Genomic DNA, 72,089 nt, shown 5'->3' with positions numbered 1-72,089 from the left:
GATATTTCTTGCCCACGCACAGCGTGGACATTATAGGCAGCTTCCTCCACGTGATGACTCGGCAACCCAGACCACTGTCGATTGTTGGCACAATCATCTCAACACAAGGCTTGTCCCTTGACTGCTGAGACAGGGAAGGAGAAACTGGAGATACGGTCGCTGTCTTTTCACTGCTTTAAACAAGAAGCAGCACTTGTCACTTCTGTTCACAGTCACATGAGCAAGCCCAAAGAAAGGGGTGACAAGTGGGATCTTCAGATATTTAGAAAGAGAGAGAACTAGTTACTGAATACTCATAGTATCAATCATAACTAGTTAGCCATCCTCTGTTACAGCCACACTAACGTGATGATGAAAAAAAGTGAGTGTTAGTCTCTCAGTCGTGTCCGACTCTTTCCAAACCCATGGACTGTAGCCTGCCAGGCTCCTCTGTCCATGATATTGTTTTGGCAAGAATACTGGAGTGAGTAGCCATTTCCTTCTCCAGGGGTTCTTCCTGACCCAGGGATTGAAGCTGGGTTTCCTGCATTGCAGGCAGATTCTTTAACTGTCTGAGCCACCAGGGAAGTCCCTATGTTTATGGGTATATTTTCATGGATGATCTTGAAATATTTGTTATGTGAAAATCCATAGAATGAAATAATAGAGATGGCACAATAGCACCTTTTAAAACTAAATGTATATAATTTAGATGAAGGCCAAAGCACAGGATGCTTTGGAATTCACACTGTATTCACTCCAGCCCCATTCTGTATTCTCTTCTCTTCTCCTATTTTCTCTTGAGACTCTTTCTGAGGTTCAGGCATTCATGGAGGGGCTGGCAGCTTAATGTCCTCCTCATTCCTTCTGGCTCTGCACTCCTGCTGGCGCCAAAGTAGGTCAGTGAGTAATCTTGTCCTCCCCTCTGCTAACCCAGGGTGGGGTGACACCCCAGTGTTATCACCCCAGAAGTGGGACAGAGCATCTGTCCTTGACATCTTCCAGAAAGCACCACAGAAGGCACTGGAGTCTTAGGGAGCTACTTAGAGAAGGATTACATTTCAGTGCCACACAACCGCAAAATCCAAATCAATGTTGGATTTTTCTAAAATGTCCTTCTGCCATTTTTATAACTCTATCCCTAACCTCTGAGTATCTGCAGTTCAGCCACATTTTGGGTCCACTTTTCTTTTGTAACCGATGACTTTCATGTCACACTGTCCAACTCTGAGCAATACATCAGGATATTTTCCTAACTGTAGGGAGTTTGGGATGGACCGGTATACACAGATATGTTTAAAATGGATAACCTGTGAGTACGGTACAGACAACTCTGCTCTGTGTTATGTGGCAGCCTGGATGAGGGGAGTTTGGGGGAGAATGGATACATGTGTAAGTATGGCTGAGTCCCTTTAATGTACACCTAAAACTATCACAGCATTTTTAATCAACTATGCTGCTGCTGCTGCTGCAAAGTCGCTTCAGTTGTGTCCAACTCTTTGTGACCCTATGAACCATAGCATGCCAGGCTGCTCTGTCCACGGGATTCTCCAGGCAAGAATACTAGAGTGGGTTGCCATGCCCACCTCCAAGGATCTTCCCAACCTAGGATCAAACCTGCACCTCTTACGTCTCCTGCATTGGCAGGCAGGTTCTTTACCACTAGCACCACCTGGGAAGCCCTAATCAACTATACTCCAACATAAAATAAGTTTTTTAAAAAGATATTTTTCTGTGTTATTTTTTTTTCCTTATCCAGTTGCCTTCAGAATGGAAACGCTGATTTCTTAAAAATAACTAATATAAGATTTTGATGATAATACTAGGTATATTTAATTATACATAAATAATGATACTTCAATGCACATGAATTCACACACATACACTCACATAGAGAGGTTTCAAACCAGTATGGTAATAACAGAATCTATATGGCTAAATTAAAAATGATTTTTCTCTCTTTTCAATTTTCTGTATTTTTTTTACCTTTTCCATAATGAGCAAGTATGAATTCTACAGTAACAACAACAACAACAAAATATTAAAGCAATAAAATCCATAAAAAATACATTTTTCACCAGAAATTTTGCTAACTCCATGTCCCCTTTCCAACTCAGAACAGGCCTTGCCAAAGACTGAATCACACAGATGAAGGGTGTAACAGAGGTTGCTGAGCCCACGCACTGCAGGGCCTCAGCATCCAGCGAGAGACGTGGACCCGCCTAGGAGGAGGCGAGGTTAGCATCCCCTTTGTCTCGCTCTGTCATACTACCCTTTAGGCCAGATCACATGGCACCAGGATCTATATTCCCCAGGGCAACCATCTCCTGAATTTAAAGTCAGCGCAGGGAAGAGGGCAAAGGTGATAAGAAGCAGAGCTGAGGTTTTTAATAGGAAATGCCTCCCGGTGCTTACAGAGAGAAAGAGAAGATGGAGAGAGGATTGCAGCTTTTAAGGATGTTTGCAAACCAAATTCATTTCCCCTTCTAGGTCTATACAATAATCACTTATTTCTGAGGCAAAGAAATCCTAGAATATTTCTGATGGAGGCCACAGTACATAATAACCAGGTGAGTGTTTATTTAAGAGGGGATTGTTTTCTCTAGCTCAGGTTGGTAGATTCTGTGTTGGTGAAATCATAGGAAAGGTGACAGGAGTGCAACGAATTTGTTCACTCAGACCACCTTGAACACTTGCTCTGTGCAGAGGTCTGGCCTTTGAATCCATAGATGGTAGCCCATGAATGCTGACCAAGAAAACATCTCTGCACCAAATAGGAATGTGTAATTATTAAATGTTGGATAAATATTAAGTGAAGATCACACATAAGAGGTCAAACAATGCTCTGAGAGGTAGGGTTCTTTGAAAGGGCTTGTGACAAGACATCCAAAAGTGTTAAATACCTGATGTCACCCCTACCCTCTATTATCTCCTGCTGGCTGATGACTGGTTTATGAGGCTATAATTCAAGAATTTGTGTAAAGAAGGTGCACAGATGTATAGAGCCTGCAACACACTCAGTGAATTCACCCTGGGCATATCAGCCTGCCAGGCTCCCTGGGCTCCCAAAGACAGGGGCATGCTGACTCCCGCGAAGGAGAGGAGACAGGCCCACTGATGTCAGCGCTTCTGGCCCTGGGTATATTGTGCATGCGTGCTCAGTTGTGTCGGACTCTTTGCAACCCTATGGCTGTAGCCCGCCAGGCTCCTCTGTCCTGAGATTCTCCAGGCAAGAATACTGGAGTGGATTGCCATTTCCTCCTCCAGGGGACCTTCCTGACCCGAGACAAAACCCGTGTCTCCTGCCTCTCCTGCAGGAGAAGTAGGCAGGGTCTTTTACCACTGAGCCACCTGGGAAGTCCGCCCTGAATATGGTCCACTTCATAAGTATGCACGAGACTGCTTTGGACAACTTGTCTACTAACATTGGATAGGCCATTCGCCACCCATAAATCTCCAGTGATGACACACATTTATGTGTCATTCATGTAGACTCTCGGAGAAGGCGATGGCACCCCACTCCAGTACTCTTGCCTGGAAAATCCCATGGACGGAGGAACCTGGTAGGCTGCAGTCCATGGGGTCGCAAAGAGTCAGACACAACTGAGCGACTTCCCTTTCGCTTTTTACTTTCATGCATTGGAGAAGGAAATGGCAACCCACTGCAGTGTTCTTGCCTGGAGAATCCCAGGGATGGGGGAGCCTGGTGGGCTGCTGTCTATGGGGTCGCACAGAGTCAGACACGACTGAAGCGACTTAGCAGCAGTAGCAGTAGCAGCATGCAGACTCTGCTGTGGCTCTGGACACCTCTCCAAGGCAGCTATTTCTCCATGTGGTGACTCCACCATCCAAGCTGCTTTGATTTTCCAGCTCTGCCATCTCACCAAAATCTTCCACGCTCACCACGGTAGGGAAGTGAGTGGTCAGAGAATTCACACCTACCTTTCTATGCTTGGGCCCAGAGGTGACACAAGTCACTTCCAGTTGCAGTGCATTGACCAGAACAAATCACAGTTTCCCAGCTTAACTAATGAGAGTCTAAGAAATGTAGGTGAGCCTTTGAAATATTTGAGAGCATGATCACCTCTGGTCTTTGACTTTGCCTTATTCTTACCAAGGGGAGATGTGATGGGCCGGCATAAGTGCATTTAGTATGGAGCACTTGTGGGCAGAATTCTTGATGGCATTTCCAAGATGGCCAAGTTTCTTGGGCTTGGAACATATGTGGTTATCTTGTTGCTCTTCCTGCACCATGGTTTCACCTCCCCGAAAGAGTCTACCATAGCAACTGGAATTTTTAAAATCCATCGGGGCCACTTTTCTTTAAACAAGATGATGTGCATAAAGCCCTGTGGCTTCATAGCTGTCCCTTGCAGTGCATCCATCACACACACTCTGACACCGAAGTTTCATGCTCAAAAAGGCTCTTCCACAAACGGGTGGAATGTCTGATACGTCAATGCCGTCTCTTTACCAACACTGATTGCCTCCTGACCATGTGCCAATTGGGACTATAAGGATAAAGTTCTACTCTCAAATACTTTCTGGCCTAATAGGAATGATCAATAAATTAAGTTTTCTAGTATCTCAAGGAATGAACAGCATGAAGGAGGGAGGCTGGGAGAGGGAAAACTAACCCAGAATGGGAAATCTAGGAAAGAGTCCAAGACACAGTGACATCTGACCTAGATGAGAAATATGAGAAGAATGAAGAGAAAATGAAAGGAGATCCTTTGACTTCTTGGAGCTAAAAGTGTCTGTCTGTGTGTGTGTGTTGAGGGAGGTGCAGGGGACGGGCAGGGAGGCGTGAAAATGACACCGGAGATGTAGGTGGGGCTCGATCAGGAAGGTCCTTCTGGCATTGCCCCCAAACAAAACCTTTCTGTGCCTGGCTTACTTTTCAATTTGACCCTGGTATATGGAAATGAAGATTCACCCAGGTTCTCACTGGCTCACTTCCTCCCAAATCGCAGGAACTTCTTAATGTCACCTCGAGATCCGAAACCCCCAAGAAAAGCTAAAGCCTCTTTTGCTTCCTTTGGTCTAGAGCCAGCTGGCAAAGTCACCAGCAAATAAAATCAATACAGCACAACTGGCGGCTGGTCACCCAGACACTCCCGCAGCCCCTTAGGTCAGCGTCCGAGACTATCCTCACGCTCACAGCGCCCTCCCCCGCCACCAGCTATTCCTTCCAGGAGAGTGGACTGTAGAGTGGCAACCTGCCAGGCTTCTCACCTCTAGGTCTCCTAGAATGCAGAGCCCCACGCTACCCCCACGTCTTCCCAGCCTGGGTTTTCAGGGCTTGGCAAGCACGTGGAATTAAATACGTGGCAGATGTGCCAGGGTCAAGGGGCTTTCATTCTTTTGCTGATTTGCAGTTTCTCTGACAGTCTTACTCTGTTCAGGGCCTCTGATTATTTTCTATCCCATCACACTCTGAGGTCTGGAGGTCTGTGGATTTAGCTTTGAGCATATGACCAAACTCAGCAAGCCAGGCAGTGTCAGGCACCCAAGAGATAGTCTACAAAAGAGATTGAATAAAATGGCATCAGTGGCTGGTGACGGGAGAAGCCCATCACAAGAGAGTTTATCTCGGGAGGTGACAGACAATGATAGGTGTTGCAAAGTCTTAATGTCAACCAGTATCTTGGCGATTGAAGTTCAGCTCACCTAGGGTAAAAGGACATTATCAACTTTGCTCATACTCTGAGGAACAGATATGTCTGTTACCAATCTGAGGAGCCCAGGACACTACAATAATAAATGTTATGCCACCTAGCAACAATGGCTGATGAATTATTTGGAGAATAGGTCATATCAGAGTGACTTTTAAATAGCTCTCCCCTTCCAATCTCCTGTTTCTCAACTGGAACCATTCTGGGCTTAAAAGCCATGTCTTTGTCCCTTAAGGGAGTATACATTTAGGTTTTTATGTGTCTGGAAGAGCATATGCATTCTTGCCAGATCTGGAACACTTCAGCAGTTTTGATGTGATGGAAAATGAGATGTGTGTATATGGTAATTCCACATAGATGAGAGGAAGGTGTTGGATGGTTCATTTCTTTAGAAGCCACTTCTCAGCCCCTTTTCTGAGATGGCAAAGGCAATGGCAATCACAGGAAATGATGTTCCTGTAATATACTGGCCTTGAAGCTGATTATAGATTGAAAAGAAAAGAAAATTAGGGTTCCTGAGAATTGCTTTTCTGTTCAGTTGGGCAAAGGACACATTTTAATAAGGCAATGGCCTGTAGTTGTCAGTGAAGGGGATTCTCATTTGTGGTAAGCTGAGTAATGGGCCCCAAAGATACCCACATCCTAATCCCCGGAGCCCATGAATGTCACCTCAAGGCAAAAGGGACTTGGCAGATGTGACTGGTGGGGGAGATGACCCTGGATTCTGCAGTGAGCCCTAAGTGTCATTATTTGTTGCTGTTCAGTCGCTCAGTTGTGTCTGACTCTTTGTGACCCCACGGATTGCAGCACACCAGACTTCGGTGTACTTTACTCCCAGAGTTTGCTCAAACTCCTGTCCATTGAGTTGGACAGGACGAGATCCAACCATCTCATCCTCTGATGCCCCCTTTTCCCCCTGCCCTCAGTCTTTCCCAGTATCAGTGTCTTTTCCAATGAGTCACTTCTTCGCATTAGGTGCCCAAAGTATTAGCTTCCTTCCAATGAATATTCAGAGTTGGATTTCCTTTAGCATTGACTAGTTTGATCTCCTTGCAGTCCAAGGGGTTCTCAAGAATATTCTCCAGCACCACAATTCGAAAGCATCAATTCTTTAGCACTCAGCCCTATTTATGTTTCAATTTTCACATCTGTACATGACTACTGGAAAAACCAGAGCTTTTACTATAAAGACCTTTGTCAGCAAAGTGATGTCTCTGCTTTTTAATATACTGTCTAGGTATGTCATAGCTTTTCTTCCAAAGAGCAAATGTCTTCTAATTTCCTGGCTGCAATCACCTTCCAGAGTGATTTTGGAGCCCAAGAGAATAAAATCCGCTGCTTCCACTTTTCCCCCTCCTATTTGCCATGAAATGATGGGACCAGATGCCATGATCTTAGTTTTTTTAATGTTGACTTTCAAGCCAGCAAAGAGTCAGACATGACTGAGCAACTAACACTTTCACTTTCCAAGCTAGCTTTTTCACCCTCATCAGTGTCATCATAAATGGTCTTATGAAAAGGAACCAGAGGAAAACCTGACTGCAGGAGAGATGATGTGGCCACAGGCTAAAGGCTAAAGGAATGTGGCCACAAGCCAAGGAAGCCTAGAGCCACAAGAAGATGGACGAGACAAGAAACAGATGCTCCCACTGGAGCTTACCAGCCCTGGTGTCTGGTGTCAACCCTGACCTTAACCTAAGGAAAGTGATTTCAGACTTCCAGCTTCCAGAACCATAAGAGAATAAATTCATGTGTTTTAAGCCACTACAGTTGTTGCAGTTTGTTATAGGAGCTCTAAGAAGGGAATATACCACTTAACCCCAATGACTTACTTTCAGGCTGAACCCTCTGCTCTACAGTGACATCCTCTATGTTTTGTTTTTGTTTTTTTAATGGATGACATGTTTTAACTGAAGTAGGTGTGTGGGTTTCCCCATCCTAAATCTACTTGGCTCATTTATAACCATATTTTTAAAGGAACTGTAGCAAACCAGCTTCCTGAAGTTTAGAAGCTCTCATTTGTGGAGGAGAGAGGTGTTTCTAGCTATCACTCCTGCAGGTTTTGGTAATCAGGGTGGTCACACTAGGTCAGATGACCCCAGACACTGCTGTAGTGGTCAAGCTCTGAGCATAATGCAGAAGCCATTGGGGATCCATGAAGCTGGGGATGAGAAAACCATTGAGGGAAAGCCCAGGACAGGGATTTCACAGCCTCCAACACTGCCCCCCTTTTTTTTGCTTCCACGAGTATTTTGTAGACTTTTCCTTTGATGATATATTCCTCTTCAATTCAAAACTGCCTTTGAGATTCACTTACATCTCCATAAACATGATAGGAGCAGGAACAATCAGTGTTATTGCCTTGGGCCCCACATACCTTTGGGACATTCTTGGGTGCTCCATTCTTAGTCTGGGCAGAATTGTCATAGCTATGTGGGGCCAGGACAAATTGCAAAGTTATCAACAAGAGCAGAGGGTCAGAGAGAATGAATGAGCCCAGACAGGGAACTTTAGGAATGTGATCTCATACAATCCTCACAATTACCCATAAATTGAGGACAATATCTCAGATTCACAGATAAGCTGAAGAGGAGGTTAAGTAACTTAAGTTCCTTGTTGGAAGTAACCCACTTAACAGGCAGAGCTGGGCTCCAAATCCAGACTGGCTTGCTTCCAAGATTCTTGGTCTTCAGCACACAATCCTGAAGGTGACATAGGCTCCTGAACAAAATGTCCCAGGTACCCAGACCGTCAACTCTCACCAAAGAGCCCAGCCAAGATTGGGGCAGGATTTTATCCAGCGTGCTGTTTTCAGGTGACCAGGAAAGAGTCTTGTTTTGAAGGCAAAGCTTTGCCTTCCAAAGCATCTTTTTAAAAAACTATATTGGTGGCTTCCCTGGTGGTCCAGTGGCTAAGACTCCACATTCCCAATGCTGAGGAGCCTGGGTTTAGATCCCTGGTCAGAGAACTAGATCCCACATGCTGCAACTAAGAGTTCAAATGCTGCAACTAACGATCCCACATGCTGCAACTAAAGATTCTGTGTGCCACAACTAAGACCCAGCCCAGTCAAATAAAAAAATAGTTGAAAAAAACTATACTCTGTAGCCAGTTCATTCCTGAAGAAAGGCATATGGAGAATATGGCTCCTTATGTGCGTACTGAATGGGCTCCATGGGGCACTATTTGGTCATAACTCTGCCATGGAGACATGAGATCATGAGCTGGTGTCCCAAAGTGTCACTCATGTTCCATTCCACCTTCCTGCATCCTCTATCCAGCTGTCCTCTATCTCTACCTCTATCTCTACCTCTGTCTCTCCCCACCTCCGCCTCCATCTCTACTCTACCCTTCACCTGCCCCAGCAGGAGAATGGCAGTGCTCAGAGCTCCAGGAGAGAGGAATATATCAGATTCAGTCTCATATGGGGAAAAAAAAATTTGTTTTCTCCCATGTTGATGACATGAATGACTCAAGATGAATATCCAAGGACATATCAGAAATCAGTCGACAGCGGTGAAGGAAAGGAAGAAAGCCTGAGCTGATTTTATGAGAGTTTTCCACTCAAGTCAGCAACAGCTTAAATTCAAACCAGGCACAAGACGCTTGCATCTCCATATGAGTGGTTCATCAAAGGGCTAAAAGAAAGGAAATCTGAGCCGGAGCAGACTCTGGCCTAAAAGCTTTCAAACTGATTTCTTTCCGTAAGGAAACTATTTCCTTTGTCTGTACAGGCTCAGGAAAACTGCTTATTTGGAACCTGGTTCACTCTCAATTAGGGTCACAGTTCTGTTGACCAGTTAATAAAATCAGAAGTATGAAAGTATCTGCTATTCCACAGACACATACACACACACACACAAGCTCATATATAAATATATGGGCCTAGCTGAGATATTCAGACTACCTGTGACTAAGTATGTTTAAAAAAAGGCAAATCACGTGCCATTTTGTGGTATCTCCGGAAGTCCTTTAAAAAAAGGAAAAAAAGCTCAAGTCCAGACTTTTCTGTATTGCATTGATTAAAGCGAGAAGGCATAGCCAAACTCCACCAGGAAAGGAACTTTAGTGGCTCCCCTATCACAGGCTTCCTCTTTTAGCCTTTTGTTAAGAAAATGCCTCTCAAGTTCTCAGTGGTTTTCAGAGTTAAGTTCAGAGCGGTCTCCCCTTGGCCCACCTGGTTGTGAGCTGCCTGCCTGAGTTCTCTTAAGACAGCCTCCCCTCGGTGGCAGCTGGGATGGGACCGTGGCTGGATGAGGGTTAGGGTTCAGCAGAACGTTTCTTCTGTGTGCCTTAACATGATTACATTAGGCTCTTTCCTGGCTTTTGTTCCTTCTTCCCCCAGTTTCAAACTTTCTTTTTTTCTCTGTACTCTAATCAGATTCTTAGAAATTAGAGCTGGAAAGAGCTCTTGAACTTGTCTCCTCTCTCCCCTGCCAGGACTGGGTTGTTTCCTATGGTTAATTTTCCACCGCCCCAGCCAGGCCTCCTTCTAAACGCCTTTGATTGTGGGGCTCCTAGTGCTTTCCCCTGAGAGACACCTCCATCACCAGTGAGACAGGACTAGAAGGAACACTTTCCGAATACCCAACTGTCAAGTTTCCTTTCCTTAGTTTCATGCTACTCCAGGGTTTCCTCCCTTGAGGGGGATTTGGGTTCCTACACCCACTGCGCCCCCTGCAGGGGACACTTACTTGGCATCTTTATAGAGCTATTTTTAAGTGGCTTCTCATTGAGGAAAATGCAAATCAGATTCTGGATAATCCATCAGTGAACCAAAATGATAAGGTACTCAATTCAGGAGACTTTTGCATTTACCTTTGGGGTGGAGAAACAATATAAAGAGAATAAAGTCAAAATTTTGCCTATTAGCTATCTTCAGTATTTTCATTTGGAGGGTGAAAGTTCAGTTCAGTTCAGTTGCTCAGTCATGTCCGACACTTTGCCACGCCGTGGACTGCAGCTCACCAGGGTTCCCTGTCCATCAACAACTCCTGGAGCTTGTTCAACTCATGTCCATCGAGTTGGTGATGCCATCCAACCATCTCATCCTCTATTGTCCCCTTCTCCTCTCGCCTTCCATCTTTCCCAGCATCAGGGTCTTTTCCAGTGAGTCGGCTTTTCACATCAGGTGGCCAAAGTATTGGGGTTTCAGCTTCAGCGTCAGTCCTTCCAATGAATATTCAGGACTGATCTCCTTTAGGATTGACTGGTTTGATCTCCTTGCAGTCCAAAGGACTCTCAAGAGTCTTCTCCAACACCACAGTTCAAAAGCATCAGTTTTTCCAAGCTCAGCTTTCTTTATAGTCCAACTCTCACATCCATACACGACTACTGGAAAAACCATAGCTTTGACTAGACAGACCTTTGTGGGCAAAGTAGTGCCTCTGCTTTTTAATACACTATCTAGGTTTGCCATAGCCTAGATAGGTATGTCATAGCCATAGGTTTTTCTTCCAAGGGAGCAATCGTCTTTTAATATCATGGCTACAGTCACCATCTACAGTGATTTTGGAGCCCAAGAAAATAAAGTTTGTCACTGTTTCCAATGTTTCCCCATCTATTTGTCTGAAGTGATGGGACTGGCTGCCATGATCTTCGTTTTTTTGAATGTTGAGTTTTAAGCCAACTTTTTCACTCTCTTCTTTCACGTTCATCAAGAGGCTTTTTAGTTCTTCACTTTCTGCTATAAGTGAAAGTGGTGTCATCTGCATATCTGAGGTTATTGATATTTCTCCCAGCAATCCTGATTCCAGCTTGTGCTTCATCCAGCCCGGCATTTCGCATGATATACTCTGCATAGAAGTTAAATAAGCAGGGTGACAACATACAGCCTTGACGTACTCCTTTCCCAATTTGGAACCAGTCTGTTGTTCCATGTCCGGTTCTAACTGTTGCTTCTTGACTGGCATACAGATTTCTCAGGAGGCAGGTAAAGTGGTCTGGTATTCCCAGAATTTTTCACAGTTTGTTGTGTTCTACACAGTCAAAGCCCTTGGCATAGTCAATAAAAGTAGAAGTAGATGTTTTTCTGGAACTCTTAGAGGGTGAAAGTGGACAGTGAAAAAGCTGGCTTAAAACTCAACATTCAAAAAACAAACATTGTGGCATCCGGTCCCATCACTTCAGGACAAATAGATGGAGAAACAATGGAAACAGTGACAGACTTTATTTTCTTGGCCTCCAAAATCACTGCAGATGGTCACTGCAGCTATGAAATTAAAAGATGCTCAGACTTCAAGCTTCCAGAACCATAAGAGAATAAATTCATGTGGTTTAAGCCACTACAGTTGTGGCAGTTTGTTACAGGAGCCCTAAGAAGGGAATACACCACTTAATCCCAAAGACAAGCTATGACAAAGAAGAAAAGCTATGACAAACCTCGATAGCATATTAGAACGCAGAGACAATAAAGGTCCATATAGTCAAAACTATGGTTTTTCTAGTAGTCTTGTATGGATGTGAGACCTAGACCATAAATAAGGCTGAGCACCATAGAATTGATGCTTTCTAAATGTGGTGCTGGAGAAGGCTTTTGAGAGTCCCTTGGTCTGCAAGGAGATCAAACCAGTCAATCCTAAAGGAAATTAGTCCTGAATATTCATTGGAAAGACTGATGCTGAAGCTGAAGTGCCAATATTTTGGTCATCTGATGCAAAGAGCCAACTCATTGGAAAAGACCCCGATGCTGGGAAAGGTTAAAAGCAGGAGGAGAAGGGGACAACAGAAGATGAAATAGTTGGATGGCATCACTCAATGGATATGAGTTTGGGTAAATTCCGGGAGATGCTGAAGGATGGCGAAACCTGGTGTGCTGCATTCCATGGGGTCACAGAGGGTTGGACACAACTGAGTGACTAAACAGCAACAAGTATTTGCATTAACTAGTTGGTGGAAATTAAGTAGTACTGATAACCCTCTTTTCTGTTATTAACAAGGTGACTGGCTTTATCTCCAGAGTGAACTACGTGCTTCTATCCACTTTCTAGGAACTGGTTCTTGTAGTCCTGGGGAGGAAACACCCATAAACTTTCTCTGTATAAAGGACCCCAAACAGTGCTCACTGTGGACATGGAAGAATGTTCTAGCTGATGGCTTGAGCTCGGACACCACAAAACCATTGGTGGAATCTGGTTCTCAGTCATCTTTTCTTCATGTAACTCTAGACTCAGGACACTTACAAACAGATCCTGGAGGTTTAGAATAAAGAAAGCTTCTCAAAATGAATTAATAATAAATATACAAAGAAATGGATGACTATTCCTGAAAACTTACTTGAGTGACATAGGAACAACCACCAATCCTTGGTGCAGGATTTGCACCAAGTGCAACATATTGTCTTTTTACTCTAGGTAAGGGGAAAAGAAACAGCCTTTCTTGGAAAACTTAGAGACCTGCCTGATTACAAATTTACAATTTCCTTCCTTAGAGCACTGAGGAAAAAATATGTTAATTAATGAAAAGTTGTATGCAGCTTCCTTAATTTCTGTCACATTAGGCAGTTGTGCCATTTTTACCTGCCTTTCTCTAGGTCTGCTTGGGATAATTGCCAAAAACCTAATAAAATCTGGGGAGGCCCAGAAAATTGCCCAGCTGAATGGAAATGTTATTTCGGGAGTAATAGCTTAACACAAGAGAACTGTCTTTTTTAAGCAAACGCTCTTGTCTTATTTTTTTGCCTCATGACTCGGTTTTATACATTTTGCTTTGGCAGTTACTCTTATTTTGAAAACATCCTTTTCTTGGTTGCTTGGCCTGGACCAGGCCAGGTGGGAAAAAATTTTGCTTTTAAATATCTTGTTACACCAACAGTTCTTTTCCCCTTAGCAATAATTTTCATCTTCAAACTCATTTTGGGCGTAGGAGTGATTCCCAGGAAGGGATCCCCAAACACCCAGAGGTTCTGAAGGTAGTAATGGGAGTCTATATATTTTACATATTTCAAAAAGCCTAATGGAAATCACATATTTACTCAAAATAGGGCTGCAGAAGAAATCAGTAAAATTTCTTTGATTTGGCTAGAAGTAGGCCAGAAATACCCTACTCTAGTACTCTTGCCTGGAAAATCCCATGGACGGAGGAGCCTGGTAGGCTGCAGTCCATGGGGTCGCTAAGAATCGACACGACTGAGCGACTTCACTTTCACTTTTCACTTTCATGCATTGGAGAAGGAAATGGCAACCCACTCCAGTGTTCTTGCCTGGAGAATCCCAGGGACGGGGGAGCCTATTGGGCTCCCGTCTCTGGGGTCGCACAGAGTCTGACATGACTGAAGCGATTTAGCAGCAGCAGCAGGCCAGAAATATAACAAGCCCTGTGAGTTAATGATGGATAACTTGTGTGGATGGGAGCAATGACTGGGTCATCACAGGGATTAGTGGGCATAACTAGTGGATCTCTAGTTGTCACTATACCCCTGTTACTTCGTTTGGTAGATTTAAAATCTCAGAGCAAATGATCTGAGGTGGGTGGTGGGTGGAGAGGCAATTTTTAAACCAGAGTTTGAGGAGGAGGAAGTCAAGAATCTGGGTCTGTAGTACTCCTTAACTGGACCCCTTGGTCCTTGACGGTCACTGTCTTTCCTTTTGATGCCTTTCCAAAAGAAAAAGAAGTTTTATGAGGAACCCAGTGACCCGGCGTTCATTAAGGCATCTTATCTCTTGTCTGATTTCTCGCTTACCCACTTCCTTCTGATAGAGCAGGAATGTGATTCCAGAGGATTGTTAGCTCCAATTCGGTCTCATTGCTGCCTTTACTCAAGCCCTGCTTTCCTCCTCTAGGGAATAAAAAGACTGTGGCATCATGTATTTCCTCATTCATTGTAGAAGAGGGAGAGGAAATCAGGTATTTTCAATGTGTGAATTCCTTAGAGTATGATGTTTTGTAAATACAAGTTATTGCCATCCTATAAATTCCCCCAAAGCAAGAATCCAAAGACAGTTATTTATGTCTACAAATGTCTAAATGGAGCTCTATATATTTACTTATAGAGACAGATGTATATACATATGCATATCTTATAAACAGGCTTCTCCAGTGGCTCAGACAGTAAAGAATCTGCCTGCAATGCAGGAGACCCGAGTTCAATCCCTGGTTTGGGAAGATCCCCTGGAGAAGGGAATGGCTATCCACTCCAGTATTCTTGCCTGGAGAATTCCACAGACAGAGGAGACTGATATAGTCCATCAGGTCACAAAGAGTCAGAATCGGCTGAGTGACTTAACACTTTCGCTTTCGTATATATGAATATCACATGCGTTTATATATACACACCACATATACACACACACTTGTTCTTTCTCCTTTTGTTCTGATTTACTAATAATTAGTGTTTCATTAGAAAATGGGTTTTACATGAATCCAGCACACTCCTGAAATCATTTCAGTGACAGATCCTATTCTACCACTGGGGCTTCAGAAGTCGCTGCGGAGCACCATACCATCTCCATATTCATATTTCAGATCTGTCAAGACACCTGGATAGTTCATCTGATCACATGGATTTCCATTCCAGGCCTTGAGAGACAAGAAATCCGGCCATCACAGAGAGCCGGGGCAATTAAACCAAGTCAGCGCTCCTGGTCTCAGCGGATGTCTTCTAGGTTTCCATGGGGGACACGGGTTGGTATGACGTTTAATCAGGCACTAACAGCGCCTTGCTGGGAACTTCATGGTTGATAAAGGCAGCTGCAGCAGACCAAGTAGCTCCTACTTTTTAAAGAGAAAGCGGCCTCTTTTGAAATGTAAAAAAGCCAGGCTTTGTTGCACCAAGCAGAACCGGGAGAATCTGAGAGGAGTTCTACTTATTTTCTTTCAGAGTCTCCAGCATTCTTCCTGGGTTTAGAGAATGAAGTGAAAGACGCCCTGAAGGCTAAATTTTTCAAGGGCCCTTTTCCAGCCCAGAGCCGGCTCTCCCCTGGGGGTCCCCTTGCTGGGCCCACTGTTCTGTGCGTCTCACTGTTAGGCTTGTCACCGTCACGCTGCTTTGGGAAGCACACTGGTCACAAGCAGGCTCTTGGGCCTTGAATAGCTGGACCGATGTGCCAAATAAAAGAAGAAAAGAAATACTGTCTAAACGGGGCCCAAGTATATATGAATGCGGGGGTTTGGGGGGGGGCCTCTTCTGAGGTCTAATTGCTCTCATTTCTGAGAAAGAGAAGTGATCTTGAAGGAGTCATTCTTTGCCCTGGAGTTTCATTTTGCTCTCAGCTCTTTTCAGGTAGTTTTTACTCTCAACGGAAGGAGGTGGTTGATAGCCCATAAAAGAGGTCCATCCTTTGCCTGTACGTAGGCAATTTCCTTCTCCAGGGGATCTTCCCGACCCAGGGATCAAACCCTGGTCTCCTGCATTGCAGGCAGATTCTTTACTCTGAGCTGCCAGGGAAGCCATATAGGTAGGCAAGACATATAATTCATCATTAAAACCAGGACATTTTGAAGAGTGAAAGAGGGTGTTATTGATAATCACACCAGGAACTCAAACTATGATTCAGGACTCTTCCGGGTAAGCTATGTCACAGGTCTGCTCAATCCAGGGGCAAATCTTGCAGGTCCTAGCACAGAATCCACACTGCCTCACAGACAGCCTCCATCCTAACCTCAGAGGCATGTCTTGGAGAATCACAAACTCAGAGAGTCCACTTGGCAAAATAACATAGGAATCCCAACTCGGGAGATCGAGGATTTATGATTTAAAAAAATAGAGAGACACAGTGGCATTTCATTCACGGGTAGATGGCTTTGTGTTCTTGTGCAGAATTACTCGATAGCGGTATCTTTGGGCTTCCCTGGTGGCTCAGATGGTAGACAATCTGCCTGAAATGCGGGAGACGGTAGTTGGATCCCTGGGTCAGGAAGATCCCCTGGAGAAGGGAGTGACAGCCTGCTACAGTGCTCTTGCCTGGCAAATTCCATGGACAGAGGAGCCTGGCAGACTACAGTCCATGGGTTCGCAAAGAGTCAGACACAGCTAAGTGACTAACACACACACACACACACACACACACACACACAGAGGCATCTTCTTCACTATTCTCTTCCCCTCTTTCCTCCTCTTCTCCCTTTCTAACCCTGAGACATAATGCAGCCCTAGGTCTCTTGGTGGCCACAGAGATGGGGGTTACTGATGCCTCCTCTCACCCACACCTGACGTCTCTCTCCTCTGTAGCTACCAGGGACCCACACAAATACCACATCTAACCTCTTCCTGGGCTTCCCTGGTGGCTCAGACAGTAAAGAATCTGCCTGCAGTGCAGGAGACCCAGGTTCAATCCCTGGGTCAGGAAGATCCCCTAGAGAAGGAAATGGCAACCCACTCCAGTAGTCTTACCTGGAGAATTCCATGGACAGAGGAGCCTGGCGGGCTACAGTCCATGGGGTCGCAAGGGTCAGACAGACTGAGAGACTAACACTTTCACATTCACTTTTCAACACTTTCCAGCTGTCAGGTGGGCCTCAGCCCCTGCCTTCTCATCAGATTCTTCCAGAGTGGCTGATCCACTGTGACACTGCTGAGACCCACCATGGTAACAGTCACCGCTCACCTGCCAACTGTCCTGAAATCCAGCAGTCTCTCCTGGGGCTGGAGGGGGTCAGGAAGGGGAAGGGGGTCAAATCACCAATTACCCTCACCCTCGCCACTCACCACCCCTTTTATGACCCTGTTCTTATCAGTCTTTGCCTGATCCTCATCCCAGAGAAAGGAAATATGCCAACATCCCTCCTCAAAATCTCTCAGGTACTGTCACAAGGTTGGTCGTTTTTTTTCATTTTCACATTTTTAATTCCACTTAGTTATCATATTCCCTGGGCTTCCCAGGGGGTGCCAGTGGTAAAGAGCTCTCCTGCCAATGCAAGGGACCTAAGAGATGTGAATTTGATCCCTGGGTCAGGAAGATTCCCCTGAAGGAGGGTATGGCAACCCACTCCAGTATTCTTGCCTGGAGAATCCCATGGACAGAGAAGCCTGGCAGGCTTTGGTCCATAGGGTCGCAGAGAGTTGGACACAACTGAAGTGATTTAGCATGGATGGATGATCATATTCCCTCTCAAACCGGATTCAAAGGAAGAAGAGTAAAATAATAAAAGGAAAAGAAGAACTCTGATGGGGCTTCTAGAAAATACTGCTGGGGTAAAATAACATGCAGCGTGGCAGTTACTTTAAGGCAAAGGGGAAAAGGAGAAGGAGAGTAGAGAAAATGAATATTTCAGGATAATGAAACATTGGTGACAAAAAGGTCCAGGAATGTGGTCAAGCGTCAGAGGGCCCTTGAAGGAAAGAATTCCCTCTTCGCACCTCACAAGTCCTTTTTAAAAGCCATATCCTTAAAACCACAACAAAATTTTGAGTCTGTTGTCACAATTTCTCTGCAACATGAGACATGGAAGTATTGGAGTCTTCACTGACATGCTCATGATGCCCCCAAAGAGTAAAGGGTTAACCGGAAAGGTTGCAGAGCTTCCAGTCCACAGGCTCGAAGCTAATACACCTTCCCATCTGCGTGTGTGTGTGCGTGTGCGTGTGTGTGTGTGTGTGTGTGTGTGTGTGTGCGCGCGCGCGAATTCACTTCTGGGCTTTTCCTTCCAGAAGATGTGGACGGTGGCTGCACTGTATCTTAACTGTCAAGCTATTTTTTCCTTGCTAGCTTTCATTTGTGTTTTTCTTCACCTTTTGGAGACCCCTTACCTCTCCTCTCTTAAATCTACACTCACCACAGAGCAGACATAATCCCAGATTTTCAGTAAATCAACACTATTTGCTCCCCACTGACTGAGAGAATTTGATACTGACAGACTGTTATACCTAAAAGAAAAATATGGCCATGGTTCCTCTCACATTCTTCGCCTGGAAAGAAACACAGGGAGGAGTGTTGAGGGGGGGTCCTTTATAAATTAGGCAACGCTGGTCCCTTTATTCTTAACCTGTGTTTCCTAAAAGTAGATGCGCCCTTTTCTTTACCCCTGCCCATGTCTTTGGCCAAACAAACCCCAGCACTTGGAGTATTTCCAAATGCAATTAACTCCCTTCAGTAAGGGCACCAGTGACTTATTCCCACCACAGCAAGGGGAGAGTCTACTGCCTGAGAGCATGGACAGCCCTCCGAGTGTGAGAGGGAGGCTGAGACGCGGGGACCCTGGATGCCACAGGTTGACAACTCTGGGCTCCACGCGATGAAGCCTGCGGGGTCCGAAGAGTCTGTGTTATTCATCTCTGTGTCTAGGACAAGCCAGACGGCAGGATTTAGACCCAGTGTTCCTGGGTTGGAATTATGAAGAACAGAACTAGGTTGAGGGGTCTGACTCAGCCTCTGCTTTAAATATCAGGTTCTGAGCTTGTCTTCAAGTGAAAGCTGACTCCATCTAGGGAGAGTGGGTCTTCAACCCCATGTCCCAGCCCACTCAGCTAGGGGTATCCAACAACTGTGGGTGGAGGCTGGTGGGATACCAAGTAGTGAGCGGTATATAGGGTCCAGAGTTCAGTCCAGTTTGGTTCAGCTGCTCAGTCGTGTCCGATTCTTTGTGACCCCATGGACTGCGGCACGCCAGGCCTCCCTGTCCATCAACAACTCCCGGAGCTTACTCAAACTCATGTCCATCGAGTCAGTGATGCCATCCAACCATCTCATCCTTTGTCATCCCCTTCTCCTCCCACCTTCAATCTTTTCCAGCATCAGGGTCTTTTCCAATGAGTCGGCTCTTTGCACCAGGTGGCCAAACTACTGGAGTTTCAGCTTCAGCATCAGTCTTTCCAATGAATATTCAGGACTGATTTCCTTTAGGATTGACTGGTTGGATCTCCTTGCAGACCAAGGGACTCTCAAGAGTCTTCTCCAACACCACAGTTCAAAAGCATCAATTTTTCAGCACTCAGCTTTCTTTGTAGTAATTGGTAACTGTAATTTAACTGTGATCCCAGTCATTTCTAAGACCAACAAGCATCAATAAGACCAGTTCTGGCTTGGTGGAGCTTGAATGGATGTGACTACCAAGAGATTGTGAGCTACTTGAGGGCAGGAGCTACGCTTTTTCTAAAGAGAAAACATGGCTAGCAAGACGCAGGTTCCATCCCTGGGTTGGAACGATCCCCTGGAAAAGGAAATGGCAACCCAATCCAGGATTCTTGCCTGGGAAATCCCATGGACAGAGGATCCTGGTAGGCTATAGTCCCTGGTGTCACAAAGAGACAGACACAACCGAGCGACTAAACAACAAACCACAAACAAATACTTGGGAAATGATGTAAATCTATCTTTGTTTTGGAAACTCACAAACCATCTTCACCTATTAAAGGCGATGAGAAATCCTTCCAACATAAAGCTAAACTTAGCATTTCCCTATTCATTTGGTCCAAGAACTTCCATCTCCCCACCTCTGCAGCACACCTATCAATACCTTACAAGACAGCTTTGAGAATGGCTGCCTTAATCATCATTCCGATCCCGTTGCCTGTCACTGCCCAGCACCGCGAAAGCAGTCAATATGATCCCACAGATATGGATTGAGCCCCAGGCACTGGGCTAGGTCCTGGGGATACAGAAGTGAACTAAATAGACAATTCCTGACCCAATGAATCTGATATTTTAGTCTGTTCTCTGTAACCTCAGGTTGATTCAGTGAAGTTCCATATCAACCCAGTCCCTTGGGGTCATTCTAAGTGAACTGGAGTCAACCTGGGTCAAGCAGGTGAGCTGCCTGTGGACACACCTAGGGGGTTCTTCAGGTAGATGGCCAACCTCTGCCCTGTGGGTCGCTGGGCATCATTGTCTTCAGCTGCATGACCCTCACTACCCAGCTTTGCAGGGCATCTACTTTCTGTCTGTCATCCCCAACTGTGGCTGCCAGGGCATGTGAGTCAGGAGGTAAAAATTACTCATTTTCACTTTACCTTGGTTTCCTAACATGCAGCCAATAGAGATGATTAATAATATTCATCTCCCATTTCATATCCCCTCTGGGAGATAGCAACCTCTGTGTAACACATAATCTAGTGCCTAGGCCCTTTGGGCATTCAAGACTATTTAAATTATTTCATAAAAACAGAATTCCATTCCTCCTATTTCATCCTTTTCAGTTCTATATGAATTTTTTTTTTCCATAGGCAATGTTTCTCTTCTGGTGTCTGTTCTGTTTTCTGAGGCCAACGACTGATGAAAAAATACAATCACCTCTCTCCTCTGTGAAGCTGAAAATCCCCCAACTTCTCCTTGGTGCCCAGAGACACCACTGAGCATCAGCATGCATCTGTCTCCTTCACTCATTTTCCCAGGACCCTCTCTGTGTTTTTAGTAGTTGATTAGGGACCCTGCAGAGGTCTCCTCCACCCCCTGCGGTCTGTTTCATTTGTGATGACCACACCTCCCTCACACCCACTGAGATGTCAAAAGCTGCTATTCAGGGGCTGGCTGATCAACTGCAGTAGGTTTGGGCTGGGAGGACTCCCCCTCCCTAACCTCCCTCTGTGTCCTCCACCCCACCCCTCCCCATGCCAGAATCTCCCCAAAAGAGCCTCCTTATCCCCGGGGTCTTGGCATGGCAAACGGGGACATCAAACTTTAAGTGCTGGAGCAGTAGTGATGTAGGCTCTGCCTCTCTGTGCACGAGGCAGGTATCTCTGCTCAGGCCACCAACCTCATGACTCTGAGCATCTAACCTTGCTGGAGATACTGAGCATGTGCCCGTTGTAGCTCAGCTGCCACCTCCCTCAAGGCCCTTTCTTGCTATTCTGTTTGGCAACCTAGGTTCTCCTTAGCCTTCGGAATGAAGCTTTCTCTTTTGCATAACCTCACCCTCACGTCCAAGGCCTGTACTCCCAATCCCATTACTGGATCCAAGGCTAGGTTTTAATCATCAGTGTGCATATCTGCATGCTAAGTTGCTTCAGTCATGTCTGACTCTGTACAACACTGTGGACTGCAGCCCACCAGGCTCCTCTATCCCTGGGATTCTCCAGGCAAGAATACTGGAGGGGATTGCCGTGCCCTCCTCCAGGGGATCTTCCTGACCCAGGAATCGAACCCGCATCTGTTCTGTCTTCTGCATTGGCAAGGCGGGTTCTTTACCACTAGCACCACCTGGGAAGCCCTTTAATCATCAGGAACAAATTCTAGATCCTCTTAGTTCCCCTCATCAGGGCCATAGATCAGTCAGGGCTGTATTTGCCAGCATTCTTGAGGGGAGAGCCCAAGACGTGGAAAAGAGAGGAGAGATTGAGGGAGAGAGAGCGAACATATAGGGTTGTTGGTACATTTCATTATAAAAACGGGCCTTTAACCCTAATCTAACCATGATGATAAGGACAGTGATAGGGTCTTCCGAGCTGGGGCCTTCAGGAGAATCGCTTGTCTCTAAGTCCCCGCTCGAAAGGGCAGGTGAGAAATCTGACAACCAAGGGAAAGAGGCCACCAGCTCTTCTGCACAGCATGCCTTTGAGCCTTCAGAAGCAGGTGGTGCCCCGGAAAAACAAGCAGACCCATGAGGCCATGTGGTTAGTACCTGAAATGGGACGATTCCACTGGTGCAGAATAAGGAACATCTTTGGGGAAAACCAAGCATCAGGAGGATCCATCCCTTGATCTGTTTAAGGAACCTGAGTTCTGTTCTCTCCACTTGCTTCTTCATCCTGTCTCCAGATGGTGGACAACCCTGCCTGCCCCACCAGGTTCATCTATTCGGTCTACCCTGGGTGTGAGGACCTATGTGCACCCTTGACAAAATGGAGAGGGACAAGGCAGGGTGGGCAGAAAGTGACCACCTCCCCTGTGCTCAGGAATGAAATATGGCCCTATCGATCCACACATCCTCGTCCAGTAATTCATGAGACCTGTCACATGGAGGAAAGATGAAACTCCCTCATGTGGCTCCAGAAAGCAGATAGGGAGGGGGCTTCCTCATGGTACAGTATGGGTAAGAATCTGCCAGTCAGCACAGGGGACACGGGTTCCATCCCTGGTCTGGGAAGATCCCATTTGCCACGGAACAAATAAGACCATGCAGCGTAGCTACTGAAGCTCACATGCCTAGAGCCTGTGCTCCACAGCAAGAGAAGCCTCTGCAGTGAGAAAGCTGGTGCACCACAACGAACCGCAGTACAGCCAAAAAAATTTAATTAAAAAAAGAAAAGATGGAACAGAAAGGTGAAAGTGACAAAGCCTCTTCTGAACAGAGGCTTGGTACACTTAAGGTCACCCTAACGATTAGGGACTGTAAAGAAGGTAGAATGCCGAAGAACTGATGCCGTTGAACTGTGGTGCTGGAGAAGACTCTTGAAAGTCCCTTGGACAGCAAGGAGATCAAGTCAGTCAATCTTAAGGGAGATCCACCCTGAATATTCATTGGAAGGACTGATACTGAAGCTGAAGCTCCAGTATTTTGGTGATCTGATGCAAACAGACACATTGGAAAAGGCCCTGATGCTGGGAAAGATTGAGGGCAGAAGAAAGGGGCATCAGAGGATGAGATGGCTGGATGGCATCACCAATGCAATGAACATGAACTTGGGTAAACTCTGGGAGATGGTAAGGGACAGGGAGGCCTGGCATGGTGCAGTCCATGGGGTCGCAAAGAGTGGGACATGACTTAGTGACTAAACAACAACAACAACAATTAGTTCCAGTCTTCCCTGGTGGCTCAGTGGCAAAGAACCCACCTTCCAAGGCAGGAGACTCGGGTTCAATCCCTGAGTCAGGAAGACCCCCTGGAGAAGGAAACGGCAACCCACTCCAGTATTCTTGACTGGAGAATCCCAAGGACAGAGGAACCTGGTGGGCTACAGTCCATGCGGTTGCAAAACAGTCAGATATGACTTAACAACTAAACGACAACATCACAATGATTAGATTGCTCACAAAATAAAACGAGCAGCTCATTCAGGAGGGAGTGTGTTCACCATTCCTGGGAGCGTTCCTGCTGGGTGGTCATTTAAGCAGCAAATGGTAGGACCAGTTGCTGCACAGGGCAGACACTGGAGTTGGGTGGTTAGTCTGTCCTGACCTTCCCAAGTCTGAGTTCACGATTCTGCCAAGTTCAGCTGGGACTCCGGAGGAACATATGAGGCCCAAGCAGGGACCAGCAGCACCTGAAACAGGCAAGACATGCCCCACTTTCTCCACCCCTAGCTCCCCATCAGAGTTCAGGACAACGGTTCCTGGATTCTGCCTTTCAGCCTGGCTTGTACACACTGCACCCTCACGTTTCGTGGAGGTGAGAGGAACAAAGTGGAGAGGGTCAGTTTCCCCGAGTGCTCCTCAGAGAGCACATCTCTCTCCCAGTGGGCAGGCAGGTGAGAAATCACACAAACAGGTCAGCATTTGGTCAAGTATGTTAGCACTGGTCGCTCAGTTTGTGTCTGACTCTTTGCGATCCCATGGACTGTAGCCCGCCAGGTTCCTCTGTCCATGGGATTCTCCAGGCAAGAATACTGGAGTGGGTCAAGGGGGCCTACCAATTCTTGTGGCACAAGAAAATTTTCTCTGGAAAAGAATTCCAACCTCCCCTCCAAATTTCAACTCATTGTATCTTAAAAGCTTACTGTGGAAACCATATCAGATTCTAAATTTTAAGGACAGGCATATATTTTGTGTACCTACCGTGTATGGTGTGGTGGTACGGTGGTTTTACTTCCTTAGTACAGAGAGAGACAGAGTGCCTTATTGTCTAACAGCAATGATTTTTTTCAGCTGACTGATTTTAATATGATAGCCCCAGTTTTGTACAACAACTCCAGTGGAATCACTGTTCCTGGATCTATGACTTGTCCTTTTACGAGTAGATAAAGATTTAAGAGGGAAGAGACGGGGAAACTTGTGTCTGGGTTAATGTAAATAAGACACAAGGTTTTCATGCCCTTCTGCTTTCACTGGGGACTCATTTCCCTAATACAGCCTCGTTGTAAAACAATCCACTCCTGAGGAGGTCAACAGTGAGAAGTTTGTCTTCTGAAATTAGTAATCAAAGAGTGAAAATAATTAATAGAGAAAACAGCACAGTTCCACACTGCGTTCCCATGTAGATGTCTATAGAACAATAAATCAGTAGGGGAAAGAAACAATATAGGCATTTACAATTAGGCCTCATACATAATGCCCGGGGAAGGAGAATTTGTGTTAAAAAAGACAACATCTGCTGCGAGTGGGTTTATAAATAATACAGCTAGATATTCAGGTAATGACATGACAGACGGTCTCTTGTGTCCTTGTCCTTTTGCGTCCAGTGCTGAATGTGCTTACATCCCGCAGCTTATGACATACATGCCTGGCCTGTTTGTGCTCCAGCCAGAAGTTTCTCTCTTCCCCAGTTAAATGCTTCTTTGTCCAAACCATAGCATTCCACATCGGACGACCCAGATATCCAGAGAAATCTGCTCCATTTGGTTTTAATTGATCCCTTACTGTGAGAAGGTAAAACGCCTGAAAGAAGTGTGATCAGATGCACACTCGGGACTCTCATCCATGAACCAATTTCTTTTGTGTTGACACCCGGGCTTGACAAAAAGAGTGATGGTTAAGGTCAAGTGCCTGAAAGCTTATTCTAAACAATGATGGATGAGGCAAGGCTTGGACTGGATCTTATCTAAGATGTTCTGCTAAAAGGCTGGGTATTGTTTTTCCCCCACCCCATTTTTAAAAGTCTCCTAATTCTCAAATTAATGAAGTTATCACATATCCAGCACTTGTGGGGGGCTCTTTTCTTTTATTATGCAGCTTGTCCACTCTGCTGACAGCAGCGTGAGTGATGGCCTTCAAGCAGATGATTCTTCTTTGCCATGAAGGGACTGATAAATACTGCCTGTCTCTGCAATAAATTGTGCATGAAATAGTCCACTCTGGTAATCTATAGAGTTATGGTAAGGAAAATGGCATTGAGGAAATATAGCAAAACTGCAATTAACTGAAACCCAATTGAGCCTTATACTATAAATAACCTTAAAACAAAAAAATAAGATAACCTAGATTATCTTAAAGTAACCTGAACCAAGTTTTTATTTGTTATTGTTTATTTCTATTTATATTACACTCTGGGGGCAAAACAAAGCAAAATAAGGTAGTTTCAGGGACTTCATCAAAAAGTTTATTTCCAGGGCATTTAATGTAATTGGTGGTGGTTTAGTCACTAAATCATGTACAACTCTTGCGGCCCCAAGGACTGTAGCCAGCCAGGCTCTTCTGTGTACGGGCTTTCCCAGACAAGAATACTGGAGTGGCTTGCCATTTCCTTCTCCACTGGATCTTCTTGACCCAGGGATCGAACTGGAGTCTCCTGCATCGCAGGCAGATTCTTAACCGAAGAATCACCTGGGAAACCCCATTAATGCAATTAGTAAACATTTATTTCAACTTCTGATACCTACTGGGGTCTTGGTCTTATACTATGAGATTTCTCAATTGTGATGATGACCTGGAGACGAAGCAGCACCCAGAATTCCCAAATAAAAATATGGCTGCTAATTTTCATCCCTAAAATAAGAAAACAACTTTATGTATTATACAAACTTATCAATAGTAAGGTTTGAATTGAAAGAGTTTAAAACTTTTTAAGTTAGAAATTTCAAGCTCTGGTTTTGTATGTAAAACTTTTTACTCTACTTAGAAATACACAATACATTTCAAAAATAAATTTCAATAAACTGGGTCAATTTTTGTCAGGTTTTTTTTTTTAATGGATGCTTAGATCACACTGGTTTTTGGAAAGCAGTTATGGTGCTATTTCGGTCATTTAGAGACACTCTTTAGGTGTCTTTCTCTTGGACTACAGCCACTACACAAATATCGCTTGGCTATGAACTAAGTGGATGTGTTCTCTTCATTCCCATGCACTGACCTTCTATGCACTAGGAACCCAATCATGAACCCAAATGCTCTGCTTCTCTCTCATGGATATCTATTAAACTATGCTCTGATGTTGTTAGTCATTCACAAGAGAGTCACATAAATTTAAGTCCCAATGTGTTAACCCTTCCAGGAATGTTTCCAATATAAGGATTGTCTCAAATAGTGAAATAAACATGTTTGTCATCATTAAGCAAGCATCAGTGAGTAGGTACTGTGTTGGAGACCAGGAGTCTCTCAGCGCCATGCTATTGTTGGCCTAGAAAGAACCTTGGAAGTCATCCAGTAGCCTGTTTCAATTATTTAGCCTCAGCTCCTATTCAGACCCTGCTTTATGTCAGGCAGCATTTCTGCAAATCTGCTATCTCACTTTATCCTTGTAAAACTCCAAGAAGTTGGGATGATTATCATTATTTCATAGATGAGGTAACTGAGACTCATAATAATATATACATAATATAAATTAATCAATGTAGGGGCTTAATATGGCAGAGCTGGTATTTAAAACCAGGTTTCCTGGCTCCCAAAGTAGAGCTCTGTCAGCTACATAGCTAACTGGGAAGCATATTAAAAAGAACAGGAAATATATGACTTGCCATTGGTATTCATAATAATGGAATGTTCAGGAAAAGAGGGGGAAAAAAATCTCTGTCTTATTAGGTTTTGCTATAGTAATGCTATAACAACCTCCCCTAAAACCCAGTGGGATTAAAACAACATTTAGGTATCTGTTGATCAGCTGGAAGTGGACTGATCCAGGTTGGTCTCACATGGGCTTGGCTCCAAGCTTCAGTCTGGGTCCTGGTCTTGCTTATTTGTCTCCCATCTTCCTTGGACTGGTAGGCTAGCCAGGATTTTCTCTTACACCAATTGCAGAAGCATACAAGAATAAGATGAACCACACATGGACATTTCACTCTCCATTTGTGACACTTCTGATAACATTCCATTGATCAATGCAAGTTGCAAGACCACACCCAAAGTTAAGGTAGTTATTATTGGAAGGACTCTCATCCTAGGACCCTCAAAAGTGTCACTGAATCATGGCATTGGGCTCAAAACCCAGATTTCATGGACTACATCAATTCTGAGTTTACCTCTTCTTGATTTGGAGACAAAAGAACTAAAAAGACAAGTGATATGCCCCTTCCACACTTTAAACACAATAGTGGAACAGGGGTAGGACCCCTCTTTAAAAAGGAAAGCATGGGAGATACACAGTTACCACTAATCATAGCAAGTCTGACATTCTACGGGGAAAATAGTGTCAAGAGCCCTTTCCCTGGAGGTAAGAAATGCTCCTTGATCTGGCCCCAGTTCTACCTCTCTGGGTCTGTCTTGTGTCTACTGTTCTCCATCACTCGTGGCTCCACTCACTAGAAGGTCTTTTCTTTTCCAAAGTCCTCTTTGGCCTCTTCGGATTAAGCTGATGGAAAACATACTCATCTCAAGAGTTGAGCAGCTTTCTCTACCCTCCTGTCTCTAGAATCTTGGGGGCTCAGAGGACTATATAGCTTGAATAATCATTTTTTAAATGTCCATCAATTATTTTGACAGTAGAAATCTCTCAAAAGCTGTGTGGGTTTTCTATGGGTATCATTCACAACAACTGCATGCACCAAAAAAAAAAAAAAAAACCCAAAAAACAGCAATTATTTCCAACACGTGCCTCCTCTATTTGTTGTTCAGTTGATAAGTTGTGTCCAACTCTTTGCAACCCCATGAAATGCAGCATGCCAGGCTTCCCTGTCCTTCACTATCTCCTAGAGTTTGCTCAAACTCATGTCCATTGAGTCAGTGATACCATCCAACCATCTCATCCTCTGTCACCTCCATCTCCTCCTGCCTTCAATCTTTCCCAGCATCAGGGTCTTTTCCAATGAACTGGCTCTTCACATCAGGCCAAAGTATTGGAGCTTCAGAAGCTTCAGCATCAGTCCTTCCAATGAATATTCAGGGTTGATTTCTTTTAGGACTGACTGGTTTGATCTCCTTGCTATATACATACTGAATTACGAGTACTTCAACCTCATCAGACTTCTGTAGGACTATTCTCTAACCTTTTTGTAAGACTTTCTGTTCAGCTGAAAAATACACTAGGCACTACATTATTTCTTTCGTTAGTTAAATAAAGAGCATGGTAGCCATTCCTCTGATTTGGTTTTCAAATTAAGGACACAGCTTCCTGTCAGCACCACAGATTTAATGTTTTCACAGAGTCTCTATCATACTGGCTATATCTTCCATTTTCTAAGATCTCATTTTATTTCCAACATTAAGATTTCTGGACTTTCCACATTCCCTCAAAATGCTGCTTGTAAAAAACAGCCAGCTGTTTTCTGAGTTCTTCTCTTTGTCAGAGCTCATCAAATGGAGTTAAAGCAACAGTTCAAGCTTTCAACATCTTGCCATAGGTCTCCTACCACAAATGCACACAGTCATTAGGCTCATCAACCACCTTCCAGAATATGGCAGGCAACAGTTTATCTATGTCTGGCTCTGCGCAACATGGGTTTTCCAAGTTTCTTTATTAGTTTGGGTTGTTTGTTTGCTTGTTTTTTGCTATTTTATTCTAGCTGGCTATAGTAGTTTGTATATCAATGACTGTTTCCCAAACCACTGACACATAGTTTAGAGTGGCAAGAATACACGGAAGAACTGTACAAAAAAGATCTTCATGACCCAGATAATCATGATGATGTGATCACTAATCTAGAGCCAGACATCTTGGAATGTGAAGTCAAGTGGGCCTTAGAAAGCATCACTACGAACAAAGCTAGGGGAGGTGATGGAATTCCAGTTGAGCTGTTTCAAATCCTGAAAGATGATGCTGTGAAAGTGCTGCACTCAATATGCCAGCAAATTTGGAAAACTCAGCAGTGGCCACAGGACTGGAAAAGGTCAGTTTTCATTCCAATTCCAAAGAAAGGCAATGCCAAAGAATGCTCAAACTACTACACAATTGCACTCATCTCACATGCTAGTAAAGTAATGCTCAAAATTCTCCAAGCCAGGCTTCAGCAATACATGAACCGTGAACTCCCTGATGTTCAAGCTGGTTTTAGAAAAGGCAGAGGAACCAGAGATCTAATTGCCAACATCTGCTGGATCATCAAAAAAGCAAGAGAGTTCCAGAAAAACATCTATTTCTGCTTTATTGACTATGCCAAAGCCTTTGACTGTGTGGATCACAATAAACTGTGGAAAATTCTGAAAGAGATGGGAATACCAGACCACCTGACCTGCCTCTTGAGAAATCTGTATGCAGGTCAGGAAGCGACAGTTAGAACTGGACATGGAACAACAGACTGGTTCCAAATAGGAAAAGGAGTACATCAAGGCTGTATATTGTCACCCTGCTTATTTAACTTCTATGCAGAGTACATCATGAGAAATGCTGGACTGGAAGAAACACAAGCTAGAATCAAGACTGCCGGGAGCAATATCAATAACCTCAGATATGCAGATGACACCACCCTAATGGCAGAAAGTGAAGAGGAGCTAAAAAGCCTCTTGATGAAAGTGAAAGAGGAGAGTGAAAAAGTTGGCTTAAAGCTCAACATTCAGAAAACGAAGATCATGGCATCCGGTCCCCTCACTTCATGGGAAATAGATGGGGAAACAGTAGAAACAGTGTCAGACTTTATTTTTGGGGGGCTCCAAAATCACTGCAGATGGTGATTGCAGCCATGAAATTAAAAGACGCTTACTCCTTGGAAGAAAAGTTATGACCAACCTAGATAGTATATTCAAAAGCAGATACATTACTTTGCCGACTAAGGTCCGTCTAGTCAAGGCTATGGTTTTTTCTGTGGTCATGTATGATGCTTTTGAACTGTGGTGTTGGAGAAGACTCTTGAGAGTCCCTTGGACTGCAAGGAGATCCAACCAGTCCATTCGAAGGAGATCAACCCTGGGATTTCTTTGGAAGGAATGATGCTAAAGCTGAAGCTCCAGTACTTTGGCCACCTCATGCGAAGAGTTGACTCACTGGAAAAGACTCTGATGCTGGGGGGATTGGGGGCAGGAGGAGAACGGGACGACCAAAGATGAGATGGCTGGATGGCATCACGGACTCGATGGACTTGAGTCTGAGTGAACCTCGCGAGATGGTGATGGACAGGGAGGCCTGGCGTGCTGCGATCCATGGGGTCGCAAAGAGTCGGACATGACTGAGCGACTGAACTGAACTGAATGAGAGTAACTGATTTTCAGTACTGATTTCTGTCTTTATCATTTATCTACTATGATGTTCCATAATAAACTATCTCAAAATTCAGTGGCTTTTAAAATAATCATATGTCAATGTTTATACATCTGTGTGTTGCCTGGGGATCAGCTGATTCAGACTGGTCTCAGGAGGGCTCAACTCCAAGATACAAGTTGGGCCCAGAGCTGTTCTGTGTGTCCCTTACTCTCTTTAGACAATCAGGCTAGCCAGATGACAGAAAAATCTCAACCACATTTCTGACAGTGATGATAGAGGCCCTGGCATATTTGCATTCTCTATTTGAATTCCGTCCTGTAACATTACTTTGGCCAAAGCAGGTCAGATATCAGACCCTATAATAGCTTTCTATTGATGCGCCTAACAAATTACCACAAACTCAGTGGCCTAAAATAATACGTTTATTATCTGACAGTTCTGTAGGTCAGAAGTGTGACGCAGGTCTTGTGGGGCTAAAATCAAAGTATCGATAGGACTGTGCTCCTTACCAGAGGCTCTAAGGTAGAATTTACTTCCAACTTTGCTCCAACTGTTGGTAAAATGCCATTTCTTGTGGTTGCAGGACGAGACTCCTGTTTTTCTTCTGACTGTCAGACAGGGACCCGCCTTTGTCCAAGAGGCTGCCCACATTCCTTCTCATGATTTGAGTCTCTACAGCTTCCTCTTGCACTGTATTTCTTCTGCCACACTTCTATTTCTGCCACAAATTTCTCTTTTTTAAAGGGTTCTTATAAAATTTAAATAAATCACCAGATAACGTAGGATCCTCTCCTTCATTTGAAATCTGGAGCCTTAAGTTCATCTGCAAAATTCCTCCACATCTATGCCTAGACTCATGTTTACTTGAATAGCCAGTGGACCTTGAATTTGGTCTACTGTAGCCCCCAAATCAAGCGGCATAGAAACAGCATCTGCCCCCCAGGACATGGCAAGCCTGCATCATGGGGTGAGCAAAAACAGTCTTACAGAAATAAGGTAGAAAGAGAGTGAACATATTTGAAAAATCAAAATCAGAATTTAGGGATTTTCCTGGTGGTCCATTGGTGAAGAAGCCACCTGCCATCGTAGGGGATACAGGTTCATTCCCTGGTCTGGGAAGGTTCCACATGCCACGAGACAAGTAAGCCCGTGGACCACAACTACTGAGCCTGTGGACTGCATCCGTGGAAGACTGTGCACCCGAGAGCCAAGCTCTACCACAAGAGGACCCACAGCAGCAAGAAGCCCATGCAGCTCCACTAGAGAGTAGCCCCCACTCACGGCAGCTAGAGAAAGCCCAAGCGCAACAACAAAGAACTCGCGTGCCACAACAAAGACCCAGTGCAGCCAAAAATAAAATGTATTAAACCAGAGGTTAGCAAACCTTTTCTGTCAAAGGCCAGGCAGTAAATATTTTAGGCTTTGTGAAATACAGTCTCAGTCATAACTATTTAACTCTCCTTTATAACTCAAAAGCAGCCATAGGCAATGTGCAAATGAATAGGCATGATTGTGTTACAATAAAACTTTATTTACAAAGACAGACGGCAGGCCAGATTTGGCCCATGGGCTATGGTTGTCAACTCCTGATCTAAACCACTAGAGTTCCTCACCAGGATCCCTCCCCTATAATAAAACACCCTGGTGATAGATCAAGTCTGGAAATATCAAGTGGGCTCCAAAGATAACAAAACAAAACAAAAAAAATATGAGTTCCTTATCACAGAGATTGATTTTACCCTGGATGGCTTTTTATCTAAAAGCTTTCTTCAAATTGGTACATTCTATCCTTTAAAGTGGGGTTTACAAACTGAAATATTGCACTTGATTATCTGTCAATAAGCTACACCATGCAAGATTGCACTGGGCACTCATAACCAAGTCATCTTTTAATGACTTTAATGTTTTCAGAAAACATTCCTGAATGTTCAGGAAACAGTGGACGTGTTACGTCCCACCTTGGTGGCTAAGTCAGGGGTAATCTAAGGTGGCTAAGTCTACTGTTGACATGCGGAGGTTGTGTACCTATGTAGGGATTGGCCCCACAGATTGGGCTCAGCAGAGGCACAACACTCTTATTGAGAGTTTTCATCATATGCCCTTGGGAATGGGAAGGGCATCCTGAAATAGCAAATACTTGTCTTATGAAGAGACACGGTGTCAGAAACCTTAAGAGTCCTCCAGAGTTCAGTTGAGTTCAGCCTGATCAACACTAAACAGCTATGAGCATCTACTGTGTGTCTAAAATGGGGCTAAAAAACAAAATTGACCACCGGGTCCTTTGTGTGGCCACACTGGGTCCTGCTGGAAGGGCTGAGGTGGGCTGAACAGAGCCTCCTTGCATTCATCATCCTAATTATTTGACTTTCTTGAGCATCTGCTTATGGAGTGTTAAGCATTTTCTCTATAACAGCTGATTAAAAGATTGCTATTACTGAAGAAAACACAGATTTAAAAACAAAAGCAGTTAGTAGCTTTTATCCATCATCAAGGAATTAAACAATTGGCACCAAGTAGGACAGCTCAATTTCTTTAGATATCTGAGGCCTAAATAGTTTAATTGGGGAAGCATGTTAAAAGGGATGGAATGACATTCATAATGGATTAAGTTAATACATTTCAGACCCATCACATGGCTTAATTTAACAAATTCCACATCTTACTGTTTGGCAGGAAATGGCATCTCATGAACATCATTACCAGTCGGTCTGACTTGAGTTAGTTGAAAAAGCTGACTCCATCTGAAAACCGTTAATCTTAATAATAGTGTACGTGGCCTTGGCAAAACCCTCTGTATGTTTGAGAAGCTTAGGACTCTACTGACACCCTCCCAGAGGCCCTCCTCTCCCACAACACTGCTCAAAACCAGGATGGAAGGAGTATTAGTCACCTTTCAGTTAAACCCATCTGAAACAGAGCAGGCTCAGTCCACTGCTGGGAAAACTGAATGTGTCCTACCACGATTACCTCTAAACCTTTAACACAGTTATAACACTGAGTTATAACATGTACTTACTTGGTTCTATGTTATCATTTGATTATATTCTTTTGATATAGGAAAGGAGAAGAGAAATTTGGTGAAAATAATACAAACCACTACTTATTATTATTACTGACCATCTACTATGAGCCAGGGAATCTACCTAAACTAACTTCTTTACTCCTCAAAATTCCTGTGCAAGGTTGATATTGCTGCTCCTAATTTGCTGGCAAGGAGATTGAGTCTGGACAGAGCTAAATCATTTGGCAGTGGTCACACCTGAGAGAGGCAGTGAAAGTGTTAGTTACTCAGTCTTGTCTGACTCTTTGCAACCCCATGGATCTGTAGCCTGCCAGGATCCTGTGTCCATGGAATTCTTCAGGCAAGAATACTGGAGTGGGTTGCCATTCCCCTTCTCCAGGGGATCTTCCTGACCCAGGGATCAAACCCAGGTCTCCTGAATTGTAGGCAAATTCTTTACCATCTGAGCCACTAGGAAAGCCTTAAGACAGGCAGGAAACCAACCAAATCTATCGATTCCTGTTCTTCAGATTTATACTTTCCAGTCCACCTAGTAGCCCTTTGAGAAGAATTGGGGCTTTCCTGGAATGCTTGAAGCAATCAATCCCCCTTTAGATGCCAATCAAAAGGTGTCATTTACAACTTGCATGGATCATACTGGGTTGAACGTGAAGTCGTTCAGTCATGTCCAACTCTTTGTGACCCTATGGACTGTAGCCTACTAGGTTCCTCCATCCATGAGATTTCCCAGACAAGGATACTGGAGTGGGTTGCTATTTCCTTCTCCAGGAGATCTTCCCGACCCAGGGACTGAACCTGAGTCTTCCTCGTTGTAGGCAGACACTTTACCGTCTGAGCCACCAGGGACATCTCAAATGCCACTTACCCTTAAAGGTGATTCTCCTAACTTTCCCCTCTACTCTGTGGGAAAACATGCATGAGGAATTTCACATGTGAACTCTAAGTGTAAGTGTGTGTTACAAACAGAAATAGAGGCAGGCTGCAGCTGCTCTTGTCCTGCAGGTCATGGGCCATAGAACTTCTGGCCTACCTTGAGGCAGTCCAGATGAAAGTATAAGGAAGGTACTGGGTATAAGACAGGATACAAGGATGTATTGTACAACAATGGGGAATATAGTCAATGTTTTGTAATAACTATAAATGTAGTGTAACCTTCATAATTATACCAAAATTTTAAAAATAAAATTAAAGAAATGAGAGAAAATTAATTCAAACAGATACATGAACTCCAATGTTTACAGCAGCACTGTTTACAATAACCAAGACATAGAAGCCATCTAAAAGTCTATCCACATGAATGGATAAAGAAGATGTGGTATAGATAGTCAATGGAATATTACTCAGCCATAAAAAAGAATGAAATAATACCATTTGCAGCAACATGGATGGGCCTAGAGATTATCAAACTAAGTGAAGTAAGTCAGACAGAGAAAGACAAGTATCATATGATATCATTTATATGTGGAATCTAAAATGTAATACAAATGAATTTCTTTACAAAACAGACAAGGATTCACAAACCTAGAAAAGAAACGTATGATTACCAACGGAGAAGGGGAGGAGGGACAAATTAGGAGTTTGGTATTAGCAGACACAAAACAGATAAACAACAAGGTCCTACTGTATAGCACAGGGAGCTATTTTCAGTATCTTGTGATAAGCTATAATATAAAAGAATATATATATATTTAGAAATTATATATATATATATATATGAACTGATATATATGTAACCACATCACTTTGCTGTACACCAGAAACTAACACAACATTGTAAATCAACTCTACTTTGATTTTTAAAACATTTTTTAAAAAGAAACGTATAGAAAAACTAGTATTATATATAGTTTGTATGTTCTCAGTCTCTCAGTCGTGTCCAACTCTTTGCGGCCACATGGACTGTAGCCTTCCAGGCTCCTCTGTCCATGGAATTTTCCAGGCAAGGATCCTGGAGCAGGTTGCCATTTCCTACTCCAGGGAATCTTTCAGACCCAGGGATCAAACTCCAGTCTTTCGTGTCTCCTGCATTGGTGGGCAGATTCTTTGCCACTAGCGCCACCTGGGTAGCCTATATACGGTTCATCATTGTCAAATCCTACTGACCCTGATAATAAATTATAAAAATTTGCCTTAAGGAAATAATCAAGCTTCTCCAAATTGCTTCATAGAAATAAAATTTAAAAAGTGTTGCATTAAGATATATTTTTTAAAAGTATCAGGAAGGTAAAATTAGGCTGTTTCAGCCTTTCCTCCTGACTAAGTTTCTCACATGTGAGTCTAACTGTGCTACCTACAAACAACCACAATATCTCTGTGCCTGCAATAAGAAGCATTTACTTCCAGCTCACTGACCTGCAGTCATTTTGGGTGACCCTGACTAAGGTCTAGGTTTTGCTTGCTGCTGTGCTGAGCTAGCGGAGAAGGCAATGGCACCCCACTCCAGTACTCTTGCCTGGAAAATCCCATGGATGGAGGAGCCTGGTAGGCTGCAGTCCATGGGGTTGCTAAAAGTTGGGCATGACTGACTGACTTCACTTTCACTTTTCCCTTTCATGCATTGGAGAAGGAAATGGCACCCCACTCCAGTGTTCTTGCCTGGAGAATCCCAGGGACGGGGGAGCCTGGTGGGCTGCCGTCTATGCGGTCGCACAGAGTCGGACACGACTGAAGCGACTTAGCAGCAGCAGCAGCAGTGCTGAACTAGGCTGGTGTCTGAGCTCTGGGCCCTGGTATGAACCTGGGAGCTGAGGGCATCGTGGTGATGTCAGCGAGCCTTAGGCAGGTTTCTGGTCTGCTCAACATGCCTCTCGTGATTCTGGGGCCAGTGGGTTATTTCCGCTCACAGAGATGGACCGAGAGTCAATGGGACAAGAAAAAGAAGGCGACGCTCTTAAGGGTCAGAATGGATACACACTTCTCACACCTCTTGGGCCAATCTATCCCATGTCTTGGGCTGAACGGATCACTGACCTGAAAAGGAAATTACAGTTCTCTTTTGTCTGCCTCTAAGGCTGGGACCCCAGAAGGTGGGTGAAGGGTCCCCAGTCTTAACTGTCTCCTTCCTCGATCATCACCCCACACTCAGCGGTCCTTCCCTACTCTCAGAGCCCAGGCTGAGACAGACGATGCCCACACCTCACTTTTATCATCGCGGTCAGTGGCTATCTTCCATCCATTGGCGGGCGTTTATACGACTTCAACTCTGTGCCAGATGCTGCTCTAGGATTTGGAAGTTGAAGATACCAAATTCATACATCAAACACTGTAGGAGATGACCATCTAACTGGTGAGGCAAACATATGTAAAAGAATCATAAGTTTTAGAAGAACTAATAATTATCAATCCTTGATGACATGCTGGACATTATTCTAAGTTTTTTTTCATGTATTAAATCATTGAATGCTGACAACTCTGTGAGGTAGTCCTACTATTGTCCCTCCATCCCATTTTTTTTTTATCAGATGAGAAACTGAATCAGAGAGAAATAATTTGCCCTCAATCACACAGCCATTAAGTAGGAGAGCCAGGATTTGAACTCGGGGGGTCTGGATCAGAGTCTATGTGCTGGGTCACAATGATGTTGTTCAGTCACTAAGTCATGTCTGACTGTAGCATGCCAGGTTTCACAGTCGTTCACCATCTCTTGGAGCTTGCTCAAACTCAAACTCATGTCCACTGAGACAGTGATGCTGTCTAACCATCTCAAGTGCTGTCATCCCCTTCTCCTGCCTTCAATCTTTCCCAGCATCAGTATCTTTTCCATTGAGTCAGCTCCTCACATCAGGTGCTCATAATATTGGATCTTCAGTATCAGTCCTTCCAGTGAATATTCAGGGTTGATTTCCTTTAGGATTGACTGATTTGATCTCCTTGTTGTTCAAAGGACTCTCAAGAGTCACAGTGAAAACTCTGATGAACTTCTATCAAAATGTGATAAGAGCTAAAAGACATTCAAACCTGGTGCTTTTGGGAACAGGGAGAGAGACAGTAGCTAACTATGTCTACAGAACATTTTCACGAAGAAAACAGCCCTTGGACTGAGGTCAGGAAAGAAAGGATTTGCACATGTAGATAAGTAAGAGGACAGAAGTTTCCATTAGAGAGTGGAATTCAGAGTTCACTGTGTCAGGAGCTGAGGATAACGGAGTCCTTTTACTTGGCAAGATGAACTGATTTGTGATCCTTCAGCCTTACAGCCATTTATCAGAAGAAAGTTTCAAATGCTGGAAAACTGGAGAAAGAAGGAAACTAAAACATATAGATGATACTCAAGCACAGCAGTCCACCCATAAATGAATAATTGAATATATGTGGAAAATATTTTGCTCCTGTGGAAATTTGCCCAAATTCAGCCTTCTGTATTATGGTTAGATGGGTCGTAGCCAAGGATGGGTCTTTGCCAACCATTTAGGTCCAATCGAATGCAAATTTATCTGTGATTGAGCAAAACAGAATAAATAAAATAACCAAACCCATTAGGAGGTACTTCGAAGGGCCTGAATCATTAAAGAATACTGCTGAGTTGACTGAAAAGTAGAGAAAAATCATCCGAAATGGGTTTCCACTTAGATAGAGATGAGCTAAATAATTTAGCTTAGTTTGAGGTGACTTCATTCATTCATTAATTTAACAAACATTAAAAAAAAGTCTTGAGCAGTTACTCTGATTCAGGCTCCATTCCAGCCTCTGGGCATGCAATGACAAACTGAAAGACTAAGAGTTGCCTTCCTGGAACTCACACCTATTGAAGGACTGAACTGAATGAGGAGGTACTCAGTCGGACATCCATCAGTAAGTGGACTTGATTCCATGTACAGATGTATGAAGCACACATCTCTCAGGGAGACCAGTTTCTTAAATTGTTGGAAGAGAGATTACTTAATATGAGAGCATTCTCTGTGCTTTGAGCATTTGGGGATCGGGGTGGAAGTCCTTGCGCTAAGCCTCATATTCACGCTCTATTCCTCTCTCCTTGGCTACATGGGATCTGGACCACTGAGAAACCATTCACAAAACTACTTCACCAGATTTGACAGTCAACAAAATGGTCCTGCAGTGTGAGCAGGCCAAAGCACCTTTGGCCTTCTGCAAATTCTCGACTGACTGGGTAACAGACACAGAAGTTAGGCAGCTAGAACAACATATCAGCTTTGTTTCCGAAGACTTTTTGGCAAACCACTGGGCTTGCTCCTATTTTTTCCTCTGAACTGAACTTACCCATTCAAGCTGCACCAGGAGTTCTGTGCCAGGAAGTAGGTCAGAGACCAAATTTACATTTCTTATTATAAACAGTAGTATCATTTTCATTGTTTTGCTGTAGTTTTAACCTTCTTTAGCAGGGAAAGTGCATCTCAACTGTGACACGGGGTGATTCACAGAAGACAGGACACTGGTCTATTAAAGGAGGAATATGGTCTGGTGCCTTTGGCTAGTTCTCCCAATCAGGTCAAGAGTTTTTTTTTAATTAATTAATGTATTTTAATTAGAGGCTAATTAAAATACTGTGGTGGTTTTTGCCATACAGTGATATGAATCAGACAGTATATTAAAAAGCAGAGACATTACTTTGCCTACAAAGGTCAGTCTAGTCAAGGCTATGGTTTTTCCAGTGGTCATGTATGGATGTGAGAGTTGGACTGTGAAGAAAGCTGAGTGCCAAAGAATTGATGGTTTTGAGCTGTGGTGTTGGAGAAGGCTTTTGAGAGTCCCTTAGACTGCAAGGAGATCCAACCAGTCTATCGTAAAGGAGATCAGTCCTGAGTGTTCATTGGAAGGACTGATGCTACAGCTGAAACTCCAATACTTTGGCCACCTGCTGCAAAGAGCTGACTCATTTGAAAAGACCCTGATGCTGGGAAAGATTGAAGGTGGGAGAAGGGCACAACAGAGGATGAGATGGTTGGATGGCATCACTGACTCAATGGACATGAGTTTGGGTAAACTCTGGGAGTTGGCGATGGACAGGGAGGCCTGGCGTGCTGCAGTCCATGGGGTTGCAAAGAGTTGGACAGGACTGAGCAACTGAACTGAACTGAACTGACATGAATCAGCCATGGGTGTACAAGTGTCCCCCATCCTGAACCCCCTCCCATCTTCCTCCCCATCCCATCTTTCAGGGTTGTCCCAGTGCACCGACTTTGAGTGCCCTGTTTCATGCATCAAACCTGGACTGGCAATCTATTTCACATATGGTAATATACATGTTTCAATGCTATTCTCTCAAATCATTCCACCCTCACCTTCTCCCACATTGTCCAAAAGTCTGTTCTTATATCTGTGTCTCTTTTGCTGTCTTGCATATAGGGTCATTGTTACCATCTTTCTAAATTCCATATGTATGCATTCATATACTGTATTGGTGTTCTTCTTTCTGACTTACCACTCTCTCTGTATAATAGGCTCCAGTTTCATCCACCTCATTAGAACTGATTCAAATGATTACCTAGCTGAGTAACATTCCATTGTGTATATGTACCACAGCTTTCTTATCCATTCGTCTGCCGATGGACATCTAGGTTACTTCCATGTCCAAAATATTGTAAACAGTGCTGTGATGAAGATTGGGATACATTTGTCTCTTTCAATTCTGGTTTCCTTGGTGTGTATGCCCACCAGTGGGATTGTTGGGTCATATGGCAGTTCTGTGTCCAGTTTTTTAAGGAATCTCCACACTGTTCTCCATAGTGGCTATACTAGTTTGCATTGCCACCAACAGTTTAAGATGGTTCCCTTTTCTCTGCACCCTCTCCAGCATTTATTGTTTGTAGACTTTTTGATAGCAGCCATTCTGACTGGGTCAAGAGTTTTGAAATTCCCTAGTTTATTACAGGGCTTTCCAGGTGGTAGTAGTGGTAAAGGTCTGGCCTGCCAATGCAGGAGACTTAAGAAATGCAGGTTCCATCCCTGGTTCAGGAAGGTCTCCTGGAGGAGAGCATGGCAACCCACTCCAGTATTCTTGCCTGGAAAATCCCATGGAAAGAGGAGCCTGGTGGAATACAATCCATAGGGTCAAAAAGAGTCAGACACAACTGAATCAACACAGCAAGCCTGTAGTTTATTATAAATTTGACCTCAGCTCTGTCCCAGGCTCTAAACACACAGTGATGAACAAGTTAGACCAGAGTCCTGCCCTTATGGAGGATTAGATTAGACCTAAATGGCTTTCTCTCACATGCCTCCTCTTTCCTATTTGTAGGATTGGTAGGAAGTCATGCTGGCTAGTCAGACTTTATTTTGGGGGGCTCCAAAATCACTGCAGATGGTGTTTGCAGCCATGAAATTAAAAGATGCTTAATCCTTGGAAGGAAAGTTATGACCAAGCTAGATAGAATATTGAAGAGCAGAGACATTACTTTGTCAACAAAGGTCTGTCTAGTCAAGGCTATGGTTTTACCTGTGGTCATGTATGGATGTGAGAGTTGGACTGTGAAGAAAGCTGAGCACCTAAGAATTGATGCTTTTGAACTGTGGTGTTGGAGAAGACTCTTGAGAGTCCCTTGGACTGCAAGGAGACCCAACCAGTCCATCCTAAAGGGGATAAGTCCTGGGTGTTCATTGGAATGACTGATGCTGAAGCTGAAACTCCAATACTTTGGCCACCTCATGTGAAGAGTTGACTCATTCATTGGAAAAGACTCTGATGCTGGGAGGGATTTAGGGCAGGAGGAGAAGGGGACGACAGAGGATGAGATGGCTGGATGGCATCACCGACTCAATGGACATGAGTTTGGGTAAACTCTGGGAGTTGGCGATGGACAGGGAGGCCTGGCGTGCTGCGTGGGGTCACAAAGAGTCGGACACGACTGAGCGACTGAACTGAACTGAACTGAACTGATGCTGGCTAGAGCAGAAGGCGGCATCAAGTACATCAGCAACAAGGGGAACGACGGAGAGAAAGAAGAAGAAAGAACTAGCACCTCAGTCTTAAATTGCTTCCCCACCAGATACACACCGTGAACTCCTGCATTAACTACGAAGCTGCTCAGAGATGGACAACAAGAGCAACTGGCCAGCCAAGAAGAGATACTGAAGTTAACGGTGATTCTCTGGGCTCAAAGGCAGGGCAATAAAGCAGGTCACCAGCTGCTCCCCTCTCCGGAGGATGGGGCTGTATATCTTGGTTTACAAGAAAACTCCCTGGGACTCTAAGCATCATAATCTTGAGGTACTACTCATTCCTTCAGAGTGATTTCTTCCTTCTAAAAGGCTCTCCACAGCTGTCCAGCACCATGCTCTCCAAACAAGAGCCACATGTGACTGAAAGCAGACAGCTCCCTGGTTTCCATCACCACGGGAAGAGCACTAATGGGCTCAGGTGTGGGATGGCCCATCATCCCTAGCAATCTGGGTCCTTTCTAAAGGAAACGCCACCTGACATCCTGCCCGCTTGAGATATGTCACAGGAGGGCTTCAATAGAAATCGAGGTTGGTGAAAAGGCCATCCTGTGGTTGAACAGCTTTTGCAGAAAATGATGTTACTGGAGCCAAAAAAGCATTGAGTTGCAACACACCTTCTTAAGCATCTGATCAATGTCTTAGGATTTGGGGCAAGGCAAGAATGAGTTTCCCTGACAGCAGCTGATGGGGTCTGGCCCTGAACAAAGCAGTGGAGAGCTGGCTATGGATCTTCAGGCTCTTGCCAGAGTTTTTCTGGTTCTGAATGAGGATGACAATACTGACACACCAGGTGGGAGCAGAAAGGACTGAGTGTCAAGTGGAAATGGTGACATCCTTGTGCTGCCTTTGAGAACCTTCCTGAAAATGAGGTGTGTGGACTCTCAGCTGCTCTGGGAAGCACCTGAGAAACTCCATGGTCAAGAGAGCCCAATGGCTCATGGCATCCACACCCTGTCCTTCTCCCCCGAGTCCCTCATTCTCCTATGGTTTCAGAGAAAGACAAAGAGAGAGTAGAGGGGAAGGAAAGCTATTTCTCCACATCAGCAGGGTGTTGGCTCTCTGTTAGCAATGGAGGGGGGACCCCTCCTATTGTAATCTGCAGTCATTCATTCCAAGGAATCATCATTTGCCTTTCTTCATTTCAGAGTTCATCCATCAATTTTCAAACAGAAAACTAGGGCTTACTAGTGAAGGTTAGCTTTCCTGGGGTCACTAGCCCAACAAAGCCATTTCCTGGAGTTGGGAAGGTAAGGACCAGCTCCTCCCAGATGGATCTGAGATCTAAGGCAAGTTTTGTTTCTGTAACTTTCCCTCCGTTAAACCTTTCTCCTCTCCTTCCCCAGTCCTAACATGTGCCCTGCTGGTGCTCTTGTGGCTTGTGAGCACCTTTCCCACAAGGCATCATTCCCAGTGAACTGTCTGAGGCATATTCTTTCATTCATTCTTCAATATATATTAATACTATATATATACATATCGTGTGCCAATCTTTATAATTAGAAGGGAGGCCTCTTGGTGGCTCAGACGGTAAAGTGTCTGCCTGCAGTGCAGGAGACCCAGGTTCAATCCCTGGGTTGAGAAGATCCCCTGGAGAAGGAAATGACAACCCACTTTAGTACTCTTGCCTGGAAAATTCCACAGACTAAGGAGCCTGGTAGGCTACAGTCCATGGGGTCGGAAAGAGTCGGACACGACTGAGCGACTTCACATACATACATAATCTTTATAATTAATTCAGATTAACTATAAATGCTTTAAGAATGTAATACATGCTTTAAGAATGTAATACAAAAGGTTTAGTAGTGTTGCATTTTGTTTGGCTTAATAAATAAGAATGGCTTATTGAACAAATTCTTTCTAAGGTATTACCTGATGATTCTTTTAAGAATTACCCTATTACACTGGGAATGGAAGTTGGCACAGCCACTATGGAGAACAGTATGGAAGTTTCTGAAAAAACTAAAAAGTAGAGTTGCCCTATAATTCAGCAATCCTACTGCTGGCATATATCTGGGCGAAACTATAATTTGAAAATATTCACGCACCCCTATGTTCATGGCAGCACTATTTACAATAGCCAAGACATGGAAGAAACCAACATGGGTGGACCTAGAGATTATCATATTAAGTGAGGAATCTTAGAGAAAGACAAATATCATATGATGTCACTTACATGTGGAATCTAAAATATGATACAAATGAACTTATCTACAAAACAGAAACAGACTCATAGACATAGGAAACAAACTTATGTTGTCAAAGGGGAGAATAGGCAGGGGAGGAATGAATTAGGAGTGTGGGGTCAGCAGTTCTGTCGCTGTTGTTATTTAGTCATTAAACCATGGCAAACTCTTTGCAACCCCATGAACGGTCCATGAGATTGCCCAGGTAAGAATACTGGAGTGGGTTGCCATTTCTTTCTTCAGGGGATCTTCCCAAACCAGGGATCAAACCTGCATCTTCTGCAATGGCGAGCAGATTCTTTATGGCTGAGCCATCAGCGTACATAAAATATTCAATAGATAAACAACAAGTTCCTACTGTACAGCACAGGGAACTATATTCAATATCCTATAATAAGCCATAATGGAAAAGAATATTGTATATTTCATATATATATACATATATATAACTGAATCACTTTGCTGCACACCAGAAACTAACACACCATTGTAATTAACTATATTTCAATTAAAAAAAAAATAACCCCTTCAAGAGTTAGGGGCATACCCTGTGCTAATTCTCTTGAATCACCACAGTGTTTGATTTCATGGTTTCCAGGATTTTGGGGAATAACTACAGTACAGAAACGTTCTTGTTATAAATTTGATATCAAGAATACTAATTAATAAAAACACTCAGTTACTGGTATACCAAGAAACTAGTGCATATAGTCTATTGAGAATTTCTGTGCAACTTCAATTTACGGAGCCCTCATTACCTTCCGAACACTGACCGCTGACTCCTTTTCCTAAGTGGAGATTTGCTGGCTTTGTGTCCAGTGGTGTCTACGTTCAATCGTTGAGTCTGTGTCTGGGATGCTACAAAACACTTTTATCTCTTCCATAGCTGCATGATACTTCTTTCAGGAAAGCACAACAGTATCTTGCAAGTCAGGGGGTTTATTTCATCAATGCTGTCTGCATGAGATTCCATTTATCTACTATGAAAATTAACACCTGATTCTTAGCAAAGAATCTATCTTAGCAAAGAATTTCTCTTCTCTCTAGTTTATTCTCTTTAATATATTGTAGACACAGTATTAACATATGACAAGCATTGTATTAAATGTCTTTCCATAGAATGTATAGTGTATTTCTTCCTTTAGTCCTATGAGGGAGGTTTTATTATCCTTATTTTTCAGCTGGGAAAACAGAAACTGACAAGGATGAAGTCTCTTGCCCGAGGTTCAAGGATCAAAAGTGGCAGAGTTGGAACTGCAACCTAGGTCCCCCAACCTCTAGTCCACCCACTCTCAGCTCCACCATGACACCCTCTACAGCTTCCCCAGAGACAATATGGAGCTTCCATGGTGGCTCAGGTGGTAAAGAATCTGCCTGCAAAGCAGAAGACCCAGATTCAACCCCTGGGTTTGGGAAGATCCCCTGGAGAAGGGAATGGCAACCCACTCCAGTATTCTTGCCTGGAGAATCCCATGGACAGAGGAGCCTGGTGGGCTACAGCCCATGGGGTCACAGAGTCAGACATGCCTGAGCAACAAACACTGACAGAGACATTATGGGGACCTTCAGCTTCATTTCCTGTGTGAGACCCTATTTCCAGCATTGAGTGGTGGTATCCCCAGCTCCTGTTAAGTCATCAGTTGGGACAGTACATGTAGGAAGAGGTTTCTTGAAAGAATTCAAAGCTTGCTTTCTCTGTGTTGCTTTATTTGAAAATGATTTTTCTCTAGTAGTTGGCTTTCAAGTAGCACACTGGACTCATAACTTCTTGAGCTCAGAGATGCTCTCCTGAGGACATGTTCTTTATTTTAATTGAAGTCTTCATCACTGGCTGGCTTCCAAGTGGTCTACCAGATGTCTTTTTCTTTGCTAGAGCTGAAGCAGATTATGATGTTCCAGTTCATTTTTCCAATTTGCTGTACTTTGCTGGCAGCCTGATTTCTTTAGCAAACCTCACTAGAGAGGCCAAAATCATGGATCAACGCAGCAACAAGTGAGTCTTTAGAATGTGCTTTCTTAGATAATCTCAGGCAAATTACACACACTCATACACACACACACACACACTCCCATCCTTTATTTTAGTGATTAGACCTAGATTTTCCTAAATTTCCACATACATGTAACTTTCTCAGGATGTGCAGCCCTAAAATCAATCCTCAAGGGATTAACTAATCTCCCAACTGGGACTTTAAGAAATCTCCTTTCTCATATATCTTTCATTTTATGCTTGGAGGCTTGGGAAAAAAAAAACATATATCCACTGCCTTTCCCTATTATTTTTCTTCAGTCCTATTCTCTATGTTCTGAGATGCTTCATACTTGAAACGAATTGTCTATATATTGTGCGTAGGTACAGGGCAATGCCTTGAAGTTCATTCTACTTTTTGAAGTGCTACAGAGTTAAATCTTATGACTGCATTTATATCACCTAGAACAGTTTCTGGTACTTGGTAGTGGCTACAAGAAAGTTTATTAAATCAACTAACTCACAGTCAAGCATCAGTTGCTTCATTCAAGCAATTCGGGGAATTTAGTCATTTCTTATTTTTCGCTAACTTTAGAGTCTTTGTGACCTTTACCTCTAATTTAAGTGGTTCATGATGAGGGGTTTCATTTTACTTTCTGGTTTCATAGAGGAGCAAACTAATTAAACATCTAATAAAACAGATGGGAATCTGGGCTTTATAGGAATCTGGGAGGGTCCGACGGCCTCCTGGGACCTGTCACTCCATCTCTTAGACAAATTTTGTTAGCCTCGGGTGACGGTGTTAACACAGTGCTAGGCTGCCTTTCCAACAAAATACAAACAAAACCAAACAGAAGAAAGACAATCAAACCAACCCCCCACTGCCCACTGGCTGACTAAAGCAGCAGGATTTTCATGTTGTAGAAGGGACCAGAACAGGAAGAGGCAGCAGTTTCCTAACAAAGTGTATTTTCTGAACCATTTTATTTAGTGTGGAAAAAAGTCCCTCCTATCGAAGATTTACTTGGAAGTTCTGGGCAGATTAACTTTTGGTAAGAGTCAGAACTAAAAACTTTATTGGGAATGCTACATACACTCCAAAGACCAACAAGAGAATTTAAGTTAGATGTGATTAGTATGAAGAAAGTTACATTTATTGTACTCTTATGTATAATTGATCACATGAAAGGCCTTTTGTAACTATAAAAGAGACAGCCCATTAAATTGTTTTACCCCGAGGATTATACAAATTTGCGGATATCGAATTGGATCACCAACCTATTGGTTTCATAGCAATGGTAAATCATTAAGATGCTTATTTTTATTCATATATCTTTCTTGCTATTTATTATTAACCAAGTAGCCCTCCCAGTTTTAGCTTTATTTTCAAACATCTGAACCAATCATTCTGTCTCTCCACCATCGGTAAAGGATTAAACTGGTTGCTAAAAGCTCTATAGGTCACCTTGGAGGGATCTCGAAACAGAAGAAAAAAATACTTGGCAAGACCATCCCTGTATTATTTAGTCTTGGACAGAGAGTCTATAGAGAAAGTCAGAGGCCATCTTATCTCTTGATTTGAGTAGAGAGGCCGTGACTCCTTGGCATTGCTTTGTGCAAATGAGTTGAGCTTATTTCCAACCCTTCCATTATCCAGATAAGAATGTGCTCTGAGAGCTAAAGGTTAAGATATGAAGATTACCTGGCATGTGTGGGAGAAGCAAATTGGCCCTCATGCTTCTGTAGAAAAGGTTGTTGAGGTTGTTCCCCATTCCTTATTTATTTCAGACAGACAGCCCGCAGAAAAACACAAGCTCAGACTCCTCCTGTATATGTTGCAGGAGAGGACAGCTGCAAATCACAGCCGGTATCAAAGAATGAGACTGAATCCAATTTGTCACTGTCGGTTCTCTGGATTTAGACTTTTCATTTGAAGAAATGCACCTGGCAGATCTCAATCATTAGAAATAAAGGGAGTTGAAGGCTGATGGTTGTGTTGAACTTCTCCCATTAAGCACCTCACGTTTGTTCCAAGTCTCATAATAGGGACGCAGCCTGGTATTTTGAGGCCACTGTGGAAGCTCTGGGACATCCTTGCCACCAAGGACATCTTCAGTATCTACTGATCCCTCTGTCCTCGAAGCAGTCCAGGCATTATGCTGATTTTTGCATTGTACCAGATCAATGCCACTTTGAATTTTAGCTGGAGAGGTCAAAAGGTGTGTATGCATCTATAAATCCAGGGTTCTGTCAGCCTAGTGCAAATGGGTTGAAAGAGGGAGACAGAAACAGAAAGAAAGTCTGTGCTAAATAAATGGTATTCAATTTTAAATGAAGTCTCTCAATTAGCATTGAACATTTCTTTAAACAATCAAGATATTAAAGCTAGAAAGAAGTTAATGAGCCTATGGAGAAAGTAACTTCTAAAGATCATTTTGTGTTTGGGATGGTAATTGCTTTATGACATTTTGATGTCATTACAACATGAAATTAGGAGGGCAAAATGTTTCCAGAGTGTTTCTTTGGATACCCTGTTAGGAAGCTATTAAAAGGCAAGATTATACTGGCAAAATGAGTTCAGTGTGTGCCTTTGGATACCTGCTTTGCAAAACGTCATGGACTGAGGCTACAATGCAAAATGATTACTGTATGTGTCATCCACTCCAACGCTGTTACGTTCAAACTGCAGTGGAAGATTAAACTTGGAAGCAAGAATACAGAGATGTGGTGATGAGGTAGGGCGTGGGGGAACTGGTGGAAATTTGTCTCAATTACAACGTCAAAATGAAATGAACCAATCATAAGCATTAGGACTGAAATTCAAATTCCCCCCATCCAAGAACCAAGCACAGTCCGAGCAATGATGTTCCTGAGACTGTCTACTATTTCTCACCATGATAACAACGAAGCCCTTTATTGAAAGACCAAAGCAGTTTTATCAAATAAGAAGTTGCAACACCATACAATTTAGGGTCATGAGGAAGGTCAGTTTATATCTGGAATTCTAAAACTGCACGAATGCAAGAAAGAAAAATTCTTTAGATAATTCAAAACTCAAAACTCGAGAAGAAATATTGATCTACCTCTCTGCTGTGCACCCAGAAATTAAAAATACTAATCTACAAGAAATTAGGGAATTCTTTGGCAGCCCAGCGGTTAAGACTTCACCTTCCAATGCAGGGGATGGGGGTTCAACCTCTGCTTGGGGAACAAAGATCCCATATGCCCTGCAGCCAAAAAACCAGAACATAAATAACAGAAGCAATGCTGTAACAAATTGAATAAAGAATTAAAAAAAAAAGGGTCCATGTCAAAAAAAAAGAAGAAGAATCTACCCAAGAATCACTACCAGGCACACACCAATATTCTAAGTCTCCTTTTCCCCCAGATGTTGCCTCCTGCTGTGCAATCTTCACATCCAAAGAGGTGTTAAGAAGCAGAACATCTGGAATGGTCCATTATAGGAGTTCATCCTCGGGGGAAAAGAGGGTTAACATAACGAATGTTCCTTTCTGTCAGTCCGTAAAACCATGCTTACTTTTCAGAGGTTTGCCAGTAAATCAGTGTGTTATAAAACACAACATATTGGTAAAGTCTCCCACCCTGTATCTACCATGCTCATCAGTGAGTTCATCTGAACTCGAGGCTCTGTTTGGTGTTTTGCATGTTGTGTATTTGTGTGGGCAGATACGTGTGTGTGCCACAGTGGCTTCAAAACTGTTGATATGGTTGTTACGGTAAGAAAATGTATAACTCGATTAGCCTGTACTCAAATAAAGGAATAAGAAATTGGTTGAGATTGATATCTCCCATCACAAACACAGTGGGAAAGTTGGTTCTCAGAGGCCCCTGACAGCAGAGTGCCAATGGAACCATTAGGCACCATGCCCACCCTCTCCTCTCATGGAACCGCACACAGTCATCCCAAACGCGCTCTTGCTGTCACAGTTATCCGAAGAGGCATGGAGGCTGTGTCATCAAACAAAGGAGAGAAAGACCTAGGGACAGGTTTTCTGGAGAGTGGGCCCATGGTCTTTCTAGGTCAAAGACACTGAAGACAGGATGGCCCAAATATATTTTTCTGTCTTACTCGCCGACACCCCTACTTTTACCCAATTCTGTTTAGTTTTAAAACCAAATCATTCTGGCTTTAGATTAGCTGAACATTAATTAGAATAAGGAAAGAAAAGGATTCCTTTTCAATTTCAATCCCATTACATAATTTGGTGCAGCTCTTAGTTTTAGGCTTATCAGGAGCTATTTGGAGAGTCACTTCATTTCGGGGAAAGACTCCCATCAGAATCTATTCATGGGCTTTCTTCTGACCAAGTCATCCCCTTCAACCTTGCTCAGTGATGCTATTAAAATCCTCAAAGAGGTTTGAGTTTTGGTTTGTTTGCTATTTATGTATTTTTATAAGCTCCTTGGAGAAAATGGTGCTATAACTGTTCAGTGTTATTATTAAGGTTATTATATGCATATGCACTGCCACTTATTTTTGAAGAGTAAATATTTGTGCTAATTATATCAGTGTCATCCACTGTGCTAATTATATCAATATCAACATGTTGATATTGATATAATTAATTAGCACAAAGATTTACTCTTCAAAAATACATGGCAGTGCTTCTGATTCATTTGCCGTGAGGGGGAAATGAGTGAAGCACGGTTCTATAACACTGTATTTAGGCTCTGATATGCAATCAGCTTTAATAATTACCTAATACTGTAGGTGGCCTTAGACGAGGAAAGAAAATTTTTTCCAGAGTTCCCTGGGAATTGGATGCTAAGATGAAAAGCATCTGAGTAGCTTTCTTCGCACATTCTACTTGGTGATTAACCAACTATCCAAGTATAAAGCCGCTCCTCATTAACCCCGAAGACCCCAACAAAAAGGTAGGTGGAGTGAACAAAAGTGATAAAAAAAATAGAGAGAAAATAATTCTCCTGAATTAACTTATTATTAAACGATATTCAGCTTGTTACATTTTTAATGTAACTACTCAGCAATGAGAATCAGAGAGGGGAGGGAAGAAAGCATCTAAGTCACCAGAGCAGCGAATAGAATTTAATTTGAGGCTTCTCATTATAATGTAAGAAGTTCCTGGTAACTGTATTAAAGACAGGGACATTACAATTACAGTTTACATTAATTTTCTGTACTCTGAATCAGACATAATGCTAAGTGGTTTTTTTGTGTGTTATTGCATTTCATACATATAACCCTATGAAACACAATTATTATCTTAGTTTCATAGATGAGGAAACTGAGGCTTCAGAAGTATAAATAATTTGCCCCAAACACATAGAGGATGAGTGGGGGGAGGGGCGGTAGAGAAGCACCCAGCTCTTAGTCCTGCCCGCCTCCACTGTCTTTCCAATGGAAATATGACCAACTACCCAGGAAGAGCTGGCCTGGCCCACGGGTACTTGAGAGACAGCTCCTTGTACTTATTGTATTAGAACAGGAACAGAACAACACTTTGAAGCTACTTTCTCTCCAAGAAGACTATATTGGAGCTGCCTAGAAAGAACTATAAATCTCAACCACATCTTGACAGGAAATTAGCAAAAGGAAGGCTTAAGTACAACCAATGCGATTTCTCCTGGATTCATAACCCAATAAACGGAAAGCAGTTTTTTGAAACAGATATCAGGAGATAATGAAAATGTCAAACCTCTAAATTTTTGTTAACCAGTTCCTGATGAGAGGCCAATTTAGAAAAATAGCTTTTTAGAATCAGATCTTTGGGATATCCTAGTCCTGATACTAATGGGAAAAATCGAAACTGAGTCTGGTGACATGCCAAGGCTGAATATTCCAGAAGAGCAAAGGAAAAGAGCCAGAGCTTTGGCACCCCCATTTCCGTGCTCTTTCTGCCATGCCCCTTGGCTTCTCCTTGCCTTCCACAGCAGGGTTGGCCCAATGTGCAAAAACTCTCCTCCAAATTTATGAGTAAACCTCAGTTAACGCTCCAGTGTTCTGAAATCAAATAACAAAGAAATTAAGAGATGTATCTAAATGCAAGAAGCACTACTCTTGCCATTTATTTAAATATCTGCTTGACCATCATTTTCTAAATCTTTGAAACAGCCATCTGTCCTCTTAGACATCTCCCTAAGTGGAAAAAAAAGGAAGAAAAAGACATGGTTCTGTGTAAATGGTCCCACCTTTGCTCGTGATGTTATTTTTTGCCTTTTAAAAATTTTGAATACTGCTTCTTGCCATTTCAGCTAGCTTTGAGTCAGAGAGACAGCCCCAGAGACGGCAGAAGCACAGAGAGACAGAGGAAAGACACGGAGAAATAGTGGACCTGCCCATTTTTGCTCATCCGTAGCCTCTTCCCTGGTTCTCCCAGGTCAGTATAATACTTGGTGCTTGATCCCATTGCCTGTGGGTACTGTCCCTTCTCTAGAAATGTAACCCCTTCTAATTTAGTGTGACGCAATCCCTTTCTTCTCACGGGGCCCCATCTCTGAGTGGCTTCCGTTTTCTCTTCTCAGACTCTCACAATAGACACCTCACATCTTCCGTGTCCTCTCTACCCCTTTTCCTGTCTGAAACCTTCCCTCCCACACTGTCCAGGGTCTGAAATTTAAGAGCAGTCCTGTTAGCTCTGCCAGTGTCTCTCCACCTCCCCAAATCTGCTTACTTTTCCTTATTTCACGACCCATGTCTATATTAGAGGACACTGCCTTCAAGGACACTTATAAGCATTATAATACACTGAATATATGGGTTTGGTTTTTCCCCCAAGGAGTTAACAGCACTCATGGTCATCCTCAGAGGCAGCACTTAAAGGTGATTTTCATCTCCCCAGAACTCCTGAATTAGATGAGGCCCCAAGACAGGATTGAAAATGAGGTTTTGCTGGTCAGATAGCTAAATGCATTAATTAAGCTCCACGTGCTTCGTTTCAGGGAAGGGGTGCAGGCAGATTTATCACTTCCTTTGATTCACTTGGACCAGTTTTTTTTTCTTCTCCTTTTTTTCAAAAGCTAGAGTCCACGATATACTTTTTTTGGGAGGCAGAGACTTCAAAGAGGTACATTCTTCTGGTCAAAAATGTTCCGTTTTATGCCTTTCACTTTTACAATGTCTTTAATTCTGGCCTACAGAGAAGCCCTTCGGTGCCTTCACTGACCCAACGTTTTCTTTCGCTTCCTGCATCTTTTCTGTCACTGAATTCCTCTGGAATCAATTCCACTCTTCTCGGCCTTGGGTCTGTGGAAACCCTCCCTCATACCTGCCTCCACCTGTTTGCTCCTAATGCAAGTCTTCTCTCTCTCACAGCAGGCCCTGGTCTTCTGCTTGGCATCTTTCATATGTATACCTATGGCTGACTCATGATGATGTTTGGCAGAAACCAACACAATATTGTAAAGCAATTACCCTTCAATTAAAATAAACACATTTAAAAAAAGAATGAAATGTGCTTTAAAAAGCACTTCTTACCAGTCTGTGTTCGATACAGGATACAGGATGCTTGGGGCTGGTGCACGGGGATGATACAGAGAGGTGATATGGGGTGGGAGGTGGGAGGGGGGTTCAGGATCGGGAACTCATGTACACCCATGGCTGATTCATGTCAATGTATGGCAAAACCAATACAGTATTGTAAAGCAAAATAAAGTAAAAATAAAATTTTTTAAAATAAAAATAAAAAGCACTCCTCTCGAGTGCCCTGCGCCCTGCAGTGCAGCGTGGCTGGGTCCCCACAGCATCCACTTCCTGCCTCCCCATCACTCTCCGAGGATCCTCCTCCACCTCCCCACCCCCACCCCCTGCCACCTGCTCCCTCTCTTTGCTTTTTCTTTATTTCCCTTCTTCTGTATATTCCTCCTTACTCTCCATTTCCCTGCCCTCGTCATCTCTTCTTTTTTCCCCTCTCTCCTTCCCTCCTTCTGAGAGTGGAGGTCGTACGAGTTCAGTCTTTTTTCTTTTTTTTCTTTAACAGCCAGACAATGATCAGACTAGGATGTGAACACCAAACCAAGAGACTCAAAGGCTTTGGTTTTTCCACTTTGGGAAAAAGCTGATGCACTAATGTTTATAAGGCTTGAATCTTTGATAAACAATTAAATATCAGGCATCCCCAGAGAAAATCATGCCCGCTCCCTCTTGTGTCAAGGGCTCATTTCATAAATGAAGCAGAAGTGTTTGTCTGAGCTCAGAGAATCTTCTGGTTTCATTGAAACCTATAGGCATCAGAATTAGAATGTGAGTCTCAGAATGTATATCCTCATTACAAGGATAATAACAACTACCTCCTAAGTGTGGTAGTAATAATTAAATTAGACAATGTACCTAAACCCAGCATGGTTTTCTTACACGTAAGAGTTCTAAAAATTGAACTGCTGTATGTCCCTGCAATTTCACTCCTGGCTCTATATCCAAAAACCCAAAAGCACTAATTCAAAAAGATACACGCACCTCAATATTCATAACAGCATTATTTGTACTTGCCAAGCTATGGAAGCAACTAAGTGTCCATCAATAGATAGAAAGATGAAGAAGATGTAGAATACACACACACACACACACACACACACACACTGGAATACTACTCAGCCATAAAAAAGAATGAAATTTTGCCATTTGCAGCAATATGGATGGAGGGTATATTGCTAAGTGCCTTGGAGGGCATTATGCTAAGTGATATAAGTCAGATAAAGAAAGATAAAGACTGTATGATGTCACTTATATATGAAATTTCAAAAATACAACAAACCAGTGAATATAACAAAAGAGAAACAGATTCACAGATACAGAGAACAAGCTGGTGGTAACCAATGGAGGAAGGGAATACAGAAGGGGAAATATGAGGGTATAGCATTAAGAGGTATGAACCATTATGTACAAAATAAGCTATGCGCTACACACCACAGGGAATGTAGCCAGTATTTTACAGTAACTACAATAACATTTAAAACTGTGAATCACTACATCATACACTTACAACTTATATAACATTGTATCATCAACTAGGAGAAGGCAGTGGCAACCCACTCCAGTACTCTTGCCTGGAAAATCCCATAGACAGAGGAGCCTGGTGAGCTGCAGTCCATGGGGTCGCAAAGAGTGCAACACAACTGAGCAACTTTACTTACACTTTTCACTTTCATGCATTGGAGAAGGAAATGGCAACCCACTCCAGTGTTCTTGCCTGGAGAATCTCAGGGAAGGTGGAGCCTGGTGGGCTGCCATCTATGGGGTCACACAGAGTCGGACACGACTGAAGTGACTTAGCAGCAGCAGCAACCATCAACTATACTTCAATAAAATAAAAAAAATTCAATTAAACTGTAAAAAGTTACCATATACATATTGTAAAACTATTATGGCCAAGCACTGTGCTAGGTACTCCAATGATCAGCCCTTCATTTAGACTAGCAGAGAGAAAAGAGGTCACCTACAGCCTCATTTATATTCTATGAAGTAATCTATCTTAACCCCCTCTAAATATTCCTGGGAGATGCCTTTCAGCATAAGTAACTGAAGGCAAAGGGGATATTTTAGGGCTAGAATCTTCCCATGCCTCACAAATAATGCTTATAGGCAGTTACCAAAGGGACCCTGCTCATAATATCCTTTCCTGGAAAAACATCCAACGTTGGACCATTTCCACAAATAGGACCAGGAAAATTCCCATGGTGCTGAAGCACTTGTTTCCAGGGGGTTAGTGGGTCAACAACTGCTCCCTTTTCCCAGTGGGAAAGTTCAAGTTCTCCCACAGGCCACAGGGGTAAAGGAGGGCTGCTGGGGTGTGTGGGAAAGAGCACAGGATTGGATGGGAAGCCAGCACTACCCCCAGCCTGGGGAGGTCCAGGGAAAATGACTTCACCTGCCTGGTTAGATGAGTCCTTCATAATCTTATGCCCCAGAATCACCTGGAAAAAAATTTGAATTGCCTATACTCAGGTCCCTCCCTAGAGTTTCTGATTCAGTTACACTGGAGGGCAGCCTGGGCATCAGTATTTTTAGAAAGCTTGTCTTGTGCTTAGACTCTTCAACCATAGTTGAAACCACTTGGTGAGACTAAATTCCACAACCTAGATTCACCTAGAGCTGTTTGTTAGTCTCTAAATATTTATAGGATTTGAAACTAAACCTGAGCTGAGATACTGGGTTTTAAGGGGCTGTTCTTTTTCATAAGCCATGTGCCAACATTTCGGTGATGAACTAGCACTGATTCGTGAATCTGATAAACCATTCTTGGGTATCTACTATGTGCAAGGTGCCTGAAGATGCCCGCAAGCAGCATGATGCACGTGGGCTCGGTTTGATCAAAAGAGTGAACATCCTTCCTCATCCTGTCCACTTCACTCTCTGGGAAATGGTCAGAACACTCAAGTAATTTCCATCTGGAAGAGCCACTGGGGAGAAGGGCTTTGCTGCTGCAGCAGACAAGAAATTTGGCCGATCTCCCTGTCCTTGCTGATCACTGCCCAGGACTGGGTGAGAAACATCCCCAATTTCACCCTCTATCCCAAATCCTCCCCCGACACACATACACCCAGAAGGTGATGGGAGCCACAGTCAGAGAGGAGTGGAGGAAAACCAAACTAGAAACTGATTCTCTGCTTTGGTGTTGGCAAGCTGAGGTACTCAAAGGATTTGCATCTGAATAAGAGGTAATGTTGCATTTTTTTTTCAAAGAGGTTTAATCTAGTGTCTTTGAAATCCAAATATTTATCCATAGCCCAACTCTCACATCTGTACACGAGTACTGGAAATACCATAGCTTTAACTATATGGACTTTTGTCAGCTAAGTGGTGTCTCTGCTTTTTAATACACTATCTAGGTTTGTCACAGCTTTTACTTTCAAACTGTGGTGCTGGAGAAGACTCTTGAGAGTCCCTTGGACAGCAAGATCAAATCAGTCAATCCTAAAGGAAATCAACCCTGAATATTCATTCAAAGGACTTTGATCTAAAGCTGAAACTCCAATACTTTGGCCACCTGATGCAAAGAACTGACTCATTGGAAAAGATGCTGATGCTGGGCAAGATTGAGGGCAGGAGGAGAAGGGGGTGACAGAGGATTAGATGTTTGGATGGCATCACTGACTCAATGGACATGAGTTTGAGCAAACTCCGGGAGATAGTGAAGGACAGGGAAGCCTGGCATGCTGCATTTCATGGGGTCACAAAGAGTCGAACACAACTTAGAGACTCGACAACAACATCCACGGCCCACCACTTTCCAGAAAAGATCTGAGGCAAAGGATTAAAATGTGGCTCAATACCAAGGCAGATTTCCATCAGATAGAGTCCAGGTTGATGAACTAGCCGCCGATCTTATCTAGAAGAGCAGCCTCTGTTTCCATCTGATAAATATCTGTGTCCTTTTCTAGACACTCTGCCTAGGTTGCTAATTTCCCTTTCAGGTACTCTCTTAAACAAACAGGCATTCTTGAGTGCCACTGAACACCATGGTGAGAAAGCTGCTTACATTGTTGAAACCAGGAAGAGGAGTGCAGGGAGAAATAAGAAACATGGACACAGAGTAGGGTATCCACGAGGAGGAAAGAAGTCTAGAACACCACCCCGCCCTTACACTCCAGGATAAACAGGCTCCCCTTGGTAAGTTAACTCCAACTGACAGTAAGACATTTCAAACATTGCTTTTACATGAAAACAAACACAGATATATTAAGTAAAATGCAGAAGTCACACAAACCACTATGAAAAATCCCAACACTTCAAATGCATTTCTTGCTTGTAGGGGGCCACTTACTGACACATCTCCAAACTCTTATTCCGATCATCATCCACTCTGCTCTGCTAGGAGAGGTACTTTGATGGAGAAGTGTGGCGAGCACTGGAAAAGTCTAATTACCTCATCTGATAGATGAGGAATCTGAAATCTAGAGAGGTCTGCATCTTGCTTAAACACTCATGGCTGGTCAGGGGTGACCCAGAGACCAGAACCCACATCTTGGGTTTCATATCTCAGTGCTGTTAAGGGAATGTCACAAAGGAAAGCTGAGGGGAAATAAACTTTTCATTACGAAATTGAATGGGAGCTCTGGAATTGGAGTAAGGAAATGTATGCTCGAGCCCTTCTCTGTCACCTGAAGCTCTGGGGCCTTGAGTACATCAGCTCCCCTCATGGTTCTGGGACCAGCAGCCTCGGGAGAGGACGTAGATGAGCACTAAATACCTCCAGGATCCTCGTTCTGTGCATGGCACCTGTCTGTGTTTGATTGAACCCATGATGTTTGAAAATGATCACTCTGGTGCTGATTTGGATAATAAAGTCAGTACTGACTTGACTTGCCTGTGGTTGGCAACGTGTAGGAACTTCAGCCTTGTTTGTGTGTTGATCTTCTCTGAATCACTAGATTAATCACTCCCTGAGAACAAAATGCATCACTTGTATTCCTTTGTATTTCCAACAATAGTCTTGAATATTTGGTCCATGAATGAATTCTTGGCCTCGCTGACCCTCTAAGGGAAGGATAAAGAAGACCCAACAGGAATACCGCTTTATCAATTCATTAACATAGAACTATTTCAATTCTGGTACACCTAATCCACTTTTGCTTCAGAATGATGGCTAAAAGTCATTTGGAGGCATTTATCTAAGCAATCGATGAGGGAGATGGAGAAGACTCGAGACATATTAGGAAAAGAGCACTTTCTGAAAGACTAGAAAATTTCCAGGAAAATACTCCCCAAATACTTTCTATATTTCATAATGTCCATTTTTGTTATACTTTTTTAATGTATTTTTTCCATCTCCACCCATAAATGAATAAATGAAGCCTTTTCATTGAGTTTTTCTACCATCTCAGGAAAATTCTTTTGAAGAAGACTTAAATAATCAGTACAGAAAAAGCTCTGCTCTTGTGGTAAATCTGATCCCAATCTTGTTACTGTGTTTTCCCACTGACATTGTTCCATCCTATGGAAATCCATTCTATTGCATTCAGCTGCTTTCTTCCCTTCCCTGCTTGGTGGATCAGGAATAAAACCATTTATCTAGCATTTTGTACATTCTTCTTTCCAAAGACTGAGGGAGGAGGGGGCTTACTGAACACATCCCTTTAAAGAACAGAAAGGCTTCACTTGGCGTTTCTACTCTTTGAACTCAAGGTCACAGACATGGAGAGTGTGACTGGAAGCAACAGCCTTCTGAGTGGAGCAAAATGCCTCTTATGCTACTTTGAGCCCCTCCTTGCTCAGCCCTAGATTTTGAGCCCGTTGCATTCAGTGATGTGTGAAAGCCCCACACCTCTCCTCCTGGCCAGATCAGTCCTGAACAGATCACACCATCTTTTGAATCAAGAAGGAAAAAACTCCCAGTGGAATTCTGAGACACCCCCCACATCCCACCGCTCTCTGCACTCTCAACCTCCTCTATGTCCTGGCAGATGCACTCTGACCGCAGAAGATTCCGTTTAGCTCCTAGCCTCTGCACGTGTGCAAAGGTCTTCTAAATTCTTTATCTCCTAGGATCAAACTTGACATTCCAAAAAAGAGGAGGGCCAGCTTCCTGCTAAAGACATGCTTTGGAAGCTGTCTCCCAAGGTTCAGAAGAGTTCAGGAACCACTAAAGAAACACCACCGCAGAGGAGAGAAGGGCACCAGACTGCATGGTGTTCAAACTCCTGAGTTGAGTCAGTGGATGGGGCTCTCAGCCAATGCCAGATGAAGGGGAGTTTTGTGACAGTGACTCCCGCCAACTAAAACACAGTGATCTTGCCAGTTCATCGTCCTGATCCTGAACTCCAGGCAGGAGAACCATCAGTCTGGGTCTGGATGTCTGCCTTGTAAACACCCTTAACTGAGAATGGGGCTGCTGATAATGTGGAACAGCAGGACAGCTACTAGACAGTGCAAGTGGACCCCAGGTCATTTCCACTTGGCAAAGGAATGACCTACTGCAATTTTATGGGATATGCCCTTGATACCTGAAATCCCCCGGGTTTTAGACTAAATGACAATTTCGAGCTCTGAATAACTTTAGGAGAGACTAGAGTGCTGTCCACTGTCTCTGCAGAATGCCCCCTGGACTCCCTTCCTGAGGAAAGATTCAAAGTACCAACCTCCTTACTCTGGCTTTGCGAGCTTCATGGCTCCCAAAGGCATGGATCCTATTAGGGAGCTGAGCTTCAAAGGCCCTCCTGTTCATGCCCCTCCTGACTCACGTTAACAAGGGTTTCATTAACCTCAGCAAATGGGTTAATTAAATTTGGTTAATTAGATTTGGTTAAAATGGGTAAATTAAACTGATTTTCCCAGTAGCTCTTCCCACCATACTAGATCGTGGAGTAAGGAGGCAATGCCTGTGAGTCTCAATCATGTTAGAAAACGGGGGTTTTCCACAGAGGCAGACACAGATCTGAAATGAGACCTGCTGATTCTCCAAGTGGGCGCTTGAGGAGTCATGGACTCAAACGACCCACGGCTCCCAGATCCATCCTGGATCTGGCCCTGCAAAAGGGCCCTTGTATGTCTTTTATGATGTCACATAAAGCGCTGCTAACTGAAATAAGAGTCTATCTGCAAACAGGGCGGCTTCCAAATGCTACTTCAGCTAACGTGTGCACACTCTCGGCAAGAGGCTTACTTACCACCCCTGACCTGCCCAACCTTTCAGAGCAGACTGCGGCTGCTGCATGTGCCAACTTGAAGCTCACGTTTTAAGCGGCGCTAATTGGAAGTGAACATCTTATAAATAATCCATGGCCACAGTCTTTGACGTGCATATACAGTCAGCAAACCAAGCCCAGCAGATTACATTCAGAGTGGTTCGAGAGGAAGGCCTGTGACATCTGTGGCCTCTCAGGGCCCGTGCAGATGTGGAGGGTCAGTGTCCACCGGGACAGGGTCCTCCCCGCCTCCTTCAATTATACTTCCTGTCCTGTTAGGTTGTGTTCTAATAAAATATGTAGAATTCAGGGGGTAGCTCTCTACTGTTTTTTTCTGAAAAAAGTGAATGGGAAGAGAGGGGGAAAAAAAAGAACTTGGCTCGCATGTTTTTGGGGGGGCCAAAGCAGGTCTGAGTAATTGGAACCAATTAACATAAGTGAAAATTTCTGAAGCTGTATTTCATCGGAGTGTTTGGCATTTTCAGGAGAAGGCTGTAATTAGGCTGCTTGGAAAAATAATTGGTGGTTTGGAGCCACACAGATGTACAGTACCCCTGAAAAGAGATGCATTTTCTGAGAGTGATAGGAAACGTGGTGATTCTTAGGACCCATTCCCCAAATTCCTTCTGTACTTATTTTGTCTCTTGCATCTGTTCTTTCCAAACCACAGGAGCTCAGCATAGTTCTGCAGTGCTGTTCGGGGAGCGGGGTGGGGGAGCTGGAGCTGAATTTTCCATATTCATGCCCTCAAATAGACCCTCAGCAGTCCCCTGTGGGAGGGAAGCAGAAACTCAAGCCCAGTACAATAACATACGCTTCTGGGGGCTCCATGCTCCTCAAATCTATTTTTAAAAGCATGCTTTAGTAAATTATATATAACATATAGCACATCGTGAATGTATGTGTACAAAATGATGAAATGGAATCACTGTGGGTTGGGAATGTCATTCAGTCCCTTCCTTCATCCACGTTAACATCAGGGTGAGCCATGTAGCCTTGCCTTGGATGGGACCCCTCTGGTGTGTGGGTCGCTGCTGTTTGTCTCCTAGAGGTTCTTTTATATTTTTCCCCAGGGCCACTAGGCACCTGGAGACCACCACGCTGGTCTAACAGATGCCTCATCGGCATTCTTCTGCACTGAGAAACTGCAGGCATTTAAAAGCATCTTGGTTGATCCATTCCACTGTACTACTATCCTGGTGAAATCCTGGGTCTGATTTCTTCCCTCCTGGTCTTGAGGATGAGGGATGCGTGGGACAGTCTGAAACTGAATTTTCAAAGTCACACTGGAGTTTGTAACAAAGCAGGAAAAAAAAAATCAGAAAACAAAACAAACAACAACAAAAAGCCAAAAAGCTATTTGATGCCTAGCTCCCCAGCACCCCATAGGAAGGAAAGTGGATGCTTCTCCCAGCAACTGGGTTTGTTGCATCTTCTGAGGTTCTGGCAGGTTCCCCTGCAGAACCTTCCTCTTCACAGGGCTACTATCTCCACACAAGCCTTTGGTAACTTGAGGGCAGCTGTACTGAATGGAGCTGGAGAGCTCCATTCATCTGTTCTCCTCGTCCTGTCCACAGTGGCAGCCTGCATCCACCGTGGCTCACCCAAGCCATGGGAACAGAAATAAAGGAGCAAAATTAGACTTTCATGTTTGGATATTTGTGGAGAACTGACTGAGGAGGCTGCAAAAAAACTGACGTCTACCCAGACTCATTGGTGAGTTGGAAAAGTATATCCTCTCAAAGCCTAGAAACTCCCAATGCATGCAAGCTAAGTCATTTCAGTCGTGTCTGACTCTGTGTGACCCTACGGACAGCAGCCCACCAGGCTCCTCTGTCCACGGGGTTCTCCAGACAAGAACACTGGAGTGGGTTGCCATTTCCTTCTCCAGAAACTCCCAAAGCAGAGTTCAAACTGAAAACTCAGCCTAAGCTGATAAAAATGTTGGAAGGAAAGAGGCATCCCCGGCCTCCTATCTTGCACAAATGACTTCAAAGAAGATGAAGAAAGGACTACACAGGGGAGAGGAAACTGACAGACACGTCTGGGCTGATGAAGAGGCTGTAGAGCGACGGCGCCATTTGGGTTCAGCTTCCTCAACCTGGACCAGCCAGAAACCACACAGGTTCAGCTTCAACAACCACAGGCCATGGAAACAAATCAGGCAAACCAAGCAGGCAGTGGTCCTGAGCTCTACAAGGTGATCGACATTGGTTTGCTACCCTCTGCACAATAAAATACCATAAGGCAAGATGATGAAGTAAAAGAAAACGTATGCATTTTGAAGCCAAATGAAATACTCTGGGCTAAGCTCCAGAGTATATCCCTAAATTCTTTTTTTTTTTTTTTTTAGGAGGGGGAGAAGAGGGTAAATTTCATTAGCTAAAACTTCTAAAGCATCATTTTTATTCCACTTTTGAAAATGAAGACTTTGCCTTTTAACAACAAATCTGCATTTCATCATCAAGATGGAACATGACATCCTTGGCTTGGTTACTCTCCCGAGAAGCAGGCCCTTGTTTGTACAGTGTGTTTAGAATGGAGACAAAGACTACAGCAAATTTATTTCAGACACAAGAAAGCAGTTGCATATGAACATATGAAACTTGGAGCTAAGAACAATGTAGCTTCTATTCCAAGTGGTCCAAATACCATTTAACAAAACTCTTGAAGGAGTTTCACTATTCTATTGTTTCCAATCACAGTTTCAAAGACAAGACAAGTCACCAATATAAGAAATATTTTAGAATGACTGAAAAACATATTATCAATATCATCAACATTTAAATAACATAGGCCTGGTATGTCAGAAACATTATGTTAGGAGCAGTTATGTCAAAAGCAAGCTTAAATAACAGACAATGGGAAGGATTTAGGTATGGTAAACTAAATGGCAATCCACTCCAGTACTATTGCCTGGAAAATCCCATGGACAGAGAAGCCTGGTAGGCTACAGTTCATGGGGTTGCAAAGAGTCAGACATGGCTGAGCAACTTCACTTCACTTCACTTCAAGCTAGTATCATGCTTCAAAACATAATGCCTTTGAAACTACTAATGAAATATTATTTGTAGCCTGATTTTATAGTGCCTCTTTCAAATTACAAGTGAAAGAAGTTTTGCTACTGTAAAGAATCACTAAGCCAGACTGAAGTGGTTGAGACAGACTGAAGAACACCCCAGGCACGTGTGTGGTCATAACATAACTATAATCAGCTCCATTTACAACTCATCTTGAGCCCATCACTCCTGTGGAAGGTACTAAATTTGTACCCAAGAAGGCAAACTTCAAGAACATGGCCTTCTGCACATGTTCCTTCCACCAACACTAAGATGTGATGAGAAGAGAAACGGAACGATTATTTGTAATTGGAGCCGGATCTTGTCTCGTCAATTATCCAGATAATGAAGGCAAGGTATCAGTGGTGAGACCTGCCCCCTGCCTGGCACCCGTGAACAGGTATTCCTCGCCCCTTTTGTACCGAGGAGGGTTTTTAAGTCAAGGCAGGTCGAGTGGCTGCATATGCTCTAGATACTCTTTTCTCTCCTGTTTTCTGAGGCTACCTTGGAGCTGTGTGGTAGAGATGGAGGTGACAGAAGACAGAGACCAGCCTCTTGGCTGGCATCAACATACAGAGTCTCACCTTACCCCCCAGATCATATACGAACATGATGGGAAGAACAAGAGGCCTTTATTATATGAAGGAACTAGAGCTGTAGGGTTCATTTTAACAGCATCACTTATCCAAATCCAGTATCTTCACCCTGAATCAATGAGATAATTAATTTAAATAGCCTCTTTGCCTAAAACTGTGGAAAGAGCCTGAGCAATAATGAATCCAAGTCAAGCGATATTTGTCAAGAGCTACTCAACCCAGCTGAAGGTGGCAACCTTCTCCTCAGTTATCACCAGTCTGCTCATCATATTCTGTAGGTAAAGTAAAAGAGAAGGCAATGGCACCCCACTCCAGTACTCTTGCCTGGAAAATCCCATGGACGGAGGAGCCTGGTGGGCTGCAGTCCATGGGGTCGCTAAGAGTCAGACACAACTGAGCGACTTCACTTTCACTTTTCCCTTTCATGCATTGGAGAAGAAAATGGCAACCCACTCCAGTGTTCTTGCCTGGAGAATCCCAGGGACGGGGGAGCCTGGTGGGCTGCCGTCTATGGGGTCGCACAGAGTCAGACATGACTGAAGCGACTTAGCAGCAGCAGCAGCAGCAAAGTAAAAGAATCTGCCTGCCAATGCAGGAGACGTAAAAGATGCAGGTTCGATCCCTGGGTCAGGAAGGTCCCCTGGAGGAGGGCGTGGCAACCCACTCCAGTATTCTTGCCTGGAGAATCCAATGGACAGAAGAGCTTGGTGGGCTACAGTTCACAGGGCCCCACAGAGTCGGACATGACTGAAGTGACTTAGCAAACATGCAGAGTAACATTACATGAGCAATCTGAGCACAAGACAGTCCAGATAACTACATCAAAGCAAGCCTTTGATTTCTCTACAAACAAATAGGGTGTGCATGTGCACAAATGCAGGTCTGCATGTGTTGTGCACATGTGGTTTTTAGTGACAACAGCAAGCATCTTTGCTTTGGGATGAAGTTCATACTTCTATTTAAGGCAGAACTTAGCAGAGGAGCCAGTTGGAAACTTCTAGGGGACTCCTTGAGAAATCTTTCCCAGGATTTAATTTTATAACTTGACTAAAGCATCATAGCTTTAGAAAAGAAGCTGAGAAAAGAAGAGAGGCAAAAGGGAAAAGAAGAAAGGGAAAGATATACCCAACTGAATACAGAATTCCAGAGAATAGCAAGGAGAGATAAGGAAGCCTTCTTAAGTGAACAATGCAAAGAAATAGAGGAACAAAACAATGGAATGGGAAAGACTAGAGATCTCTTCAAGAAAATTAGAGATACCAAGGGAACATTTCATCCAAAGATGGGCACAATAAAGGAGAGAAACAGCAAGGAACTAACAGAAGCAGAAGAGATTAAGAAGTGGCAAGAATATACAGAAGAACTATACAAAAAAGGTCCTAATAACTGATAACCACATTGGTGTGGTCACTCATCTAAAGCCAGATATCCTGAAATGTGAAGACAAGTAGGTCTTAGGAAGTATTACTATGAACAAAGCTAGTGGAGGTGATGGCATTCCAGTTGAGCTATTTCAAACTCTAGAAAATGATGCTGTTAAAATGCCACACTCAATATGTCAGCAAATTTGGAAAACTCAGCAGTGGCTACAGAACTGGAAAAGGTCAGCTTTCATTCCAATCCCAAAGAAAGGTAATGCCAAAAAGTGTTCAGATTACTGCAGAATTGTGCTCATCTCACAAGCTAGCAAGGTAATGCTCAAAATCCATTAAGCTAGGTTTCAATAGCATGTGAACTGAGAACTTCTGGATGTTCAAGCTGGACTTAGAAAAGGCAGAGGAACCAGAGATCAAATTGCCAACATCTGCTGGATCATAGAAAAAGCAAGGGAATTCCAGAAAAATATCTACTTCTGCTTCACTGACTGCGCTAAAGCCTTTGACTATGTGGGTCACAACAAACTGTGGAAAATTCTTCAAGAGATTTGAATACCAGAACATCCTACCTGTCTCCTGAGAAACTTGTATGCAGGTAAAGAAGCAAAAGTTAGAACTGAACATGGAACAACCGACTGGTTCCAAATTGGGAAAGGAGTACGTCAAGGCTGTATATTGTCACCCTGCTTATTTAACTTATATGCAGACTACATCATGCGAAATGCTGGGCTGGATGAAGCACAAGCTGGAATCAAGATTGCCAGGAGAAATATCAACAGCCTCAGATATACAGATGATACCACTCTAATGGCAGGAGGAGAGTGAAAAAGCTGGCTTACAACTCAACATTCAAATAATTAAGATCATGGCATCTGCTCCCATCACTTCATGGCAAACAGATGGGGAAAGGTAGAAACAGTGGCCAATTTTCTTTTCTTGTGCTCCAAAATCACTGAGGACTGTGACTGTGGCCACAAAATTAAAAAATGTTTACTCCTCAGAAGAAAATCTATGACAAACCTAAACAGCATATAAAAAGCAGAGGGAGCGCTTTGCCCACAAGTTCCATATAGTCAGAGCCATGGTTTTTCCAGCAGTCACGTACAGATGTGAGAGTTGGACCATTAAGAAGGCTGAGCATCGAAGAATTGATGCTTTTGAAGTGTGGTGTTGGAGAAGAGTCTTGAGAGTCCCTTGGACAGGAAGGAGATAAAATCAGTCAATCCTCAAGGAAATCAATCCTGAATATTCATTTGAAGGACCGATGCTGAAGCTAAAGCTCTAGTACTTTGGCCGCTTGATGTGGAGAGCTGACTCATTGGAAAAGACCCTGATACTGGGAAAGACTGAAGACAGGAAGAGAAGGGGACGACAGAGGATGAGATGGTTGGCTGTCATCACCAACTCAATGGCCATGAGTTGAGCAAACTCCAGGAGAACGGGAAGGACAGGGAAGCCTGCCACTGCTGCAGTCCATGGGGTTGCAAAGAGTTGGACACAATTTAGGGACTAAACAACAACAAAGCATCACAGAGGATATCAAAGTGAGGTTCTTTTATTCTTCTGCAAGAGAATCCTATTAAAATTTTTCTCCTAGACAGTCAAGTTCAGAGATGGCCAGCTGGTCAACAGAAGTTGCACCCACAGCAAGAATAAGGGACTTGATCCTCAGCAGTGAAAGCAACTACTCCATTACTAACCCTCAAGCAAAACCAGAACAGGTTTGCAGTTAAACTATTCAAAATGCCACAACCATCCACTCCTGTGCCTGAGTCAGGCAGCTCTCAAGCCAGATGGTGTGCAGTGTTTGAAAACCCGGTATTATTTAAATGAAACAAGCATTCCATTGCTGTGGATCACATTGAACAATGAAGATTTCACACCCCGTGATTCCATCAGTGGCGCTCCCTCTGTCTCCATTTGCAGCCTTGGACAGATAAATAAATACTCTTTGGATCAAGTTATGTGCCTGGTGCTGCTTAGAGAGCAGAAACTCTAACGATCAAGTTGGTGTAGTGCTGGGTCATTATTATCATCCTCTGAGACCTGCTGTTGCAGGGAGGAGAGTGTCATATGTGGTGATATGACTTTAAGAAAGCACGAATGTGCCAAGGATGACTTGGAACTGCCAGCCTTCTGGGTGGTTGTGGGGGACATTGCAAGGCTTCAAGGAATGTTTCCAGGAGGTTACAGATATCACAGGGGAAATTGTTAGTGAGTGCTGAGCACACAGACTGATTTACACACCTGCAAAAATCAGAATCATGCAGAAGAAGGGGAAGGAAAGGAGAAAAGACAGGCAGGATGCTGAACCCCATTTGGAATCATAGCGCCCTCCTCCCCCAATATCCCTCTGTCATTCACTAGGCTCTCTGGCTGACTGGGTGTCCCAGTTCTATCTGGTTCACACTGTATCATCTTCTTTGCTAAAGAACCTCAGTGATGAGCTGCAAAAGATGGGGTTCCTATGCTTATGAAAAAGACTGAGAAGCAAAGGGTGTAGAGGAGGGGGCAACCCCAGAAACCATCCCCAAATCTGGGGAGGGCAGACCAGACCTTAACTCTGCCCCTGAAAGTCCACCCCGACCCCCTTTGCACTAAGGATTAACCCTCCCACACTTTTGCCTATTCTTGGGAGGAAGACATTCATCAGGACAACACAGGTACCCTTACCCTCCAAGGCTTCCGGGGTGGTCACTGCATCTGCTCTGAAGACAGTGGCTTCTGGGGAAGCAGGGGTAGACATGACAGGAGCCTAGAAGGCCCAGGCTGTGACAGCCAGGAAGCGAATGTGTGTTACCACGGAATCCACCAAGGGGAAAAACTTTGAAACATTTTAAAAATGCAGGTGCACAAATTACTCATGCCAGGAGCGGCGGTGGCACTTTGTAATAAAATCTTATGTTTATTTTCCACTGTTGAATACACATACCTTAGTGTTCCCAGAGAGAGAAGCCTGCAATGCTATCCAATGAACAGTTTGCAGATGGATTAAATACATGTACCAATGAAATAAAACGTGCAGATTTGGGCCTTTTTGCTTCCTACCTTAGCTCTGAGCCCAGAGCTCCCCAATGATGACACGGGAGGTTTGTGCAAAGATCTGAAGTTGAGAAGGATTAAAGAGTCAGATGGAAAAAAAAGGACACAAATGAAAATACTTCTGCATGAGCCTTAAAACCAAAACTTAGTACTGAGTGATTCTAGCTTTGGAGCCGGCGACAAATGATAGCAAAGACGGGGAGTTTCCAATGGTCTCACGGTGGGCAGGGCGATGACCAGCCAAGCACTGTGGGATTTATCAATCAACAGGACTGCCAGTTCTCGACAAAGCCTTGAGAGGTGAAAGCAGGGCCATATGTAAGGGGTTTTGTCTTTAGTATTTCTAAGGCATATAGTTGCAGGGGGCAAATCTTTAAGTTGTGGCTTCCTGAGAACAGATTCATTTTAGCCAAAATTTATTTCAAGGTTAATAGTTGAATAGTACTATTATTGGCACTGTAGAGGGAAGCCAAAATGTAGAAGACAGGGGCCCAGCCCCCACTGTACTCATTATCTAGAGAAAGTAAGTGAAAGTGTTAGTTGCTCAGTCCTGTCTGACTCTGTGCAACCCTGTGGACTGTAGCCATGGGATTAGATCAGGCTCCTCTGTCCATGGAATTCTCCAGACAAGAATTCTGGAGTGGGTAGCCATTCCCTTCTCCAGGGGATCTTTCTGACATAGGGATCGAACCTGGGTCTTCTGCCTTGCAGGTGAATTCTTTACCACCACGCCATCTAGGAAGCCCAGAGAAGTTCACAAACCACAGGATTTGTGATAAAATTCCAGGGCTATTCCCACAGTAGACTCCACAGAGGGAAGAGGGTGGTCAGAGAGGAGATAGTGAAGTGAGAACAGGCCAAGCTCCAGCTAGAGGTAAGAACCATGAACCATTGCTCAGGGAGAGAAGAGGGACCTGGGTTTGGGAAAGACAGCTGCAGTCAAGGATTTCATTAGGAGGGGAGGAGTTAGCGCCTTGTCTACTGACTGTGCTGCTCTGCTGGCCCAGAAGGGTGACCCATGACTTCTGAGGCCTCTTCACTCTACAGGCAGCCGGTTGGACCCTGGGCTTCTCTTATGTGCCAGGTCCAGCCACTGTGCCCGAGAGTCCCTCAGACGGCTACTCCAACTGGTAACAAAAATTCCAGAAGACATGTTGCCTAAACTCCACATGTGCACAACACACACGCACACAGACACGCCAGTGCCACACTCCCCACTCCTCAGCCCCACCTGGCTCAGCGGGTCCTGGGCTGGGCTGTTGAGGCAGTTGCCCTCCTTGAGCATCGAGGACAGCAGATCCCAGGCTCTGTGTAGGGAGTTAGCATTCTGTGTGCCTATTATCCTAGGAAGAGGGCATAGACGGCACAGAACCTCTCTATTCCTGTCAGAAATCCTAAGGAGAATGCACAATGGCTTGTGTTCCCCCAACCTGGTGACAGAATTTGCATCTGCCACAAAGGGAGTCTGATCTCCGGTCTATCCTAAGCTTTCAATCTGCTTCGATTCTCCGGGCCCTCCTTGGAAGCGGCACCAAACACTGTCCTTCTGCGCATGACAGGAAAGATGGTCGGGGGCAGCGGGGAGTGGCTGGCCTCACACCCACCCGCCTCAGTCCCTCCTCTAGGAGACCAAGTGGGAGGGGCCTCGGAGAAGAACCCCAGGGCCATTTCCACTCTGCCGGCTGGGAATCTAGTCACCGGCGAGTGAGGATTGATCAGCAGCCTCGTGAGGCTCGCTTGGCAGACTGGGCCCACCTGGCGCGCAGGGGTGTCAGCCAGCGTGTGGAGCCGGAGAGCCATCGCAGCCACCTTGGTGTGCTGGCTTGTTTGTTTCTTTAAGCGGCCACAGAAAGAGAGGGAGAAAGAAAGAGGAAGGGGATATTTCCAGCCCCTTCTCTCTTACAGATCTGTCCTGAGGTTTCGAATCTTCTTTCCCACTGCAAGCAGTATGGGCCACATTTGATTCTATTTCTGTGTCCCCTCGTCAACTGAGAGGAGGTTTGCTTTGGCACCCGAGCCACCACTTGCTGGATGCGCTTCAGTTCCTGTTTGCTGTGAAGCTCGCTCTGCCTCTTGCTTACCTTCATGGGGTCGTTTCTGAGAGACAAAGGAGTCTTTGGGTCTTGAGATGACTCCCAGCAGGTCACTGGCTTCCTCCACATGGAGCTCTGCCCTGCTGTAGGCTCTGTGAAGCTCAGCTGCCTCCAGCTTTAGCCTTTTTCTCAGTCTAAGGGGCAAGAGCCCCAAGAATAACTGTCTTGGAGGACAGAAGAAAAGACTGGCCTGAACACGGCTGTGTGGAGAAGGGGGACATTTCTAAACGTCTTCTGAAATGTGCACTTGTGAACTCAAGATGCAGATTACTGTAGAGCTTCAAGCAGGTGAAAACATGAGGTGAAAGGAAATGAAGTGCATGCTGACAGACCAGGGATCGTGACTTAATCAGCGGCTCAGATCAACGGACAACATATATACACTGCTATGTACAAAATACATTAAGTAATGAGAACTTAGTGTATGGCTCAGGGAACTCTACTCAGTGCTCTGTGGTGACCTAAAGTGTGTTAGACTCTTTATGACCCCATGGACTGTCCATGGGATTCTCCAGGCAATACTGGAGTGGGTAGCTGTTCCTTTTTCCAGATCTTCCCAATCCAGAGATCAAACCTGGGTCTCCTGCATCGCAGGCAGATTCTTTAATGTCTGAGCCACCAGGGATGCCCTGGTGACCTAAATGGGGAAGGAAATCCAAAAAAAGAGAGGGGATATATATGTACATATAGCTGATTCACTTTGCTGTACAGTAGAAACTAACACAACATTGTAAAGCAACTATACTCCAATAAAATCAAAGGAAAAAAAATCAATGGTCAAAGGCTGCCTGACCCCAGAAAAAAATCAGTGGGGTGAAAGAATTGCTGTCCTAGATTCCTCCCAGCTTTGTATGTGCCCCAAGACCATCTAGAACTCTTCCGGCCCTACTAGTGCCTATCTCAGATGGCAATTTAGCCTATAACTTAGCTGTGCTCCCCAGATTTTCTGGAAACCTAGTCCTCTACCCTGAATTAAGAAAGATAGCCCAACTGTTGTGATGAGCAACCTCCAATTTCAAAGGATTAACCCGGTAAGAGTTCATGTCTTTTTTACACAAAGACCAAGATGGTTATGCCTCCTCTGGTGGTTTTCCTGAGTGGCCTTCTTCCAAGCCATAACTCAGGATCCAGGTTTTGCCAACCTAGAGAAGCTTCCAACTTTAATCTGGAGCTTACAGACACAGAAGAGTGTTGGGAAGGCACATTGGGCACTCAACCTTCTTGGTTTCAAAGACACTACTTCCGCTCACATTGGTTTAGTTTGTTTTTTTTCATTTACCTCATGCAGGCCTGGGGAGTCAGGGAAATAGAAGCCCTGGGTAGATATCTTTGGAGTTTGGATATTTTGTTTCTGACACCTTCTTCCTGAAATACCACCTACATCCCCTCATAAATAAAACTCAGAATTCTAGACCCATCTGTTGAAACTATTTCCCTATTCTCACCTCCTCTGGACCTCCTCTTTGTTGCTTCAGAAACCCATACATCATTTCCACTTGCCTTGGTCCAGTTTGGCCTGTTCCACCATCTCTTCCCTCTTACTGTCTGTGTGTGTGTCAGTCGCTCAGT

Source organism: Oryx dammah, unplaced genomic scaffold (genome assembly GCF_014754425.2).
Source record: "Oryx dammah isolate SB20612 unplaced genomic scaffold, SCBI_Odam_1.1 HiC_scaffold_22, whole genome shotgun sequence".
NCBI classification, from domain to species: Eukaryota; Metazoa; Chordata; class Mammalia; order Artiodactyla; family Bovidae; genus Oryx; species Oryx dammah.
The sequence above is the reverse complement of the archived record's forward strand: the minus strand, read 5'-3'. Positions refer to the sequence as shown.